The sequence below is a fragment of the Macrotis lagotis genome, chromosome 7 (assembly GCF_037893015.1).
Source record: "Macrotis lagotis isolate mMagLag1 chromosome 7, bilby.v1.9.chrom.fasta, whole genome shotgun sequence".
NCBI classification, from domain to species: Eukaryota; Metazoa; Chordata; class Mammalia; order Peramelemorphia; family Peramelidae; genus Macrotis; species Macrotis lagotis.
Genome location: NC_133664.1, coordinates 153,089,725 through 153,161,813, shown reverse-complemented (window position 1 = coordinate 153,161,813; position 72,089 = coordinate 153,089,725). Strand labels below are relative to the sequence as shown.

At 35.3% G+C, this 72,089-nt stretch overlaps 1 protein-coding gene across 1 annotated transcript; it reads right to left on the bottom strand.

The window, feature by feature from the left end:
* Positions 1-31,689: 31,689 nt before the first annotated feature.
* NAMPT (nicotinamide phosphoribosyltransferase) lies at positions 31,690-65,863 on the bottom strand. Its single transcript, XM_074193944.1, has 11 exons — positions 65,664-65,863; positions 58,571-58,727; positions 55,940-56,043; positions 53,086-53,214; positions 49,529-49,687; positions 48,568-48,704; positions 45,090-45,315; positions 44,347-44,466; positions 42,242-42,382; positions 40,825-40,959; positions 31,690-39,121 (listed from the first exon to the last, which is right to left on the bottom strand). The coding sequence occupies exons 1-11, from the start codon at positions 65,718-65,720 to the stop codon at positions 39,011-39,013; spliced, it is 1,476 nt and encodes a 491-aa protein (XP_074050045.1). The 5' UTR covers positions 65,721-65,863; the 3' UTR covers positions 31,690-39,010.
* Positions 65,864-72,089: the final 6,226 nt, after the last annotated feature.

The window sequence follows — 72,089 nt, the reverse complement described above, 5'->3', positions numbered from 1 at the left end:
AAAAAAACCAGAATCTACTCCCTTGAACAGCAGTCTCATCTCTGGCCTCTGCCATCTCAGAAATAGAATCCCAGTTCAAGATGCCAGTCTCTCCTCTGCTTGATTTCTTTTTTTACTTGTTTGGACTCTAAAACTGGACCCTCTATGAGCTTATGTTTCAACATGCCATTGCCAATGAGTTAGATGGGAAACATCTCTTGCTTCTTGCTTCACTCCCCAAGAGGAACAATAGAAAAGGTGAAGAGTCAACACCTTACTTCTTCTTCTGTAACAAGGCTCAAGTGCTAATAGGATTGGTTCTTCTGATTTTAAATTCCAGTTCACCCCCTTCAAGTCTTTACCAATTTTCAGCTATGTTTTCTGATGATTTTTATGTACATAGACCACTCCTTTAATAAGATGCCCACCTGCTTTTTCTAATTTCATCAAAGTAGATGAATTTGACTCAGTTGGTGAGAGGTCCCCTAATCACCCCACTCTTTTTTATGTAAGCTCCTGCAGGCATTGTTTTCATTTTTTGTCTTTGTAACCTCAGTACCAATTACCACACTGAAAGATCCCTGGCCTAGCTCTACCAGATCTAAATCTATACTCTAAAGCAACAGTCATCAAAACTGCCTGGTACTGGTTAAGAAATAGAATAATGGATCAGTGGATTAGGATAGGTTCAAAAGCAACTGCAGTAAATGACTACATAATCTACTGTTTAACAAACCCAAAGATGTCAGCTTCTGGAATAAGAACTCACTTTTTGGCAAAAATTAGGCATAGACCCACATCTCATTCCCTATACCAAAATAAGATCAAAATGGGTATAGGATTTAGACATAAAGGGCAACACCATAGACCAGTTAACAGACCAAGATGTACTCTGTCAGATCTATGGAAAAGGGAGAAATTTATGACCAAACAAGAAATTGAGTACATTATAAATTGCAAAATGGATGATTTTGACTATATCAAATTAAAAAACTTTGGCACTAATAAAACTAATGCTGCAAAAATTAGAAGGAAAACAGAAAGCTGGGAAACAATTTTCATAGCTAGGGGTATAAAGGTCTCATTTCTAAAATATACAGAGAATTGCATCAAATTTTTAAGGTTATAAGTCATACCCCAATTGATATAAATGGTTTAGGGATATGAATAGACAGTTTTCAAATGAAGAAATTAAAGTCATATATAATTATATGAAAAAATGCTCCAAATCATTATTAATTAGAGAAATGCAAATTAAAACAACTATGAGGTTTCACCTCACACCTATCAGATGACAAAAAGGGAAAATGATCAATGTTGGAGAGATTGTGGGAGGATTGGGACACTGATGCATTTTTGGTAGGGTTGTGAATGTATCCAACCCTTTAATGCAGCAATTCCAATTCTAAGCCTATATCCAGAAGAAATCATAAAAAATGGGAAACGTCCTCCATGTTCTAAAATATTAATAGCAGCTCTTTTTGTAGTGGCAAAGAATTGGAAATTGAGGGGTGCCCATCAAATGGGGGATGACTGAATAAGTTAAGGAGTATAAATGTTTTGGAATACTATTGTTTAATAAGAAATTATGAGTGGTTGGACTCTAGAGAAGAATGGATCTGATGCTGAGCAAAGAGAACAGAACCAAGAGAACATTCTTCATATTAATAACAACATTGTGAGATGATCAACCTTGATGGAAGCAGCTCCACCAAGAAGTTCAGAGAGCTAGGACGACTGTATTAGACCAGTTATGGATAGTGTTATCCCCATCCAGAGGAAGAAAAATAAAACAAAACAAAAAACCCTACAGAATCTGAATGAACTTTTAAAAAATTTCTCTTATGTTTTTCTTCCTATCTCATGGATTCCTTTCTTTTCACTTAATCCTAATTCCTCATACAGAAAATGACTAATCTGTAAATATATTTAACACAAATGTATGTATGTATATATATATATATATATATATATATATATATATATATATATATATACACACACAATATTCACCTGACTCTGTTTGCCGTTGAGGGGAGAGGGGTGGGAAGAGAGGGTGGAAGAAAGTTATGGAATTTAAAAATATGCTTATGCATGTGGATGAATGCTGAAAAACTTTCATAACATGTAATGGGAAAAATAAAATATCATTAGGGAAAAAATAAAGGAGATCTCTGTAGCTATTAAGTGATTGGCTTATGGTAAAACAACTAGTATGTGTCTTAGATATGACTTGAATCCAGGTTCTCCAAACTGTGGAGGTTAATTAATAATAACTAAGGAAACAGACTGAGCTATATGATTTATTAGCAAAATAGGCCTAATAAATGAGTCAATGGACTGAAAAAAAGAGAAACAGATTTTTATATATTAATAACAATTAATCAAATAAAACCAATTAATTATAAGAAAACAATTAGCCAGGATACAAGCCAGGATACCAAATTAAGTAATATGATATCTTATTGGAGGAAAGAATAGGGGCTTTCCCAGTTGGGAGGCAGAAAGAGTAAGTTTGGGATGGGAATGAAAAAATTCTTTTCTCAGAATTAAGAGATGCTGATTAATTGCATCCATCTGCATTTATAAAACAAAAGAGGGCTTATACTAGTTTCCCATGAGGAGAGTACATGTGGCAACACAAGATGGAGTCATTTTTTTTTATAGGTTTTTGCAAGGCAAATGGGGTTAAGTGGCTTGCCCAAGGCCTCACAGCTAGGTAATTATTAAGTGTCTGAGACCGGATTTGAACCCAGGTACTCCTGACTCCAGGGCCTGTGCTTTATCCACTGCACCACCTAGCCTCCCCAGGAGTCATTATTCTTGACATAAATTCCAACTGATTCTCTTGATTCCCATACCAAGTCAACTCCATTGTGTAGATGGCCTTTACTCCATCTCATCATGGAATAATTAGAAGGAAGGTCTTCTATTTATTATCTTTCAGGACTTCTCAGGTGAAACTGATAAGAATCCTAAAATCAGTAAGTTTAAAAGAAGATTTTGAAATAAGATTCTGTCACTGATAGGCTAAATAGGCTATTCCATCATCACATAACTCTTAGAAATTAGCACAAAGACTATTGTGTCATATCAGTTACAGGGGGAAATATTTCAGGTGAATAGGATGACAGTCAAAGAAAAATTGTGAGGAAGTATATAATTTTTTCCTTAGATCTGGTAGTATTTTCCTTATATAAACTAAATATCCATATTTCCTTACATCAAATTACTATGGAGAAGAGATAGTATGGACTAGAAGATAGGGAGTAACCCTCAGAATCAGGTTCAAATTCCCTCTGACAGAGAGAGACTGTAAACAATTTAACCTTTCAAGACCCTGAGAAACTTTCTAAGACAATAATTTATGGAATATATGTTGATCTACATTGGTAGAAGAATCCTTTTTTTTCTTGCAAGGCAAATGGGGTTAAGTATGCCCAAGATCACACAACTAAAGTGTCTGAGGCTGGATTTAAACTCAGGTCCTCTTGACTACAGGACCAGTGCTCTATCCTCTGTGCACCTAGCAGCCCCAAGAATCTATTTTCTGAGAGCCTCTAAACCCTAAACTAAACCACCTGAATTGGCTGGTAGTTGACAAAAATGATTATGAGAATGGGGAAAATAGAACATGAGTCTTTATGCATATGTCTAAGTGACTGAGGAGGGAGAACAAAGAGAATAAGTCATTGGATTCTTGTGGTGCCAGGTAATATCACCATTCATACATCAATCCATGGGGTGAGGACAAACCTGAAATATTATATGGAGCTCACTCTAACTGGGTGGGTTCTTATTAAAAAAGAAGCAGTGGATCAAATGAGCCATAGTTTGCCCAACCCCTGGTTAGAAAGGAGTCAAATTAATCAAGTTGAGTTTACTGGAGTAATTGAATTTTGAATTATCATTTCAATTTTACATTAACATTGTGACCCTTGTCAATATAATAAAATCAGGACTACATTAGTAAATGTTTTACAACTGGCTCTCCAGGGAAAAAATGACAAACTTCCAATTTTAATCTACATTTTACCATTTTCTCCATCACTTACTTAACTCTAGAAACCAATAAAATAAATCAAATCTTAATTTATAGTTTCTGCCAATTTTTAAGGTGTAAATACTCGCATGGAAAATTTAACTATTGTCGGAGAGCTAGCTCTGGCACAACTCATCAAAATCTACATTAATTATTGTCAGGTAGCAAAGGGGTTAAGGGGAATCCTATGTGTATTATGACCAGAGCACAAGATTCCCTACTCACAAGAGGTATGAGGGGCACTTCCAAATCCATAGACTATGAACACCCCAAGTGAGTCTGGTCATGCCCATAATTGACTTGTTTTCCCTTCAAGGTTTACTCTCAGGCCTAAAGGTTTGTATATAAAATTAAAACTCTGCTTATAGGCTCTCCTGTTTATGGAAATTTGCACATTCCTAGGAGTATGGTATTAATACATCTCTCTTGCATGTTGGGACTTCTAAATGACATCAGTGACTGTTCCTTCCATCCTGCACCTCAGCCATTCTGAAGCAGGTATGTATCCCAAATTGCTAAATGGATAGAAGTGTCTTCCCAGATCTCTCTAGCATTAATCATACCAGAAAAAAACATTTGAAGTCTCTGTATTTTCTTTTGTCCCTAATCAGACATAGGATATATAGTCTGATTCTGGGTATCTTTGGGGAATCCAATCAGAAGGAATATTGCATAAAAAATTTGGCTTTAGCCAAGTAATAGTGGTGGGGTGAGTCAACCCTTAGTTTATTCCATCTCTTCCTCCTCAAAATGAGCAGGAAGTGGGTAAAAAAGATAGCAAGCATCTCATCTACAAATCTATTAGTCATCCTGCTAAAACCCGGAGGAAAGCAACCAAGGAGCCTGAATCATGTGGTTTGACTCTCCCAGTGATACTTTCTTTTACATGGTATAGAATGGATGACTAAACTTTTATCTTCCAGCTTCCATAGAGATGTTATCAAATTTCTGAAATCTAGAATAGCATCCCCCATCTTCATAGAAAAGTTATCCCAGTGGGGAGCTCTAGAATTCAGGGTTATGCCACAATCCAACTTACAAATGTAAATTAAAACTTCATCTCATGATTTCTCTCTCATCACATTCAATTTGGATCAATGTATACCATGGAAACAATGTAAAGATTGGCAAATTGCCTTCTGTGGGGGGTAGGGGAGGGAAGTAAGATTAGGGGGGAAAATTGTAACATTCAAAATAAATAAAATATTTATAATTTGAAAAAAAACCCCTTCATCTCCCATCTATCTTTAATGATTGAGTTCTATTGAATCCAACTTTGAATTCTCTTCCACACACTGTTCCATATTTTCCATTCTCACTGCTAGGACTGAAAAGCAGAGCCTTCACTATTTCATGTTTGTATTACTGATAGGTTTCTAAGTGGTTTCCCTGCCTGCCATCTCTCTCTCATCTAAGTCAACCTGCACATTTCCACAAGATTTATCTTGTTAAAGTGTAGCTTTCATCTTTTCATATGCCTGTTCAAAAGCATTCAGTGGAGAGCCTCTGCTGTCAAGAAGTCCATGTCAGTGTTTTTTGTGAACTGCCAACAAAACTCAGCAGCAAGAAATAAAAACAGATTCCATTTAAAATAACTACAGATAGTATAAAATACTTGAGAACCTATCTTCCAAGACATACACAGTTACACTTCCAAGACATGGATAATTCCAAAACACTCTTCAATTAAATAATGACAGATTAGAGAAATATTAGGAACTCATGGGTAAATGGAGCCAATATATAGTAGCTATTACAATATTATCTAAGTTAATTTACTTTGTGCCAATCAAATTACCAAAGAATTACTTTATAGAGCTCAAAAAAATTCATCTAGAGCCCCAAAAGATCAAGAATATCAAGGGAATCAAATGTAAAAAATAGTAGGAAGTAAACCTAGAAGTACCCCATCTCTTATTTATATGTTAAAGCTATAATAATCAAAATAATTAGGTACTGATTAAGAAATTGGAAGGTTAATCATGGAGACAGTGATTAAAGAAGCATATGAAAATAGAAAGCTAGTATTTAATACATCCAAAGATAGCTATTGTGACAAGAGCTCATTATCTGACAAAAAATTGTTGGGAAAACTGGAAGCAGTCAGGTAGAAATTATACTTAGATCACTACCTCATATAGTATGCCTATCAATTCATCAATAAACACATATTAAACTCTATCATATCCAAGATACTGTGGTAAGCACCAAAGATACAAAAAGAGGCAAAAGACAGTTCTTGCCCTTGAGGAGCTTGCAATCTAATGGGGGAGACATTATACTTATAAAAATTATGTAAAGTAAGCTTAATATAAGCTAAATAGGAAATAATGAACAGAGGGAGACATTAGAATTTAGAGGGAAATTTTAATTGACACTTAAAACAATCCAGGGAAGTAAGTAGTCAGAGAAAAAGAAGGATAGCATTCAGGGAATAGGAGCCAGCCAGAAAGGATGCCAAGAGGTGAGAGATGGAGTGGAGTATTTTCTGCTGAAGCATCCAGGAAGCGAGTGTTACTGGATCAAAAGAATATGTTGGAGAATAAGGTAGAAGGAGACCAGAAATGTAGAGGACAGAGTTAAGTTAGGAAAGATTTTGATTGGCAAGATAAAATCAAAATTGAGAACATGATTTAGACATAAAAGGTGATATCAGAAGCAAATTAGTGGAGGGAGGGGGAAAAATTCTGTCAGATCTATGGATAGGGGAAGAGTTCATGACCAAATGAGAAAGTCATAGAAAGACAGACAGGGAGAAGTTCGCAAGAGGTAAAATGGATAATTTTGATTACATAAAATTAAAAAGGTTTGGCAGAAACAAAACCAATGCATCTGAAAACAGAAGAAAAACAGGAAGTTGGGAACAAACCTTTGTGTCATTTTCCTAATGAAAGTTTCATTTTTAAAATATTTAGGAAATTGAATGAAATCTATGAAAATAAAAGTCATTTCCCAATTGATAAATGTTAAAGAACATAAAGAAAGAGGAAGAAATAGTCTTATGAAAACATTCTCTAAGTTGCTAGCTAATAATTAGAGAAATGCAAATTAAAACACCTCACCCATAAGACTGGTTACATGGGAAAAACAGAAAATGATAAATACTAGAGGATATAGGAGAACAACTCCACAAATGCACTATTGTTGAAACTGTGAACTATTCTCCCCATTTTTATTATAATTTAAAAAATTTTATTTTTGCAAGACAATGGGATAAGTGACTTGCCAAAGTCAAACAAGTAAATAAGTTTTAAGTGCCTGAGGCTGGATTTGAACTCAGGTCCTCCTGATTCTAGGACTGGTGCTCTATCCACTACACCACCTAGCTGCCATGTTGCCATTATTTTTGAAACCAATTTGGAATTATTGCCAAAAAGACCATCACTCTATATTAGTTCTATACCCTAAAGAAATCAAAGAAAGAGGAAGAGGATTATAATGATATACATAATGGGAAAGTATAAGAATACTCATCAATTGGGTATTGGCTGAGCAAGTTATGGCATATAATTGTGATGGAAGACTATGTACTATAAGAAATAATGAAGATGATGGTTTGAGACAAATCTATTAAGATCTATATGAAGTGATGAAAAGTAAAATTAACAATCAGAAAAATAATCCACATAGTTACAGCAATAATCAACTTTAAAAAACTTAGGGGATTCTGATCAACACAATAGCCCCCTGTGATTTTAAGGACTTATGATAAATTTTTCTTTCTTCCTTCCTTTTTTTTTTGAATGACTAATACAAAAATTTGTTTTGCGTGACTGTATATATTTGTCTTGCCTTCTTAATAGATTAAAAAAAAAGTACAAGATCCCCCACTGCATCCAGGGTAATCTCCAGTCATCCTGATCTATATTTGGCTACTGGACCCAGATGGCTCTGGAGGAAAAAGTGAAGCTGATAACTTTGCACAATCCTCCCTCATTTAAATCCAATTCTTGGGGCTTCTAGGTGGCATAGTGGATAAAGTACCTGCCTTGGAGTCAGGAGTACCTGGGTTCAAATTCAGTGTCAGACACTTAATTACCTAGCTGTGTGGCCTTGGGCAAGCCACTTAACCCCATTTGCCTAGAAAAAATCTAAAAAAAAATAAATCCAATTCTTTTGCGTATAATGGCATCACCTCCTGATGTAAAGATCTTCCACTGCATCCAGAGTCATCTCTAGTCATCCTGATCTACAATTTTCTTTGCCATGGCTGATAAGTTTATTCCCTATTCATAATGTCTTTGTGTAACTGATTTTTTAAAAGGGGAATCAAGTCTTTGGCCATTTCAACTTGGACCACTCCTTTGTCTTTACAGGAAAATGATTAAGAACAAAACTTGAATCTAAAAATTATTTTCCCAGACTAGCAAATTTTTTTTGGGGGGGAATAAATATAACTTTAGCTTAGTATCCCTTCTCTGAGGAGAGCAGAGTATCTAGTTTCATGTTTCCAGTGTCCTGCTTCCTTCCTGTATAAGAATCATAGTCTTCAGTCTCATCTAGACAGATCTCACCATGATTTCTGGGACTAATGGGAAATCTTCCTTCCCTTTTTTTTAATATGGTTAATGCAAACATGTTTTTGCATGACTAAACCTTTCTGTAATGTGCTCCATTTTTGTCTTGCCTGCTTAATAGAGTAAAAAAAAAACAAGGTGTTCCCCTGCATCCAGGTCATTAACAATGATATAAAAGGATATTTTATTAAACTTGCAGCCAAGATGGCAGAGAGAAGCCAGGCCCTGTGCTAAGGTCTCCTGATCTTCCCTCATTTATAATATGAAACAAAACTCTTAATGGAAATCTGATCAACAAAACCCATAAAGAAAAGCTAGGAGAACAAGGTCTATCTTCAGGGATGGGGGGTGTGCCTAGAGGAGAGTGCAGACAGTCAATGGGGGTGGGGTGAGAGCCAGACTAGCCCAAGATCAACCCCAGAGGCATTTGCTCAGAGAAACAACTAGAGAGTGGAGGCAGGGCCATGGGATTGACAATCTGGGACTTACTGGAAGGGCTGGAGGGAAAGTTCGGGCCTTTAGCACCCCCTACTAGCCGGGAGGAGATATTACAATGGGAGAAAAGCCTCTAGCACCTGCAACTGGCCAGCTGGAGATGTTACACTGAGCAAAGACTCTAGCACCCATACTGGCCAGCTCATGTAGACTTACTAAACCAGTGAGTAAAGCCTCTAGGGATCCCAACACCAAATCTCTGTGAAACAGCCCCTCCCCCAACACAAAATCTTAGGAAAATGAAGAATGGCCAGTGGAGGGGGGAACCATAGAAAAATTTCTAGAAGGAAAAGACCCTAACTCAGAGAGATGTAGAATGATTTCTTTGAAGAAATCAGGAAGGAGTTTAAAAATAAATTGGAAAATTTGGGAAAAGAAACCCAAGAGAAGATTAACACCTTGCAACAAGAAAACAAATCCTTGGAAAATACAGTTGGACAAATGCAAAAAGAAAATAATTCTCTCAAAACCTCAATTGGTCAAATGGTAAACTCTTACAAAATAGAATTGACCAATTGGAAAAGGAGTTGCAAAAGGGAAATGAAGAAAATTCTTCCCTAAAAAAAAAAGAATGGAGTCTGTGGAAACCAATGACCTCATGAGACAACAAGAATCTGTAAAACAAAAACAAAACATTGAAAAAATAGAAGAAAATGTAAAATACCTCATCAGCAAAACCACTGACCTTGAGAATAGATCGAAGAGGGACAACCTAAGAATTATTGGTCTTCCTGAAAACATTGAAGAGGAAAAAAAAGCCTAGACTGAATATTACAGGATTTAGTGATAGAAAACTGCCTTGATATCATGGAACCAGAGGTCAAAATAGCTATTGAAAGAATGCATCAATCCCCTCCAGAAAGAGATCTCCAAATGAAAACACCAAGGTACATTGTAGCTACATTCCAGAATTATCAGATAAAAGAGAAAATCCTGCAAGCAGCCAAAAAGAAACAATTTAGGTACCAAGGAGCCACAGTAATGATTACACATGACCATCAAGATTAAGGGATTGAAGGGCCTGGAATGCAATATTCCAAAAAGCAAGGGAGCTTGGAGTGCAGCCAAGAATCCATTATCTAGCAAACTGAGTCTTCTCTTCCAGGGCAAAAGATGGACATTTAATGAAATGGGAGACTTCCAACTTTTCCTGATGAAAAGACCAGAGCTTAATAGAAAATCTGGACTTCAAAAAGGAGACTCAAGAGACATATGAAATGGCGGGGGGGGGGGGAGAAAAAAAGCTATTATCAAATAAGATGAAACTGGCAATATCCCTACCTGGGAGAAAGATTTTAATAACTCTATAGAACTGTAACTCTATTAGAGAGAATTTAATTAGCCAGAAGAGATGGACACTCATGACTTATTTGAGAAACTGTTATCCAATAAGATGAAACTGGTTATATTCCTACCTGGGAGAAAGACTCTAAGAACTCTCAATATTTGTAATTCTAAAACAGAGAATTATACTTATCCAGAAGTGATGGATACTCATGACCTTTCTGTGACTCAGAATGATTTAAAAACAATACTTCCTTAAAAAGGGGGACAGTAAGGAGATGGGAGGATGGAAGAGATTGAATGGGGTAAATTTCATTACATCAAGAGGTACAAAGACCTATTGTACTTGAGGGGAAGAAGGGAGGAGAAGAGAACCACTTGAATCTTCATCTCATCAGAATTGGCTTAAAGTTAACTTAGACACACTCAGTTAAGTTAAGAAGCTTATCTTACCCTTCAAGCATTAAAAGGGGAAAAGGAGAGGGGGGAGATGGGGAAGGGGAAGGAGAGAAAAAGGGGAACTAACAGAAGTAAGGGAAGAAGGGGAAAGGGGAAAGGGGAAAGAAAGGGGAGGAGGGTTGAATATAGGAGGGCAAACACACCAAAGGTGGTGGTATTCAGAAACAATATGGATAAAGGGAAAAAGGAGAAAAAAGACAGAGGGAAGATAACATGGAGGGCAATAAAGTTAGTAATTATAACTTTGAATGTGAATGGTATGAACTCTCTGTTTTTTAGATTTTTTTTTCAAGGCAGTGGGGTTAAGTGACTTGCTCAATGCCACACAGCTAGGAAATTATTAAGTGTCTGAGGCCAGATTTGAACTCAGGTACTCCTGACTCCAGGGCCGGTGCTCTATCCACTGCGCCACTAGAAAGCATAGGAATAAATGGATTGTTCCTTAGAATAATAAGCAATATCTATCTGAAACCATCAACAAGCATTGTATGTGATGGGGATAGACTAGAGGCATTCCCAGTAAGATCAGAGGTGAAACAAGGATGCCCATTATCACACTACTATTCAATATCGTATTAGAAATGTTAGCTTCAGCAATAAGAGAAGAAAAGGAATTAGAATTGGGAAGGAAGAGAGAAAACTCTCACTCTTTGCAGATGACATGATGGTATACCTAGAGAATCCAAAAAAATCATCTAAAAAAACTACTAGAAATAATTAGCAACTTTAGTAAGGTCACAGGATATAAAATAAACCCTCATAAATCTTCAGCATTTCTAAATATGACTAGCAAAATGCATCAGAAGGAGCTAGAAAGAGAAATTCCCAAAGTAACCTCAGACAATATAAAATATCTGAGAGTCTACCTGTCAAGACAGACTCAGAAACTTTTTGACAACAATTACAAAACACTTCTCATACAAATAAAATCAGATTTAAATAACTAGGCAAATATCAACTGCTTATGGATAGGCCAAGAAAATATAATAAAAATGACAATTCTACCAAAATTAAATTACTTGTTTAGTGCCATACCAATCAAAATTCCAAAAAAATTATTTTAATGAGTTAGAAAAAAGTGTAAGTAAATTCATATGGAGAAATAAAAAGTCAAGAATCTCCAAGAATTTAATGAAAAAATTGCAAAAGAAGGTGGCTTAGCCCTACCAGATCTAAAATTATATTATAAAGCATCAGTCATCAAAACTGTCTGGTCTGTGGGGGCGGCTAGGTGGTGCAGTGGGTAGAGCATGGGCCTTGGAGTCAGGAGTACCTGAGTTCAAATCTGGCCTCAGACACTTAATAATTACCTAGCTGTGTGGCGTTGGGCAAGCCACTTAACCCCATTTGCCTTGCAAAAACTAAAAAAAAAAAACTGTCTGGTATTGGTTAAGAAATAGAGTGGTGAACCAGTGGAATAGACTAGGTGTAATAGCAGGAATTGATTATAGTAATCTGAGTCCAGATATTGGGATAAAACCTCTCTTTGAGGGGCAGCTAGGTGGCATAGTGGACAAAGCACTGGCCCTGGAGTCAGGAGTACCTGGGTTCAAATCTGGTCTCAGACACTTAATAATTACCTAGTTGTGTGGCTTTGGGCAAGCCACTTAACCCCATTTGCCTTGCAAAAACCTAAAAAACCCCACTCTCTTTGATAAAAACTGTTGGGAAAATTGGAAGTTTGTATGGCAGAAACTTGGATTAGACTAACACCTCACACCGTATACTAAGATAAGATCCAAATGGATCTAGGATCTAGACATAAACAATAATATTGTCCACAAACTAGGAGATTGAGGATAGCTCACTTGTCAGATCTATGGAAAGGGAAGCAGTTTATGACCAAGGAAGAGATGGAGAACATCATTAACAACAAACTAGACAATTTTGATTACATTAAATTAAAGAGCTTTTGCACAAACAAAACCACTGTAACCAAGATCAAAAGAAATGTAGCAAATTGGGAAATAATTTTTGCAAGTAGTATTTCTGACAAAGGACTCATTTCTAAAATATACAGAGAACTGAGTCAATTTAAAAATTTTTTATTTAACATTATATTTGCTTTCCAATTATATACAATAGTAATATCTACCTATCATTTTTGTAAGGTTTTGAATTTTACAATTCTTCCCCTTCCCCTCCACAGAAGGCTGTCTGACAGTCTCTACATTGTTTCCATGATATACATTGATGAAATTGAATGTGTTATAAGGGTAAACATAAACCCCCTGCTCCTCTCCAATAAGATGAGAAACCTCAAGAATAGAGAGAGAAAACCTCAAGAGAGAGAGAGAGAGAGAGAGAGAGAGAGAGAGAGAGAGAGAGAGAAAATTGTACTTCAGTCTGTGTTCAGATTCCAATGGCTCTGTCTCTGGGGTGAGTTGCTTTCTTTAACATTAACTCCACCAGAGAAGTTGCTTCAATATTTTTCCCACAGTTGCTATTATTAGTTGTACCTCCACTCTATTCCTCCCCACTCTCATTTATATTATTCTCTCTCTCTCTCTCTCTCTCTCTCTCTTTTCTTTCATTTTGGCCCTGTCCAAAAGTATGTTGGATCTAAGTACCTTCTCCCTCAATCTTCCCTCTCTTCTATCACCTATTCTCCCCTTCCCTCCCCCCATTCCTTTTTATCCCATCCCTTTCTTCTCATTTTTCTCTAGGTTGAGATAGATCTCCTCATCCTACTGTGTAGGTTATTTCCTCTCTGAGCCATTTCTGATGAGAATGAAGGCTCACTCATTCCCCCTTGCCTTCCCCCTTTCCACTCCATTGAAAAAGCTTTTTTCTTGACTCTTATGTGAAATTTCTTAGCTTCTTCTTCATCTCCTTTCCCTTCCTCCCAGAACTTTCCTTTATCACCCATTGATTCCATCTTTTTGCTATATTATACCATTATATTCCACTCCTTCCTATGTCCTGTCTATATATGCTCCTTCTAACAGCTCCTATAAATGAGAATTCATATGAGTTATCAATATCTTCTTCTCATGCAGGAATACAAACAGTTCTATATCATTAAGTACCTCATAATTAATCCTTCTCTTCCACCCCCCTTCTGTGGTTCACCAGAGTCCTGTACTTGGAGATCAAACTTTCTGTTCCGCTCTGGTTGTTTCAATAGGAAAGTTTGAAAGTCCCGTTTCATTGAAAGTCTATCATTTCCCATGAAAGAGGATGTTCAGTTTTGCTGAGTAGTTGATTCTTGGTTGTAAACCAAGATCTTTTGCCTTCTTAAATATCATATTCCAATCCCTGTGAGCCCTTAATGTAGATGCTGCCAGATCCTGTGTAATCCTGACTATGGAGCCTCAGTAGTTGAATTGTTTGTTTCTGTCAGCTTTTAGAATTTTCTCTTTGATTTGGAAGTTTTGGAATTTAGCTACAATATTCCTGGAAGTTTTTCTTTTGAGATCTCTTTCAGGAGGTGACCGGTGAATTCTCTTGATTTCTATTTTACCCTCTGCTTCTAGAATCTCAGGCTCTTCTTCTGATTGTAGCTTTCAGATAGACCAATAATTTTTAAATTATATCTTCTGGATCTGTTTTCGATGTCAGTTGTTTTTCCAATGAGATATTTCACAGTTTCTTCTAATTTTTGAATTTTTTGGAAGAGTTTTATTTCTTCCTGATTTCTTGCAAAGTCATCAGCTTCCTTTAGTTCCATTCTGCATTTGATGGAGTTATTTTCTTCAGAGAGCCTTTTTATCTCCTTTTCCAGCTGGCTAATTCTGTTTTTTTAAGGCATTCTTCTCATTTACCTTTTGTTTTGCTTTTTTCCATTAGGCCTAACCTGGTTTTTAACATACTATTTCTTCAGTATTTTTTTTGTTATATCTTTCACCAAGATGTTGATTTGGTTTTCATGATTTTCCTGCATTGCTCTCATTTCTCCTCCCAATTTTTCCTCCATCTCCCTTAATTGCTTTTCAAAGTCTCTTTTGAGCTCATCCATAGTCTGAGCCCATTTTCTATTTCTCATGGAGGTTTTGGATACTGAAGCTTTGATATGAGTGTGTGTTTTGCTCTTCCATGGGACTAAAGTAATTCTCTATGGTCATATTCTTTTTCTATTGTTTACTCATTTCCTCAGTCCAAGACAGTACTTCCAAGGCTTTGGGGTTTTCTTTGGGACACCCCACTGGTACCTCTATTCCTCCAAGGTCTTATGCTCTCTTGCCTGTGTTTTGATATGTAGATGGCCCCGTACTTCTCTCTGTCCTGGAGCTATAAGGAGGATCCTGCTATCTTAGTATGGAAGCCCAAACTGCAACCTGGATCTGAGTGTAGGCAAAAAGCAGAGTCCTACTCTCAGGGAGAGCAGGGAAATATCTGCAGTCTTCCCTGACCCCTTACCATCTCTGGTAATGTAGACTGCTTTTTCCAGATTCTTGCTGTAGATTCTGTGGCTTGTGCTTCTCACTCCACATTCATTCTGGTGTAGCAGAGTTCTCTCACCAACCTTGCAAGCTGTTTCTGGTGATCTCTGGGTTGGGCTATGCTGTGCTGTACTATGGCCAGGGATTTTTTCCAACCCCCTGGTCCTGGTGAAACACACCTTTCCCGCAGAACTTCTAAGTTATCTTGGACTGGGAAAATGTATCACTCAGCCTTTCTATGGGTTCTGCCATTCCAAATTTTGGCTAGTCATAATTTGTTGGTTCTTGCAGGTGGTGGTGGTGGGGGGAGAAGTTCCCGGGAAATGCTGCCTTCACGCCATCATCTTGGCTGTAACTCCCCCAATTTCTTTTTAAAAAAAGACAAACCATTCCCCAATTGACAAATGGTCAAAGGATTTGCAAAGGCAATTTACAGATAAGGAAATCAAAGCAATCCACAGTCATATGAAAAATTGCTCTAAATCACTAATTATAAGAGAAATGCAAATTAAAACATCTCTGTGGTACCACCTCATATCTCTCAGACTAGTTAATATGACCAGAAAGGACAATGATAAATGTTGGAAGGGATGTGGGAAATCTGGGACACTAATACACTGTTGGTGGAGCTGTGAACTCATCCAACCTTTCTGGAGAGCAATTTGGAATTATGCCCAAAGGGCAACAAAAATGTGCGTACCTTTGACCGAGCAGTATCACTACTAGGTCTATACCCTGAAGAGATTATGAAAAAGGGTAAAACCAGCACTTGTACAAAATTCATAGCAGCTCTATTTATGGTGGCAAAGAATTGAAAATTGAATGAATATCCATCAATTTGAGAATGGTTTAATAAATTGTGGTATATGTATGTGATGGAACACTATTGTTCTATTAGAAACCAGGAGGGACAGGAATTCAGGGAAGCCTGGAAGGATTTGCATGAACTGATGTTGAGTGAGATGAGCAGAACCAGAAGAACATTGTACACCCTAATAGCAGCATGGGAGTGATGATCAACTTTAATGGACTTGCTCATACCAACAGGGAAACAATCAGGCACAAATTTGGGATATCTGTTTTTGGTTTTTAGGCTTTTGCAAGGCAATGGGGTTAAATGGCTTGCCCAAGGCCACACAGCTAGGTAATTATTAAGTGTTTGAGGTCAGATTTGAACTCAGGTACTCCTGATTCCAGAGCCAGTGCTCTATCCACTGCACCACCTAGCCACCCCTAATTTGGGATATCTGTGATGGAGAATGACATCTGTATCCTGAGAAAGAATTGTGGAGTTTGAACAAAGACCAAAGACTATTACCTTCAATTTAAAAAAAAATGTCATCTTATTATGTAATTCTGCTACATCTCATACTTTATGTTTCTTCCTTAAGGACATGATTTCTTTCTCTTCACATTCAACTTAGGTTAATGCATACCATGGAAACAATGTAAAGACTAACAGAATGCCTTCTGTGGGGGATGGGGAGAGGGAAGCAAGATTAGGGGAAAAATTGTAAAATTCAAAATAAATAAAATCTTTCAAAAACATATTTTATGTTCATGAATCACCTAGAGGACACAACACACATTACATTGATAATTATTACTTTATGATACCTTTTGAGATCTATAGAGTTAAGCCCCTTCCTTCCATCCACTTTTTTTTTGTTTGTTGTCAATGACCTTTTATTTCTTCAAACAAATTTGCTTGTTTCATCTAATTCCATTAAAATATTCCTTTGGTGATTTGAATGGTATACAAAATCTGTGAAGTAATTTAGTTCAGTAACTTCCAGATATTTAATGTATTTTGTTTTTACTTTACATAGAATTTCTATCCCAATCTCTTTTTCTTGGATTTTGCTAATAATATACAGAAAAACTTAAGACTTATAGACTATCCAGAAGCCTTTCACTCCTATACTTTCTTCAAAAAGAAGGGGGGCAGCTAGTTGATACAGTGGATAGAGCACCCTCCCTGGAGTCATGAGGACCTAAGTTCAAATCTGACCTCAGACACATAATAATTGCCTGTGTGATCTTGGGCAAGTCACTCAACCCTGTTTCCTTGAATAAAAAAAAGTAATTAAGAAGATATTAGATGTGGCAAGCTCAAAATAATATCACAATAAAAAACTGATTTTGTTCTAATGGTTATAAAGTAGTTGGTTATTTATGTCTCAGTCGTTTTTGAATCATCTTTCTGTACAGTCAAATCATCAACTTCAAAGATAAAAATCAGTACCAAATTAGAACAAAATTGAGAAGATACGGCATGCAATTGAAATAACTCTAATCTGATTTATTTAAACAAGTTGTTGGTGCTGAAAAGTGGAAAATGGATAAAAGAACAACACAAATTATTACCACATTCTAAGTTTAACTGGTCCAACAAGGGCACCAAAAAATGTGAGAATCATATCAGCCATATTTGTTCTTTAATGTGAGTGATATGACAGTTAAAAGATGAGAGCAGTTTAGAATATCAACTGCTTTTTTTTTAATCTTAGGAACATATATGGTAGAAGTCTATGACCAGGGTTAGCCCTTAAAATAGCAAAAAGGAATAGGAGAGGAAAAAACACATATAGTTGCCTGTCACATGACAGTGCCTGGAATTTGTTCAAATCTCTCATCTATCCCCTTAAAAGTAATCATATTTCTTCAAAGCAATTATACTACCCATTTAAACAATTACAAATTTCCAAACACCTCTGGAATGTAGTTTCTGAGTCTTCTTGGATTCACTTCCACACCAGTTTATCAACCAGTCATCTTTATGGTATTAGTACATGAAAAACACTCTACAGACTTTATGGCAACATCCTTTGAGCCCAAGAACCTCTGGGTCTGGAGGCATTGCCTCTCAGCACTAAATCTCCAAATGGATCTTTTGAAATATGCAACCATGACTTCTTCAGCTGATACCACATCTGCAATCATTGTTTCCTGGTAGAAGAATGGTAGCTTCCTTTAACTCTAGCAGGGAAAGATATAGTTGCAGGATAGCTTTGGGACTCTAATTTCAGTTTCTTCTTCTTTCTTCTGGTGACCTGCTTGAATTTACTCACATTCCATCTCTCATAAGAATTCATACTTGGTCTACTATGAAGTATCCTGCAAACAATTCTATCCAGTCAGAATATAGGCTAGGGTAGTGTTCTCACCTGTTGTTAGAAATATATCCTTTCACACAGGCTTGTGGAGGATATAGTTCTCAAGGAGAACATGTTCCCCTAACATCATAGTAAAACAAAAACAAAAATAAAATTGTTTTTCAAAAAAGTAATGGCATAAAAACATGTTATTAATGTTCTTTGTTCAAACATTTAAACAAGTTGGTTTAGACTAGCATCTTATATCTTAAACCATAATAATTACCAAATGGATGTGACCTAAGTATATAGAAAGTTAAATCACAAAAAAATTAAAAGAGAAAATAAGACAGTTATTTTTGTTGTTACTGTTAACAACTTTAAATTGTGTTCAACTCTTAGAGTGGTTTTCCATTTCCTTCTACAGCAAAATTTACAGATGATGAAACTGAGGCAAACAGGTTTAAGTGACTTGCCCAAGGACATACAACTAGTAAATGGCCAGGGCTGGATTTGAATTCAGGTCTTTCTGACTCCAGACCCAATGTTCTATCTGCTGTGCCACCTAGTTGTCCCAGTTCACATCTATGTAGAGTTACTGACTGTCACTATGTAAACACTTCATAATTATTATCTTTTTAGGGAGGTAGGGATTGTTATTATCTTCATGTTCTAGATGAGGAAACTGAGTCAAACAGGATAAGTGACTTACCTAGGGTCATTTGAAGTTAGATTTGAACTCAGATCTTCCTAACTTGAGGCCTGAAACTCCATCCCTGCACCACCTAGCTGCTCCTATCAAGGTATAATATCACCTATAGCAAAATTGTACCCTGTAAATCACATGCATGGATTTCATGCAAAACAAAATGTAATTTGTCATTTAGATCACATCCATAGATCATAAAAAAATCAGAATACATACATATCTAGCAATAGTACATAGAGCAAAGAGGAACAATAAAGGAACATATTATGGAGACATCAGTCAGGAATCATTTATTAAGCATTTATTAATACCAAAGAGCTTTTGGAATAGCAATGCTTTCATCCTAGTGTCCAAAGCCATTACTCTGGGAGGCAATCCCTATGGACATACAAAATGGCAACTGCTCCTGTAGATACTAGAGTTACATTCTTTAAAGATCCCATAAAAAGAAGGCTTTTGTCACTGGTCACATTTAATATAATCAAAATTAAAAGGATTTTGCATGAACATTAGAAAAAAGTTCAGTGGCCCAGGATTCCCCATTCTCTCTGACACATAAGGTAGGCTTATTTTTTTTTTCCTGAAAAGTAGTAGAACTGTCCCAGAGACTTAATTGACCCAAGATGCTGAAGTTAAAGCTATTCTTTCTTGACAGGATTCCTGGTAGCCTCTGGCTACCAACCAAATATTGGCATATTGAATTGGCTGTCTTATCACCTAAAAGCATAAAAGAGCCCATCTAACAGGAGACCTCCCCTTTATTCCAATAATTAACTCAAAATAACAAAGGACCTTTCTCAATTGGCTCTACTAGTTTCAGAGCTGATGGTCAAGGATATCATTCATATAGCCTAATAATTATTGCTTCTGCCATTGTACAAGGATGACCCATAAATCATGGGGCATAGATAGCGTTAGAAGAGACCTTAGTCATAATGAAATAATACTCAAATAATTATTGATTAGGGAAATGCAAATTAAAACTACCTTGAGATATCATTTTACACCTTTAGATTGGCTAAAATGTTGGAGATGTATAAAAACAGGGACATTAATTGATTATTGATAGAACTGTGAACTGATTCAACCTTTTTGAAGAGAGATTTGAAATCAGGTTCAAAGAGCTATTAAATTATCTATAGTAGTAATGCCACTGTGAGGTCTGTTTCACAAGATGATTTAGGGATAAACTCAAAGAACTACATGTTCTCTTTGTTATGGCAAAGAACCGGAGATTACAGGGATGTCTATCAACTGAAGATTGGCTAAACAAATTGTGTTATATGATTGTGTTAGAATACTACTGTGTAATAAGAAATGACAAGCTTGATGATCTTAGAAAAAACATGGATAGAATGCATGAAATAATGGAGAATGAAATGAGCAGACTCAAGAGACATACAGTAACATCAATATGTTGAGGTTTTTATTTGCAAGGCAATTGGAGTTAAGTAACTTGCCCAAGGTCACACAGTTAGGCAATTAGTAAGTGTCTGAATCTAGATTTGAACTCAGGACCCCTTGATTCCAGGACCAGTGTTCTATTCACTATGCCACTTAGCTGCGCCCCCCCAGCAATATGTTTTAAGAACAACTTTGGTAATTAAGTTCGGATAACTTTAAATATATAAATTAATTTGGGTAAAAATTATTATTTAGGTCCAGCCTACCCATGAACAATTAATATCTCTCCTGTTATTTAAATCTGATTTATTCGTATAACATTTTAAAACATCATTTTGTTTATATAGATCCTGTTTTTGTTTTGGCAGCTATACTCCCAAATAACTCTATACTCTCTAGAGTTATTTTAAATGGATTTTTTTTAAACCATCTGTTTTGGAATTTTGTTTGTGATATATAGGAATGCTGATGATTTATGTGTATTTACTTTGTATCCTGATACTTTGTTAAAATTATTGGTTCAACTAATGTTTTAATTGAATCTTTAGGATTTTCTAAGAGTATCATAATATTGTCTGCAAAAAAAGATAGTTTTATCATGTCATTCCCCTATTCTAATTCCTTCAGTTGTTTTTCTTTTCTTATTGCTGTTGTTAGGATTTAAAATAAAATTGTGAAAAATAATGTTGACAATGTACATTCTGGTTTCACACCTGATCTTACTGGGAAGCCCTCTAGTCTATCCCCACTACAAATAATACTTGCAAATGGTTTGATTTAAATGTTTTTTATCAATTGAAGAAAAAATACATTCAAATCAATACTTTCAAGTGTTTCCAAAAGAAATGAGTATTTAACTTTATAAAAAGTTTTTCTGAGTATTCTAATATAATCATAATTTTTTAAAACTTTTATTATTGATGTGGTTAGTTATATTAATAGTTTTCCTTATGATAAACTGCATTACTGGTATGAATCCCATTTGATCATAATGTATAATCTTTGTAGTATATTAGTTTTAGCTAGTATTTTATTTAGGAATTTTGCAACCATATTCACTTATTTAATTATTTATTAGTATTTTATTTGTTTTCCAATTATATACAATAGTAGTTTCTACTTATCATTTTTTAAGAAAGATTTTATTTCAGTTTTACAATTTTCCCCCATTCTTGCTTCCCTCCCCCCAACCCCACAGAAGGCAGTCTGATAATCTTTACAATATTTCCATGCTATACATTGATTAAAATTGAATGTGTTGAGAGAAAAATCATATCCTTGAGGTAAAAATATAATATTAAAGATAGAAAAATTATGTAGTTCACAGGACAATTTTTTTAAAATTGAAGGTACAAGTCTTTGATCTTTGTTTAAGCTCTATAGATGTTATTCTCTGTTGCAGATACCCTAAAATTGTCCCTGATTATTGCACTGATGAAATGAGGAAGTCCATTTAGATTGATCATCACCCTCATGTTGCTGTTAGGGTGTACAATATTCTTCTGGTTCTGCTCATCTCACTCAACATCAGTTCATGCAAGTCTTTCCAAGCTTCTCTGAAATCCCATCCCTCCTGAGTTCTAATAGAAAAATAGTGTTCCATCACATACATATACTACAGTTTGTTAAGCCATTCCCCAATTGATGGTCATTCACTTAATTTCCAATTCTTTGCCACCACAAACAGGACTGCTATGAATATTTTTGTACAAGTTATGTTTTTACCATTTTTCATAATTTTTCTGGTTCAAAGGGTATGCACATTTTTGCTGCCCAATTCCAAATTGCTCTCCAGAAAGGTTGGAGGAGTTCACAGCTCCACCAACAATGAATTAGTGTCACATCCCTTCCAACATTGACCATTGTCCTTTCTGGTGATATTGGCCAGTTTGAGAGGTGTGAGGTGATATCTCAGAGATGCCTTAATTTGCATTTCTCTAATATGTAATAATTTGGAGCACTTTTTCATATGACTATGGAGTACTTTGATTTCCTCAGCTGTAAATTGCATATCCTTTGACCATTTTTCAATTGGGGAATGGATTTTTTTTTTGAAAATTTGGCACAGTTCTCTGAATATTTTAGAAATGAGTCCTTTGTCAGAAATACTACTTGCAAAAATTGTTTCCCAATTTACAACATTCCTTTTGATCTTGGTTACAGTGGTTTTGTCTGTGCAAAAGCTTTTTAATTTAATGTAATCAAAATTGTCTAGTTTGTTGTTAATGATGTTCTCCATCTCTTCCTTGGTCGTAAACTGCTTCCCTTTCTATAGCTCTGACTTCTAGTTTGCTTATAATATTGTTTTTTTATGTCTAAATCCTGTATACATTTTGATTTTATTTTGGTGTAAGGTGTGAGGTGTTGGTCTAATCTAAATTTCTACCATACTAACTTACAATTTTCCCAAAAATTTTTATTGAAGAGTTTTTATCCCAATAGCTGGATTCTTTGGGTTTATCTGTAAAGGGTTAAAATTAAGAATGCTGGCCATGAAGTTCTCTTGAGAAAACATGAGACCCAGCTGTTTGCACAAGGTCAGAATGCTCTGATAACAGCAAATATCTGAGTGTGCTCTGTACTCAGGGAGGAGCTCCAGTCCTTCTTTACTTAACCATTATCTTACTCCTTTGAAGTTGATAGAAAAGAGAACATCTGTTGTGAAAGAGGAAGCCTGGGAGTGATCCTTGAGTTATACTGTTTTGCATACCCAAAAGAGGCTGATAGAGTGGTCTTATATGTATAAAAAAGGACTGTCTGCTTGCAAAGGCAGAGATGTAGTGTCCTGTTAATAAAACCTGTTATGCATCTCTCCTGGTTGAACTCTCATTATTGAACATGCTCGTTGTGTCCATTTGGTGCCACAAAGACCTTGGAACTAAGGTAGGACCCGCTGCCCAAAAGGAAAAGTCAAAGGACTTCATTTATGAAACAGTAGACTACTATATGGAACAGTAGACTACTATAATCATTTACTGCTATTGCATCTAGTCTGTTCCACTGATTCAACACTATTTCTTTTTTTTTTAGGTTTTTTTTTTTTTTTTTTTGCAAGGCAGTGGGCTTAAGTGGCTTGCCCAAGATCACACAGCTAGGCCAGTCTGAACTCAGGTATTCCTAACTCCAGGGCCAGTGCTCTATCCACTATGCCACCTAGCCGTCCCTTCAACACTCTATTTCTTAACCAATACCAGACAGTTTTGATGACTGATGCTTTATAATTTTAGATCTGGTAAGGCTAAGCCACTTTCTTTTGTACTTTTTTTCATTGAATCCCTGGAAATTCTTGACTTTTTTCCATATAAATTTATTTACAACTTTTTCTAACTCATTAAAGTAATTTTTTGGAATTGTGATTGGTAGGGCACTAAATAAGTAGTTTAATTTTGGTAGAATTGTCATTTTTATTATATTAGTTCAGCTTATCCATGAACAGGTGATGTTTGCCCAGTTTTTTAAATCTGATTTTATTTGTGAGAGAAGTGTTTTGTAATTGTTTTCAAAAAGTTTTTGAGTCTGCCTTGGCAGGCAGACTGACAGGTATTTTATATTGTCTGAGGTTGCTTTGAATGGGATTTCTCTTTGTAGTTCTTTCTGCTGTATCTTGCTAGTCATATGTAGAAATGCTGAGAATTTATGAAGGTTTATTTTATATCCTGTGACTTTGCTAAAGTTGCTAATTATTTCTAGTTTTTTAGATGATTTTTTGGGATTCTCTAGGTATACCATTATGTTATCTGCAAAGAGTGAGAGTTTTCTCTCTTCCTTCCCAATTCTAATTCCTTCAATTTCTTTTTCTTCTCTTATTGCTGAAGCTAACATTTCTAGTATGATATTGAATAGTAGTGGTGATAATGGGCATCCTTGTTTCACACCTGAACTTATTGGGAACGCCTCAAGCCTATCCCCATTGCATATAATGCTTGTTCATGGTTTCAGATAGATACTGCTTATTATTCTAAGGAACAATCGATTTATTCCTACAGTGTCTAACATTTTTAGTAGGAATGGGTACTGTATTTTGTGAAAAGCTTTTTCAGCATCTATTGATATGATCATATGATTTGATAGGTTTCTTATTGATATAATTAATTATACTAACAGTTTTCCTAATATTGAACCAACCCTGCATTCCTGGGATAAATTTTACTTGATCATAATATATTATCCTGGTGATAACTTGTAATCGTTTTGCTAAGATTTTACTTAAGATTTTTGCATCTCTATTCATCAGGGAGATAGGTCTAGAATTTTCTTTCTCCATTTTAACTCTTCCTGGTTTAGGTATCAGCACCATACTGGTATCTAGAAAGAGTTAGGCAGAGTTCTGTCTTCACCTATTTTTTCAAAGAGTTTATATAGAATTGGAACCAATTGTTCCTTAAATGTTTGATAGAATTCACTTCTGAATCCATCTGGCTCTGGAGATTTTTTCTTAGGGAGTTCAATAATGGCTTGCTGAATTTTTTTTTCCAAGATATGTTATTTAGGTGTTTAATTTCCTCTTCATTTAATCTGGGAAATTTATATTTTTGTAAATATTCATTCACTTCACTTATATTGTCAAATTTATTGGCATAGGGTTGGGCAAAATAATTCCCAAATTATTACTTTAATTTCCTCCTCATTGGTGATGTGCTCACCTTTTTCATTTATGTTGCTAACAATTGGTTTTCTTCTTTCTTTTTTTAATCAAATTGACCAGAGGTTTATCAATTTTATTGTTTTTTTATAAAACCAGCTTTTAGTTTTATTTACTAGTTCAATAGTTTTCTTGCTTTTGATTTTATTAATTTCTCCTTTAATTTTTAGAATTTCAAATTTGGTATTTAATTGGGGGGTTTTAATTTGCTCTTTCTCTAATTTTTTTAGTTGCATATTTGGTTCATTGATTTCTTCTTTCTCTAATTTATTCATGTAAGCATTTAAAGATATAATATATCCCCGGATAGCCACCTTAGGTATATCCCATAGGTTTTGGTATGTTGTTTCTTTATTGTCATTATCTAGGATGAAATAATTCTTTCTATAATTTGTTGTTTGATCCACTCATTATTTAAAATGAGGTTATTTAGTTTCCAATTAGTTCTCAGTCTGTATCTCCCTGGCCCAGTATTGCATATGATTTTTATTATATTATGATCTGAGAAAAATGTATTCACTATTTCTCCCTTTCTGCAATTGATCATTAGGTTTTTATAGCCTAGAACATGGTCAATTTTTGTGTCAGTGCCATTACTGCAGGAAAAAAAGTATATTTCTTTCTATCCTCATTCAATTTCCTCCATAGGTCTATCATATCTAGGTTTTCTAAAACTCTATTTACCTCCTTAACTTCCTTCTTGTTTGTTTTATGATTAGATTTATCTAAATGTGAAAGAGGGAGATTGAGGTCTCCCATTAGTAGAGTTTTGCAGTCTATGTCTTCCTGTAGCTCTTTCAACTTTTCCTCTAAGAACTGGGATGCTGTACCATTGGGTGCATACATATTTAGTATTTGAAATTACTTTATTGTCTATGGTACCTTTTAGGAGGATATAGTTTCCTCCCTTATTCTTTTAATGCTATCTATTTTTGCTGCTGTTTTGTCTGAGATAAGGATTGTTACCCCTGCTTTTTTCAGTTCAGCTGGAGCAAAATATATTTTGCTCCAAGCTTTTACTTTTACTCTATATGTATCTCTCTGCTTCAAATGAGTTTCTTGTAACTAGCATATTTTAGGATTCTGTTTTTTAATCCACTCTGCTATTCACTTATGTTTTAAGGGAGAGTTCATCCCATTCATATTAAAAGATATAATTACTAACTCCTTATTGCCCTCCATGCTATCTTCTTTCTGTTTGTATTTCCCCCCTTTTCTCCTTTATCCATATTCCCCAGTGTTTTGTTTCTGAATACTGCCACCTTCAGTGTGTTTGCCTTCTTATATCAGTTCCCCTCCCCTTTCTTTCCCTTTTCCCTTTCCCCTTCTTCCCTTCCTTCTGTTAGTTCCCCCTTTTCTCCCCCTCCCTGTCCTCCCCTCCCCTTTTCCCCTTTTCCCCTTTATTGCTTGAAAAGATAAGTTTCTTAAATAAGTGTGTCTAAGTTAACTTTAAGCCAAGTCTAATGAAATGAAGATTCAGGTGGTTCTCACCTCCTCCCTTCTTCCCCTCAATTACAATAGGTCTTTTGTACCTTTTGATGTAATGAGATTTACCCCATTCAAGCTCCCTCCATCCTCCCTTCTCTTTACTGTCCCCCTTTTTAAGGAGGTATTATTTCTAAATCATTCTGAGTCACAGTTATGAGTGTCCATCATTTCTGGCTAAGTATATTCTCCTCTCTAAAAGAGTTACAGTTCTCAGAAGTTATGAGACTTTGTCCCAAGTGGGTATATAGTCAGTTTCATCTAATTGGATAGCAGTTTTTTTACCCTTTTTAAAAATCCTTTTCATGTGTCTCTTGAACCTCCTGTTTGATGTCCAAATTTTCTATTTAGATCTGGTCTTTTCATCATGAAATTTTGGAAGTCTCCCATTTCATTATATGTCCATCTTTTCCCATGGAAGAGAAGGCTCAGCTTTGCTGGGTAGTGGATTCTTGGCTGCATTCCAAGCTCCCTTGCTCTTTGGAATATCTCATTCTAGGCCCTTTAATCCCTTAATGTTGCTGTGGCCAGGTCCTGTGTAATTCTTACTGTGGCTCCTTGGTATTTAAATTTTTTCTTTCTGGCTGCTTGCAGGCTTTTCTCTTTTATTTGATGGTTTTGGAATTTGAACATGATATTCCTTGGTATTTTAATTTTAGGATCCCTTTCCAGAGGGGATTGATGTATTCTTTTAGTAGCTATTTTTTCCCTCTGGTTCCATGATATCAGGGCAATTTTCCACCACTAAATCCTATAATATTAAGTCCAGACTTATTTTCTCTTCAATGTTTTCAGGGAAACTAATAATTCTTAGGTTATCTCTCCTCCTTAGGTTATCTATTCTTGAGGTCAGTGGTTTTGCTGATGAAGTACTTTACATTTACTTCTATTTTTTCGATCTTTTGGTTTTATTTAACAGAATCTTGTTGTCTCATGAAGTCATTAGTTTCCACAGATTCCATTCTTTTTTTTTAAGAGAATTTTCTTCGTTTATCTTTTGCAACTCCTTTTCCAGTTGCTCAGTTTTATTTTTGAAGGTGTTTTCCATTTGACGAAGTGTGGTTTTGAGAAACATTTTCTTCTTGCATTTGCCCAATTGAAGATTCGAGAGAATTATTCTCATTTTATATTTGTCCAATTGTATTTTCAACTCCTTCATGATTTCTTCAAGGAAATCTTTCTGGGATGGAGACCAATTCATATGGTCCTCAGAAGTGCTAGATCTCTCTGGGTTAGAATCTATTTCTTCTAAGTATTTCTCCATGGGCTCCCCTTTTCTCTGGTCTTTCTTCATCTTTCTAGGATCTTGTGTGTGTAGGGGGAGGGCGGGGGACTGGCTCTCAGAGGTTTGTTTCTGAAGATATTAGAGGTTTTGTTCAGAGGCTTAGTTGTTCCAAGGGCCCGCCAGTAGGGAGCACTGGTTGCTTTCTCTGGAGTGTTTGGAACCCTCAGCAGCAGGGTCTGAGTTGACCTTGAACACTGGGCTGGGTCCCCATTGAGGGAGTCGCTTCCCATTGAGTGAACTCTGTTGACCACCCCTTAGCCTGACACTGGTTGTTCTGCAGGGGTGCTCTGAAATTCTGTGCTGGAACTCACCCTCCCATAGCTTCCCCCACCCACCCAAGACTCCTCAGCTAAAGTTGAATCTCCTCACATGTCACACACCCAAGTCTCTACAGCTTCCCCAGCTGCTGTATCCATGCTGACCCTCTATTCTTGTCTCTCAGTTTACCCATGGTCCACTGAGACAGACCTTCTTGGTAGATTTTTCTCCTAGCTTCTATTTCTGGGTTTTGTCAATCAAATTTCTGTTAAGAGGTTTCTTTCATGTTGTTTCTGAGGGGAAAGAGGAGCACTTAACACAGTGCCTGTCTTCTCTCTGTCATTTTGGCCAGAAGTCCCCCTATCATTTTTTGTAAGGTTTCTAATTTCACAATTTTTCCACCACCCTCCCTTCCCTCCCTTCCATGCTTCTACAGAATGCAGTCTGATAATCTTTACATTGTTTTCATGCTATACATTGATAAAAATTGAATGTGCAATCATATTCATTGAAGTTGAAATATACTTTTCTTTTTTCTGTTTTTATTTTGCCAGGTTTATGTATCAATATCATATTTGTTTCATAAAAAGGAGTTTGGTAGGAGCCCTACTATACCTATTATTTCAAATAATTTATTTAGTAATAGATTTAGTTTATCTTAAAATGTTTAATAAAATTCAATTGTAAATCCATTTATTACAATTAAATTAACAAAAAAATTATCTTGCTGAATTAGAAAAAATAACAAAATTCATCTGGAAAGACAAAATGTTAATAACATTAAAGGAAATGATGAAAAAAGTATAAATGAAGGAGATTTAGCAGAACCATAGCCAACTATATTATAAAGGCAAATATCAAAGAAATAGATTTTTACAAGAAAATTAGAAGAACATAGAACATATTACTTATTAAAATTATGGATAGTTGAACAATTTATGAATTAATAAGAGATGGAGAACAAAGTTAGGTGCAAAATGGATAATTTCAATTACATTAAATTTAAAAGTTTTGTTCAAATAAAACAAATATAACCAAGTTAAGAAGGAAATAAAATGGGGGGGGGTATAGACAGGTTATCTGATAAAAGTGTCATATCCAAAATATATAAAGAACTTTGTCAAATCTATAAGACTATGAGTCATTCCCCAATAAATGGTCAAAGGATGTGAACAGGCAATTTTGCAAAATTAAAACTATTTATAGTCCTAAAAAATGCTGTAAATCATTATTGAGTAGAGAAATGAGAATTAAAACAACCTTGTGTTATCTATCATTTAACACTTATTGTATTGGCTAGAATAATAGAAGGGGAAAGTGACAAATGCTGGAAAGGATGTGGAAAAACTGGACACTAATTCATTTTTGCTGGAATTGTAAAAGGATCCAGTCATTTTGGAGAGCAATCTGGAATTATGGACAAAGAATTTATCAATTTCCAAAGATGGATTAGAGGAAAAGAAAGAACCTATATGTTCTAAAATTTTTGTTTTAGTAGTTCTTTTTGTGGTGGAAAAGAAGTGGAATCTCAGGGATTCCCATCAACTGGAGAATGGCTGAACAAGTTGTAGTTGATGATTATTATGGAATACTGGTGTTCTATAAGAAAGGATGAACTTGATAATCTTAGAAAAAAATGGAAAGATTTGCACAAAATAACAAAGGGTGAAAAGAACAGAACCAAGAGAACATTACACTATCAGTAATATTGTTTTAAGAATGAAACCTTTAAGGCAAATACGCATAGGCAAGCAAAGCAAATTTCTACATTGGTTATGTTAAAAAAATGTGTCTCTTATTCTTTATCTTGATTATACCACTTCTCTGTCAAGAGGTGGTTAGCAAGTTTTATTATCAATTCTCTGGAATCCTAGTTGGTCATTGCATTGTTTAGAGTTCTCAAGTCTTTTAAAATTTTTTCTTTTTAAAAAACATAAGACTTGGACTTCTGGGTGTGGAGTCAAGAAACCATTCATCTGAGCCCTCCCACATTCCCCTCTAAACAATTTTAAAATAACACCTTAAATCAAGTTCTGGAATGGCAGGACCATCAAAAAATCAGGGTGAGCCATTTTTCCAGCCCAAGACAACTCAGAAGGAAAGATATATGCTTGGAAGTGGAGACTGACCTGAAGGCCCATGGATGAAGTACCAGTGGTAGGACAAGGTGGTGGCAACAGATGCAACAATTTTGGGAGCTCTCAGGCCAGGCAACTCCATTCCTTATACCCACTTCTGGGTCACAGTTCAAGGGTGGAGAGGAGCACTTTTAGTCAAAAGGGATTGGGAGCTCAATGGGAATATTGCTTCTGGTCATAACAGATCAGGGACTCTGAGGAACAGTATCATTTCTGTGCAAGGAAGCAGGGATACTAAGGAGCAGTATCACTTCAAATTGTCAAGGAGGAGGGCCCTAATTACTTGTACGCCCAAGAGATTAGGGATCCTTCTGAAGGACCAGAGTATAGACCAGAAGAATACTTCTCCACAGATACCTTAGAAGCACTGACAACTTCCAAACTAGTAGTTCTGAAAAAAGCAGTGTGAAAAAGACTTGAAGCAAGACTTCTGTCTTCCACAATGGGACAGAGCCCAACATTAACACAAAATTGCAAATCAAGAAGTAGAGTGGAAAAATGAACAAACAACAAAAAAATCTACTATGGTGTGACAGTGAAGATCAAGATACATACTCAGGAGGGACACAAAGTATGCAGAGTCAAGATGCCAAAGACAAATCAGGAATTTCCTTAGGCTCTCCCAGTCCTGTTAATTAAGCCTCTAAATGGACTCTGGAATGACGGAACCTAGAAAAGAACCAATTGGAGCATTTTTTAGGTTTAAGAGATCTGAAAGGGACTTCAGAAAAGACTAGTCTCACTAGGGGAAATGTAGCCCAACACAGGAAGCAGAGTGGAGTGTGGCATAAGGAGTTGAGAGCATGTGGGAGGGATGCAGAGGATGTCTGTGGCTCTCAACCACAGCAGAGATATTGGATCTCAGTTCAGCAGTCCAGTTAGGAGGGCTCCAACAAAGGTACCCCAGACCCCTTGTTCAGTTGGCATGATTGGGTTGGATGACCCCAGCCCAATGAGCAAGTCACCAGTTACCAACTCAGAAGGTCTGTGAGTAGTCCCCAACACAAGAAACTTGGGACAGCAGATTCCAAAACAAGTAAGGAAAGTCAAAGAAAGCTACCTTGAAGGTAAGAAAGAGTAAACACAATTCAGAAGAGAACAGCAGAAAATTTACTACATGTGAAGCCTCAGTGGGAAATAAAAATTCGTCTCCAGCCCAAAAAGTTTTCTTAGAAGAGATCAAAAAGGATTTTAAAAATCAAGGAGAAAAATTGGGAAAAGAAATGCAAGTAAAATTCAACATCTAGCAAACAAAAGCATAAAAATTGACTAAAGAAAACAAATAAATTGGATGAATGAACTAATAAATTGGATAAAGTACATAAATTAAATAAATTGGATAAAAGTCCTAAAAAATAGGACTGACCAAATGAAAAAATTGATGCAAAAGGTAAATGAAGAAAATAATTTCTTGAAAACTAGAACTGGACAAGTCAAAGTTAATGATTCTAAGAAGATCAAGAATCAGTCAAAAAAATTTTTTAAATGAAAAATAGAAAATAATTGGACTACTTGAAAACCAGGATAAAAAAAGAACTTGGATATAACATCTTTCAAGAAATCATTGGGGGGCTAGGTGGCACAGTGGATAGAGCACCGGTCCAGCCCTGGAGTCAGGAGTCCCTGAGTTCAAATCCGGCCTCAGACATTTAATAATTACCTAGCTGTGTGGCCTTGGGTAAGTCACTTAACCCTATGGCCTTGCAAAAACTAAAAAAAAAATCATCTTGGAAAATTGCCCAATAATCTAAAACCAGAAGATAAAATAAGCACTGAAAGTATCCATCAATCATCTCCTGAAAGGATCCCAAAATGAAAATGCCAAGAAATATTGTGGCCAAATTCCAGAATTATCAGGTCAAGGAGAAAATACTGCAAGTAGCCAGAAAAATACAATTTAAATAACATAATAGGTTATGCAGGACTTTATAGCATCAACATTAAAGAGTTGAAGGGTCTGGAATATATTCCAGAGGACAAGGGAGCTTTGGATTACAACCAAGAATCAACTATCTAGCAAAATTGAGCATACTCTTTCAGGGAAAAAGATGGACATTTAAAGAAACAAGTGACTTGCAGATTTTCCTGAGGAAAAGACCAGAACTGAACAGAAACTTCTATCTTCAATATGAGATTCAAGGGAGATACATTAAAAAAGTAAAAAAGGGAAAAGAAAAAGAATTAAACTGGTTGCATATCTACATGGGAGAATATTTAAACTCTTCAGAAATGTTTCTCTATTGTTCTGATACTCTTCTTTCTTTGCAATCTTTGGGTTGATCTGGTTCTTTGCTTTTAAAATTTGACTATAACTCAATCCCTACTTCTGAAGGGCAGGCAACTACTGAAGGGTTTGCATTAGTAATATGATCACTCACAGCCCACAAGGTTCCTTAATCAGCTTGGAATGAACCCCACCCAAGTGGATAAGTCTTTAGTCCTTACTTTCCTTTATCAAAATCCGGGGGAAGAACAAACCCAGGGGGGAATCTGATTTAAATAGTTTTTGTTTTTCTAGCCAAGATTACTAGAGGTACCAGGGACTCACAAAGCATCTAGCATTCCTTAAGTGCCAGAAAGGGTATAATCAGGTCCATCTGCAGGCCAGCCCAAGATCCCTAGTTGCAGATTAATCCTAGCACTTGAAGATTTATCTCCAAGAGCCCCTTTCACTTTTGAAGATGACCAGTTTTAGTGAGGTCTAAGAGGTGCACAAAGTTATCATGCTCTTTCTTCTGGAGTCATCTAAGTTCAATGGCAAACAAAAGACAAGATGATTGGTGATGACTTGGGATGGATGTAGTGGATGACCTTGGCATTTTCTGTTTTTGCAAGGCAAATGGGGTTAAGTAGCTTGCCCAAGGCCACACAGCTAGGTAATTATTAAGTGTCTGAGATGGCATTTGAACTCAGGTACTCCTGACTCCAAGGCAGGTGCTTTATCCACTGTGCCACCTAGCCTCCCCACCTTGGCATTTTCAATGTTTAAACTCCCCCAAAATGAATAGGGAGAAGGTAAGTACTCCATTTAATTCCTCAATAAAAAGTCTCAATTGGGTTTGCCTTGCTTTTTTGCCTGAGAAAGTCCAACTAATATACTATCAGGCCAATCAGGAGGAAGAAAGACATATCTAAGAGACCCTGTTGGCCCTCACTCCAGGTTATTGAAAGAGACCAATGACTCAAGCTATTGGTTACTAGTGTAATTGATTGTGCTCAGAACTTTGTCTCTCAGAAATTTAGAAAGAAGTCTTAGTGGTTTGTTGTTGCTGTTGTGGTTGCTGTCCTTGCCTACTGCATTCATTCACTCCTCATGCATTTTTGTTTGGAGTGTTTAAGAAGCAGTGTCTTTCATTCTGGTTTTCTCAAAAATGTTTCAAAATTAAACATCCATGTTTTATAACATATGGATAAGGTTAGATTTTCAGGATAAAGTCACCCTGGGCTATATATCATGAGCTCCATCACCAAACTGTTAAATTTAACCATTAAGAATTCTGGAGCTTGCATCCTTGGTTTTTTTGTTTTTCCTGCAGATGATCTGTAAATTCTTTCCAAAACTATTTTTCTCCACTTAACAGTTTTTGTATAAATTATGTTCCTGGTTCTGCTCCCCTCATTCTGCCTCAGTCTACTCAATTCTGGTTCAACTTCTGTCTACTGTAGGAAACCTTTCTTGTCCTCTTTTCCATTCCTAAAGCTTTTCCTCTAGAGATGATCTAGTAAATATGTTCTGTAATTAATCAATTCCCTCTGCATTGACCATGTAGCATACATTAACACTTGACTTCATCCCATTGTTCAAGTTATGAGGTCAATGAACTTAAAGAATTTATTTTGTACAAAACACTGCTAAGCCCTAGGGATACAAATTGCATTCAAGAAGCTCACATTCTAATAAGATAGCATATAAGCAAGATTTCAAGTGCAAATCAGATGGGAAGGTCCCATGGTGCCTAAGTACTGTAGCAAAGCAGAGGACAAAGTTTTCCTGCCTCTATCTATCTATGCATTCCTCCATCCATTTGAGACATTTGGGGTTTAGTGATTTGTTCAGGATCATAGTAAGTGACTGAAGGTAGATTTGAACTTGGGTCCTCCCAACTTCAAGACTGGTTCTGCATCCTCTGCACCACTTAGCTGCCCCAATGCGTTTTATTTTAATGTAATTTCCACTTGTAAAATATCAGTCTTTTGATGTTGAACCACTAATAGTGACAAATTTTCTTTTTTGAGGTCTGTCTCCACCGAAGGGACATAGAAAGATTAAGTTTTTCTTAACTTCAATGCTAAATTTGGTTCTTCTTTCTTCTTAAAAAGAATGTGCCCAACTCCCCTTCAGATACTACAAATACAAGTTTCTGCTAAGTCATTTCTTAAACCAAGAACTATCCCTCCCTCATTCCTGTGACCAATCTTGAGGCCTTTCATACATATTTGTCTCCCCTGGGAGATCACTGGCTGACTGGCTCAGAATGAATGTAAATAGCAATTGTTTGTTTTGGCTAGATCATATCTTTACAGCTGACAAAAGAGCCAGAAATCCGGTCAGAAATTCCTATTGTGCATATAAAAAGGTGGCCCGAATTTGAAACCTGGCTTTTGAGAATCTTCCCCTCCCAGATTGTTTTAAGACTCAGAACTGGTTGGATGCAGTCTGCAGTTGTCCTGATCCATATTCTGCTATTGAATCCAAATGGCTCAGGAGAAAATGAACTTTGCACAGCCGATCCTCACTAAAATCTAATTCACTTGCATGTCATGGCATCACAATTTATGGTCTTCTAGAAGGACCAAAAACCAGCTTATCACCTTTGTTCTAACTTGTTATTGTTCTTAAGATGTGGCACAAAACTCAACAGTGCTTCGGATTTGCTCAGTACAGTGGGACTATCATTTTCCTCATTCTGGAAAACATTGCTCTTACTATAGCTGCCTAAAATCACGTTGGCTTTTTTGGTGCCAGAACATGCTGGCTCATACTGAGTTCACAATCTACTAAAACCCTTCTTTTTTAGGTGATCTGCTTGCTGGTTGGTCATATCTCCTCCAACTTGTACTTGTGACACTTTATCTGAATCTGAATGGACAACTACACTTCACAACTAAACTTCAGTTTTCAGTCTGTTATAACATACTGGGATCTTTTAAAAATTAGCTGCTCTCCAAAAGCACATTCTTGCCTCTCCTGTCTTTTTATCATCTACAGATATAAATGTGTCACCTATGCCTTTATCCAAATCATTTAACCATGTTAAATGGTAGCCTGGGGCAAATCCCTGGGATACTCCAGGAGACCTTACTCCATTTTGACATCAACCTAAATTAAATAACTGTTGAACTGAAGACATCCAACCAGAATCTAATTATCCTATTGTCTATTTTCTATTAGTGCACAAGGGATTGTAGTAGGATGGCCTGGCTTTATAGCCTATCTCTGCTACATCATCTATATAACCACAGGCAATTTACTTAATCTTGATTTTTCATCTGTATAATAACTACAATATAGTACTTTCCACTGCAAGTGATTTGAGGAGTTCAAATAAGAAAAATGCTTGGCAAATGCAAATGGTAAAGCATTCTGGGTGCCAGATGCTATATAATATTAGCAAACCATACCTACAATCATTTCTCTGATCTAACAGTTCAGCAGTCATGCAATAATCATAAGAAATGAAGGTGGACTTCCTCCATTCTTAATTAAGAAATAACCTTCAAAAAAAATGAAGCTAATCTGGTATGATCTAGTATTGATGAGGATATGCTCGTTCTTGTGATTTTGTTTACTTGATAACTCTCAGGAAACCACTTCAACATAAGCAGTTATCTGATGTTCTAAGGGGCTAAAAAAGTGGCCTTAGTTACCCTATTTGCACTGAATCAAAATGATGATCCTTTAAAGAATCAGAAGTTAGAGTTACAATATATCTAATATTGTCAAGGCTTACCTGCTCCAAAAGGTCTGCCTCATCATATATAACTCCTTTGGAATAGAAGAATTATCTCTAAAAGGTGTATCTGTGAGGTCTAACAGAAACAAATACTTCTGTCCACTTTTCACTATAAAAGTAATACAATTATGTATAATGGAATACCATTGAAAAAGGATGTTACTAAATTATGTTATTAGTTAAAGCACACAGTCATACTAATGTTTCACTAACATAACTAAACTTTATTTTCATGTTTATTACAGGTTTGTCTTTGATGCCGAGTACATATTAAAATTGCTTTAACATATGATTTAGGAGAAGTGTTACTTTTCTCCTCTAAATGGGATGAGAAGGAATGTAAAACTACAAAAAAACTTAGTTCTGAATTTTGGCAAAAAAGAATAAATATTTTCTATTTTTTTCCCTTCTGATTGTCCATGATGACTTGTTTTACAAAAAAAGATTAAATTAATTTCATAATAATTCATTTCAGGAAAAAAGAATACTCACACAACTATTTTACAAATAAATTAAGTCAACACAAAAAAGTTCCAATTCCTATTTGAATATACTTTATGTGGGGAATCAAAGTATGTCAATAACTACAAAACTAATGATTTTAAGCAAATCCAAACATGCTGTTTGCTTCTATAATGAAGAATTTAGAGTATGTCAAGATTCAAGCACAGCAGTAAGGGTTCTATATTTGATCTAGATATTGACCACTAGAGTTCCAGGATGGGAATTGCTTAGTGATAGAATTTCAGGGTAATGATTTTCAGGAAAATCTGACATGTATATGGGTGAACAGCTTTGAGCATTCAAAAGTCTCAAAATAAAATTCAAATATAGATATATATATATATGAAAACAAAACAGACTAATTTATGGTACACAAGAGAAAATAGTGCATTTGTAGCATATCCCCAGTGTTTAATCAAATACAAAAATATTAATTATGGGTAATCAAGTTATCAAAAATTGTTAGTACAGAATTTAAAGCAGCTTTTTTTCCCAAGCTCAACGTGACAAAATTCTTTAGTATATTTTGTGGAGAAACATAGGGTTTTTCCTGTACTTCTGAATTTGGATACATTTAGTTCAGTTTATATTTTCTGGCCTAAAGTTGCAGGAGTAATGTTTTCCCTGGGAGCAAGAAATGCTTCCAGTTCTCATTTAAAGTATTACTAGTCCAGAAACTAGTGTTTAAAAGATCATTCAAAAAAGAAAACCATTACATCACCCTCAAAAGTAAATTAACTTTAGAATCTACTACCTAACAATCTGTCCTAGTGATAAAACATTGTCACATGGCTCTTTGACAAGACAAACAAGTTATGGCTTTTCAATATTAAAAATTTCATAATTATAGTATCTTGTTAAAGCTTTTCTAAACTAGTCTCCCAAAGGTCAGTTTTCTAATGAGATAAAGATTGAAATGAAGTAAAACCTTAGCTTGATAGTTCTTCCAAAATGAAAATTCCAATATGAACATTAGTCTTTCCCTCTATCCTAAAATTCAAGGCACATTCCTTTAAAGGAGACTAGTCTAACTAAGTAGAATAATATGAAAAGATACTGCAACTTCTTAGATTCACTGGCCATCTCATTGTCTAGAAGCCATTCAATCTAGCATATGGTGAGGGTGAACTTAATTTGAATCATGTCCAAAGTACTTTTTAACCACATTAACTTTTGATGTCAGGGTTTCGTTCTGTCAATACCTACTATTATCTTATGTTTCACAGGGTAATCTGCTTTCAGATAAGAGTATGCTTGTATGATATTTTATTGAAGTGTTTATTTTTTTAAAAGTTGATAAAATATATTTGTACAATTTAACATTCATTTTGACAAAAGAAAAATCCTAATGAGAAATATAAAAGTAAAAATGAAAACAAAATAGTGCACTATGGAGTCCAGTTTTTCAACTCTGAAATTATGTTATCTATAGAATATGAAAAATAAATCCAGAAGTGTAATTACTTTAAAATACACCACTTCCACATCTCTTAATATCTTACATATATGTATATATATTCTACAGTGGAAGTTATTTTCTTAAAAACATTATCTCTTTAAAATCTTGAGGTGCATATTAGATCTATAGGCAATATCTGACAAACTGCAATACTGTCTCCTTTCATTTTGGCATTTCACTTGTACACCTTATACCATTAGGAAGGTATGGACTCTGCATAGTGTCTTACACATTCCAGTAACAATAATTTTCTCTAATGTAGAATGGTTCATAAATTCTACATGGGGCAGTGAGGTCAGTAACTCTAAAGGGTACAGTCCTGATTTCATTTTCATGTGGTATAACAACACAAACAACTTTGTTAAGGCCATGTTTTATTTGCTGATTAATGGACAAAAGGCAATGAAATTTATCTTCAAGTATTTTCTTGAAAGTCTGTGCTCATAAAAATCATGAAAAGTTGGAAAGACGGTTAAATCACTGAAACTTTAAATATATCTTACACAATAGTTTGTACAAAAATACAAGTTAAATATAAACATAAAGCAATCATGATAATTTATGTAAATCTGTTTTATGTGATATTGTTATATATAAAAAAGTTTTTCAGTTCTGTTATTTGTGAAAAGATCAATACCAGATTGAATCACTATCTATTGGCAAAGGGCCCTAAAAAGCTTACTTCAGCATTAAATCTTTTACACAGTTAAGTGCCATTTCCTAATTTGAGATCTTCTAAAGATTGGCAGAAAATAAAATAAAATAAAAATAAAACAGGGCAGTATGTCCATAAACCAACAAATAATTTGGCTGTAATGTATAATAAAACACATAAACCCCACACACAGATCTGTACAATATTATCTATGCATCACACATTCACACACACAGGCGCGCACACACAGTCATAGAACAAAGCTTAATGAGGTGCTGCTTCCAGTTCATTACTCAACTGGGCATTTTTCCGTACTTCATCAAAGGAATAGCTTTTTGTCACTTTTCCATTCTTGAAAACAGTATGGAGAAGATCCTGTACAAATAGACCAATTAAAAATTTTAAAGAGGAGAACTAGAACTATAGGTTGCTAAGCATTGCAAAAGCCCTTTAATATTACCTAGTCCCACTCCTTGATTTTACATCCTTTTCAATCACACTGCTAATGACTATCTGAGTTAGAACCGAAATCTGTCTGTAGATTCCCACTCTAGTACTTTTACCATTACATTACAATGCATTTAAAATTAGGATGCAAGAGAAAGGTAGATGAAGGACTTAAGTACCATATGATTAATTGCACAAAATTTTTAGGTTTAATTTAGCAATCTTTTGGTGAGAAGTTCTTCTCAATGCTTTATGGCATGATAGTGATATCAGAAAGCTCTGGCAAGTCCTAATGAAGCTGAAAAAAACATGTACGAGCATAATAAAGAACTGTTAGCTATTATTTGGTGATTAGTCTGAAATAACCTTGTTAGTAATAATTTACATTTTAACAGCACTTGCCATACTCAATCTCATTTGATTCTATGATCCAAGTCCTATCTGGCCCATTTTTTTCATTCTTTTCATTTTAGCTTCCATTCACTGTCCAAATACATGCAAATACTAAAATACTAAATACTGGATGTACTATATATAACTCAATAAACTGGCCATTCCAAATATTGCCATAATTATTATTATATCTATTTTACATATGAAGAAACCAAAACTCTTGAGAGATGAAAACAACTGCCCAAGGTCACACAGTAAGTATTTGAGGTAGGATTCAAAATTCTATCATCCTGCCTCAACACAGAATGCAATTCTGGACACATCTTATGGAAGATTTAGGAACGATGTGGCAAGAATCATTCTTCAACCAATCCTCTGGTTATAAAGTAAAATAATGATTGTAACAAAAAAAAATTATCAATTTGCATTTTATAATCATTCATGTGATTCTTACCAAGAAAAATATAGGAAGTTATTTGCTGAGAGTTGGGAGGGAGAAAAATGGTAAAATTCAAAGTCTTGCCAAAAAAAGGCTGGTAGAAACTACTATTGTATGTAACTGGAAAATAATAATAATAATAATAATAATAATAATAATAATAATAATGAGAATATTTAGAGTTCTACAGTTAAGTCATGTCTATAGATTTTTTAAAAATCCTTAAATGTGCTGAAACCACTTGAAAACCTTTTTTGTTTGCAAGTTTTTACATCTATATATAATTATTTTAATAAGCTAATTTCCCATTTGCTTATTTCATTTACACTTTTAGATTTTTAAAAAGTGTTAACATTAATTCATCTTTACTTAATTGCATCTTGAAAGTAATTTGTACTTTCTTTACCACAGTGAAATGGAGTTTTTTCTATTCCAAAGTGAAGAAACTTGAGTTTATACAAATCAAATTTCACAAGCTTTGTCCTCCTTAATTCAAACTCAATTTTAAGAAGCAGCTATAGGGGCTGCTAGGTGGTGCAGTGGGAAGTGTACAGACCATGAAGTCAGGAGCATCTGAGTTCAAATCTAGCCTCAGACACACCTAATTACCCAGCTGTGTGACTTTTGCAAAAACTAAGCCAAAAAAAAAAAAAAGAGCAGCTATAATTTAGATCAGCCTTCTCCATGATTACTATAAATTATGGAAAGTGTTATTTTATTTTCTAAGGTCTTGTATTTAAGTAGATAACCACCACTACCCCCAACCATGTACTACTAGAAATTCATTATAAAGACATACATGACCACATTCTTCAAGATCTCCCTTTCCCTCCTCAAGAGTAAGAAACTTTCCAGTAGGTGTCCTATGTAGAGAAAGTCGGCCCTTTTTTGACCTTTTGTTTGGATCAGCAACTGGGTCCTTAAAAACATTAATCTGAAATTCAAAGTCAGAAAATTAGTGAAACCCAACATATGGATTCATGTTATCCTACTCCCCCCCCATTCATCCCTCATCAATACATATATACATATTTTATATTTTATAAAATAGATACAAAGAACAAAGCACCCCACTTTTTGACTTCTAGAAAACTCTTTAAAAGGGTGTCTTTGTTTCTAATTGAGAGTATCCAGAAATCTAAACTATTAGAAATATATATCCTATCCTTGAATAGTACATGAATGTTTTTGAGATGAACTTCTCTCTGTTCTCTTTCTTTTCACTAATGGGCAGAAAGATAAAGTTCTCCCCTTCATAATACTGTTATATAACTACCAAGTTAGAGGATGATGTTCAAAGTTCTTGGATGCAGAGCCAGCTTAAATTCTCAATAGTGTTTATGTATAGTAGATATGTACATTAAATGGCTGTCTGACAAGCAAGGTTATGAATTACAAGTTTTCCAGTGGTCTCTGCTGACCTTAATTCAGCTTTAACAAACTTGTTTTTGGGCAAGGCATTTGAGATTAAGTGACTTGCCCAGGGCCACACAATAAGTGTCAAGTGTCTGAGATTGGATCTGAATCCAGGTTCTCCTGGCTCCAGGACTCTGCCATCTTGCTACCCCTTGGCTTTTAAGGAATGTGAAAAAACTGGAAAAAAAATGTGTGAATTTGATCAAATAAATAAACATGAATGGTGTTTAGGGAGAAAGAAGCTATTTTCTAAAGGTTTTCTATTGCCAAAACCTGTAGTTATGTTGTTTTTGATAAATGTTAGCTTGACTGTGATATTTACATTTAAAAATCATAATATATAAGTCTAGATACATAGTGAGTATAGGACCTCTCTCAGTCTAAGTTCTCTATGCTCTCACTAAATTTTCTTCTTTGATTCACATTCTCTTTCCCTTCCCTTCAATTTTTCCAGATTTCTTTTCTTTGATTTTTTCCTGAGTCAAGGTCAGTAATTTTTATCAGTAATGATACATTGTCTTTTTCTTGATTTTCTTTTTGTGCTCTCCAGTATGCATTTGAAGAGTGCTATACTTGGAATCATTTTGCGATTCAAATTCTCGTTCCCTCACCATGATCACAAACAAATCATTTAACCTGTGAGACTCAATAAAATGGGGACACAAATGCTTCCAATACCTTCTAACAGGACTACAATAAACAAAGTGCTAAAACTTAGTTATTCTGATTATCTACTATTTTCTGTCTAGCTTCTCTACATAGATATTGCTAAAAAGAATGAAAATAATTATGGCACATACACCAAGGCCATTGGTAACCACATAACTGCATTTGAAGGAACAATTCAAAAGATCTCTTGTTAACTTCTGTAACAAAGCTCCACCAGAACCAAAAGAAATATTTTCAATACTCCATTTTTTCTTCTTCATGCCCTCGACAATCTACAGGACACAAAAAAGAGAGACAAAAATGATTTCCCAGATGTGAATTAAATTAAATTTGAGGGGAAAGATATTGCCTAATAATTAACCAATTTAGTTCAACCATTCTGGAAAATATTCTGAAACCATGACGAACGAATATACATCTTTAACCCTGAGACACCACTGCTGGTCTACACTGTGGAGATCCAATCAATTACTCAAAAAACATTTATTCAGCAATCACCATATACCAGGCACTCTGCAATCCTTACTTGTAAAAGCCATATATAGAGATATATATATCTATATATATCTATATATATCTATATATAGATATATATTGATAGCAGCCCTTTTGTTGTGGTCATGAACTAGAAGTAAAATAGAGGCTCACTGACTGGAAAATGGCTAAATAAATTGTGGCACATAGATGTAATGGAATATTAATGTAATAAGAAACAAAAGAATTCAGAGAAATATGAATTGTAGTAGAACCAGGAAAACAATAAAAGTAAATGGAAAGAACAAAAAACCGAAACTGAATATTTAAAATATTAGCATTTACAAAATTGGAAAACTCCCCCAACAAACATTACCTTTCAATTAAACACACTATCTATAGGAAAGTCTGACTAGATAGAAGTATGGTATTATAGTGTAAGATACATTTTAAAAAACTCTTTATATTTTCCCTTTCTAACCCATGGTTTTCTTTCCCCTTTGTTCTAATTCTTCAAACACAAAATTCCTAACATGTAAACATGTTAAACACAAATGTGCAAATACAACTTCTACCTGATGGTTCGCTGCTGAGAGGAAGCTGGCAGAAAAATGAGTAACATAAATATCTAAGTGGATGGATGAAAAATTTCATAACATGTCATTGCAAAAATATCAATCATAATTTAAAAAAAAGATCACAGAGCACAGTTTCAGTTGAATGAGTAAGAGAAAGACAAGTAGAGGCTATAAATGGAGACTTTTTTCCCAGAGGAAAAAGGGGGAGTTTTCCCAAGAAAAAGGGTTTCACAGTTTTTACCACCCTATTCTAGGCCTCCATAAGTTCCCTCCAGTTCATTGTCCAAACGGTAACTGAAACTTGCTCTCCTGCAACTACAGAGACATTTCAAAGCTGGACTCCAGATGTATTTTCTCTTACCGATACTGTTTTACATGGAGTTGACTCCATCCCATGTTAATACTGTTTATAATCAGAGCTCCAGATGACAAACTTCTAAAGAGTGCATTTCAAAAATGTTATGGACTGCCTGTATTGCATTTGACTTCTACCATTTGAGTATGGGGTAATGGCATATTCTTGATATACATTTTCTAAACTAAAATATTGTTTAAGTACGTTAACTAGCTTTGATTTTGATCTGAATGTGTGTGAAGGGCAACAATAAGGTTTTAAAGCAACTGTACTAGTTTTATATTCTATTATATTAAATTACAATATTAGGCATTAACATTTAAAAATAGTTCCATAGCCAAATTTTAGGGAACAAGTAGAGTTATGATACTTATATATTTAACCTTCAATTAGTATTTCTTTTTTTGGTAAGGCAATGGATTAAAGTGACTTGCCCAAGGGCACACAGCTGGGTAATTATTAAGGTCCTCCTGACTCCAGGGATGGTGCTCTATCTACTGTGCCACCTAACTGCCCCTAATTGGTAATTGCTATGTCATTAAACTTTATATCAATAAGAGCAGGGCAAGATATCCTTTGCAAAGAAACAGATCCTGGATGTACTTTTTAGTATTTCCTGTTTAGTATCTTCATTTATCATCAGGAGACTTCTCTAGTCCCACATCTAGAGTGGCAAAGTATGTCAGTTTTTAAACTATACAGTATTAACATGAACATTCTAGAGCATCATTTTAATAAAGATCCTGGTATTGTTACCAAGCAAGTCAGATATATGCAAAAGGCTAATTGTTTTGCAATATATTGTTAGGAGACTGGATGTGAAGCATACCTCTTGTAATGTGTTGATATCAACCCCATCTCCCTGAATAACTCTAAGATAAGGTGGCAACAATTTATAGCCTTTCGAGTTTTCAGTAACTGGAAACTTCTTACCCAAAATGTCCAAAACCTGTGAAGGCAATAAAAACAAAAGTTAAAAAGAAAATTATTTTCTAATAAAAACAATTTCACATATAGTATATATACATATATAAAAATTCACTATAGCCAGACTTTAAGGTATGTTCAGCTTTCTGTATTACCTAGAGTTTTATTAGTTATAGTCAGTTTTACTTCTGACAGGGAGTCCTTAGCAATATAAAATTTCTGTATCTTGAGAAGCCTAAGTTGTCTACAATGTCATTTCATGGGAAAAAAATTCAATGCATGCTAGAAAACTGTCTTGGGAATTGATATCAGTTTAAATCCTACCTCTGACAAACACTAGTTATGTAATATTAAGAATTATTAAAGTTTTATCTGTCAAGTCTCTTCAATGAATTTGCCCCTCTGCATTCCTGCATTCACATTATGAGATCTCCCAATGGTAAAAAATAAAGTTAAAAAAAAATCCAAACTTTCAAGATAAATCAAATACAAAAGGCATAAAATTGAAAATAATTTTCAGATTTTAAATCCAAGAATAGAAAATAGCTAAATATTATAAGCTATTTCAAAAGATACAACAGGAACATTTATATTTAAGTAAAGTTTATATTTTATATATTAAAATTTATATTTATGTAAATTTACCTTTAAAACCGTGTCAAGAGGATTTCCAGAATCTGGTCTAATTATTAGTGGTGCTTCTGCACTCCTTGAAACAATTAAATGTCTTAAATCTTCACCCCAGATTTTCTCACACGCATTATAAATATCATAGCTATCACTGACCACAGACACAGGCACTGATGAAAACTGAGTTACTATATGTTCAAATGCATCCTTTTCATGATCTTTGCCCCAGGCTGTTATAGTACTGCGGGAGAGAAAAAACACTGAGAATTAATTCATTTTAAGTAGTTATAAAGTTGCATCATCCTGGAGAAATTCTAATTATACAATATTTGCTGTTGCACACATTAAATAACACAAAACAAGCAGAGCAATTTAAATTGGTGTATATCATTTAGTGAACTGAATGTATAGAAGAGCATCAATCATCCAATTTGTTTCAAAAAATGGCATAAACCAATAATTCCTGTTTTGATTTAAGCTAAAACAGAAACCACCTTCAACTTTTCAAATTTTCCTGACTGCAATATAAGTTTCACTATTTTGTAAGCACTCTAAAGTACAGTCAGATGCATAAGATGTTCACTTGAACTTTCAAAATCTGAGTTGGTGAAAATATTCATCTAATTCACTCTCCTACTTGAACCTCTTTCTTTTAAAATTATTTTTAACAAACAAACCATTTTCTTTGCTTTTATCTTGCCCCAATGAAAACAAAAAAACAGAAGCAAATTCTTGGTAACAGTAGTCAAGGAAACTAAATTCTCTCATTGACTATTATCACCTCTCTGTCAGGAGATGGATGTTCCCTCAAAGATCCACTGAAATCATGGACAGTCACTGTACCAATCATAATTTAGCTTTTAATGCTATTTTACAGTGTTATAAAATATTTACCTAGTTCATTCATTTCATTTATCATTTTACAAGTCTTCAAAACTACTCATTTCTATGCTAATTTTTATCATACAACTCACTTTTAAATTTTTAAAAAATGTTAAATAAATAATAATTTATAAATAAACTATCAAAGACAATAGGGCTAAGTGACTTGTCCAAGGTCACAGCTAGACAATTATGTGTCTGGGGTCAGATCTGAACTCCAGTCATCCTAACTCCAAGGCCAGTGCTCTATCCACCACTGCGCCACCTAGGTCACATCCTGACTGAGAAGTCATGGGGCTCAAGATTTATTCTATATTTGGAGAAGACCAATATGGGAAATTGTTTTGCCTAAGTATTATTATTTGTTAAGGCTTTTTTTCCTCTCTCTTTCTTTTCCAATGGAAAGGAAAATAGGTGGGAGGGAAAAATGTCTGTTTTATGAAATGAAAAAAAAAGTAAAATATAAACTACTATATAACTGTATAGTATATAAACTATATAAGCCACATAGACAAGAATTCTAAAGTAAAATATAAATATGTCTGAGATTATCCAGGCTACTTTCTCTTTTTCCTTCTCAAAGAAATAACAGCTATTATATGGTATTGATTTTAATAAATATATTGTATATTGAATAGTTTACTTTCATTTGTAATATAAAAATGAACACATGAGATCTCATGGTAGGTAGGGTTCTAATACACTGGATACTCATTTTTCTACACCTTTCCCTTTATCATTTCCTTTAGACCAAATCTCAAATCTTTGAATATTATTATTACTACTATAATAATATATATATTATAATTTCAAAATTATACTTTACTTTTCATTCTTCCAATGAAAGAATAGAAATTGAGGCAATCATGATGTAATAAAATGCAGTTCTTTTAATTGTATACAATAGGCAATAACTATTTGCTGCTAAATTATAAATAGGATTATTTACTTAAAAAACAAAGTATGATCCCCCTCCTCTCCACACAGGGGAATCCTTACTTTGAATAAAAATAAGAACTTGAATCAGTTCAATGCTCTCGTTATATATATGGTAGGATGCACCAGGAGGGAGGACAGGCTTAATATGCTTTTCAACAGATAGAGATTTTTTTCCCACTTACACAAACATCTATCAACATGGATAAGCCTCCTATTCTGTAAGATTAAGGTTATAACCAATTGGCAATGAGCAAATAGTCCTATATATAAGCTGTCAGTTTTCACAAAGCAAATGCCTATTTCAAGTAGGTATAAGCAGATTAAAACACAAAATAAAAATATAGAGGGACACTTTCTATAGTTTATTACTACATCATAACTAGTAAATCTTAATTCTATGATACCCAGGCTCAATTTAAGTGACAAAATTTCATATTTTTTCAAAGTTTATTTTGATTTTAAAATTGTATTATTTTATTATTACTAAAGTCCATGATCATAGATACACATAAAAAAATCTTTTAAAAAATCATCATATTCTAGATTCAGTTATTTTGTTTATAATATCTAAATCTTAAATAAAATTAATAATATCAACAATGTTCTAGATTCAGTTCTTTTGCTTACAAGAGTTGGAATTTTACAATCAAAGAATTTCAGTTCATCTTTTTCATAAATTGTTTCATTTGTCCTCCATGTTCCTAAGAGATAGGATATATAATAAAGCACAGAGGTCAAATAACTGACCTGGTGTCACTTAGTAACTCAGATATGGAGCTACTAAAATTAAAAATACAAAGTATTAAAATTAAAAACAAAACGTACAATCAGCAGGTCAATATATATGGACAAATCACTTTTTTAAAAAAAAAGACAATTCTAAATAATTTTCCACAATGATTGGTCCAACATAATGATCTACTAACAGTGACCAGGCTTTAAATTAGCAGGTTTTTTCTCATATAAAGCTAAATTTGCCTTCCATTAACCACTGGGCTTTGGGGTCAAAGTGAGAAGTCAAGTCAAATCTTAAATGATGTCCTACCATGTCTAAATATGTATAGCTCCTTCAACAGCTTATCAATAGCCCTCCTAATAATACGGCGTTCAGAACTTAATTTAATACACCAGACCTAGTTTAATAAATGCTGATTACAAAACTTAAAAGCTTGAATTTTCTTTTAATCTTTGTTATCTAGTCATGCTGCCTCTAATCTATACACATACAGTAGATTTTTGGAACCCAATTTAGTAATTTACACTTATTTCTTAACTTCAATACTTTGAAGATAAGCAAACTGCTTCACTAATGCACATGAAAACCCTTCTGTGATCGTTTTCTAAAGTTGCTGTAGTCAAGAAATTATGATCTGGTTGCTCTGATCTAGGCTGGTCTGTAGGAAGTAAGAAATAATCACTACGCCTAGAATTCAAATCTGTAATTGCTAAACTGAATTTTATCCAGTATTTCATACCCTTAGTCTCCCACCTGAGTTTCTGATTACTGTTTTATAGCAAAACTAGGTCTAAAAAATACTATATTCTCTTATATCCTATTTTTAAAAAATTTCCTTTGAGAAAATTTTTATACATTTTTCACCTTCAATGATTTAAAAAAAAATATCCATGATGGTTCTTCATAACAACTTCCTTTCTAAATGTTCATTTTTACCTGTGTTCTGCAGCTGGAACAGAATATCCAGGCACAGGGTCCTTTGTTCCATAATACTTCTTAATTAAAGCAATTCCTGCTACTGTATCAGTTCCCTTGAAGTTAACCAAATGAGCAGATGCTCCTATACCAGCCGTCTGAAAACAAACAAATACGTATTACATATAAATGCACATGTATATGTATATATACATACATACATATACATATATATGAAGATTAATTGATATAGTCTTAAAAACATAATTCAAACATAAATTACCTATATAATAGTTCAGTTTTTCTAAAGGTAAGTATCCATTGTCTTTAACTTTGAGAGGCAAGCCATAAACTTTAATAAATCCTTTGGGGGAAAAAAACCCCAAAAAACTCCTTCTAAAGGTTAGCTAAGGCATAGAAGGGTGTTAAGGTAAATTTTGGTTTCCCAAATCACTAAATTTATGGTGTGGATACTGGCATTAATATAAATGTTTTGAAAATACTTCTGGACCTCAAAAAAGTAGGATTGTCTGGAAGAGGATGAGTTGACCACCTCCAAAGTTCCTTCTGGTTCTACACATATTATTTCATGTGCTGTCATCTAGATCATAATCAGCTTAGCCCTTGTTAGGGAAATGTATCAAAAAGGTCTAATGAGTTTCTTGCCTAGATTGAACAGAAGAAATGTCCAAACTTAAAATCAAATGGGAAAGAAGTCCATGTCCTGGACTTGATACCATAAATCTCCTGATGTGATGAAGATTGTGAAATTAAACTGAGTGATTTAAACATATCTTAATAAAAGAGCAAGAAACATTCTACTGAAAAAAATTTCTATTTTGGAAAATGTAAATCTTTCCATTCATCCTCACTGGGATTTCATGCATATGATTAATTAGAATCAGTGTCATCAACAATGCCCTCAAATTTGTACTGATATTCATTTAACTCATTGTTCACTGAACTCCTAGTAATGACATACCTCTTGTGAAGAGACTCCTCTATAGCCAAAATCATGTAATTTGTACTCCAGGCCATCTAAGTTGCCAGATGTTTCCATCAAATACTTTGCCAAAATTTTCTTCTGCTCTCTTGAATTTGTAGCTACTGTGATTGGATACCAGGACTGAACAAGGATAGTCTAGGTATTTATAAGATAAAACAAAAATAAAAATTTATGTTGATACATAAAAATTTAAAGGATAAAAAATATGCTTGGTAAAGCTTATATATTACCATCTTGGGCAAGAATCTAATTTGGTGTCTACAAACTTGTTTCTTAAAAATATCTGATAACTGTTTTTCAGTAATTAGATTTCTCTGTAATCCTAAGTACTTTATTTAAAGCCCTTATGAGAAAGGGGTTTCACCAGTTGGCCACAGGGATCCATGACAAAAAATGATTAAGAACAACAAATGTAGGGGCAAATAAGAAAAAACTAAAATCTGAAAACTTCTGAATTCCTCTTAGAAACTTGAGGAAACAAGTAACAGACAAAGCAGTCTTTCACATTATTACAACTTCCTTTCCATATCATAGGAAAATCACTAGATTATATAAATGTCAAGAGGGATTCAGTTTGAGAAGACACCATTATGGTGAGGGGAGCAGAGTTGATGGCATACACTTAGGAATTATGGCAGTATTGATTTGATAGTTACGGAGAAAGATATTTATAACATAAGTCAGCCACCACCAAACACTTTGGCTCTTGACCCACAGAAAACAATTATGCATAAGAGGTATAATTTCAGGTAAGTTTCAAATTTATTTCTCAATCAGGACTCACGTATACATTATTACTCAATTGTACTCAAACTATATACAGAATATTGTGAAATTTTTAACAAGTGAGTTGTTTTCCTTACAATGGCTTATATTTCCCTAGCTTCAAGACAAAAAGTGCTTAAAATCTTATAAACTAAATTAGACTAATTTGTAGTCTACCACAGATTATAAGCAACCGGAAGAAAAGAAAACAATCTCCCTGAGAACAGAGACTTATTTCATTTGTCTTTTTCTCCCTAATGCTTAACACAATGCCTAACATACAGCAGTCATTTAATATATACTTGATTAAAGATCAACTGAATATGGTCTGTGTAATTCTCTTTAGAGCACAACCAATATTAGGTGAAGTGTATCAAAATAAGTAATGAGACATGCATCTTGTAAAAAAAATATTAAAGGAACTACTAAGTATTTTAGACTATGGAAGAAAAGACTAGGGGTTAAGTATATTAAAGGAAAGCAGGATGCTAAAAAGTTACTTTCTAGTTCCATAAAGAGCCCAAATGGATCTAAAACCAAAAAATGGACCTAAATTTCATTGAAAGAATTTGCCAACATATAAGACCAGCTTAAAGCACATAAAATTTGAGCTATCCCTCTAGAGTTCATCTTATAATGCAGAAATACATAGTCATCACCACCAAACAAGTCAAAACATGCAATGATTCACTGAATCAAAAAAAAAACCCACCCCTATCATAAGAATGTTTTTGCAAAATATCAGCAATAGATTATTGATAAGTTTAATTCCTGAAAAGAGCAGAGTCAAGATGGCAGCTTCTCCACAACATAGAAAGCAGGCTAGACTGTATTCTGTCTGATCAGGAAATTCAGGAAAAGTCAGAGGGTCATTTTTTCCCAGCCCAAGGTAGTAAGCAACGAAGTAACAGGGAGCATTCTAGGGTCAATAAGGGAACTGAAGCAGGGGTAGAAAACAGTAATCACATCAGGAGACTGGAAGCAAGAATCAAAGTCATTTGGCAACTGTCTCCAATTACCCAGTTCTGGGTCACAGATTCAAGGTAGAGAAGAGTGGTCTTGAGAGCAGGGACCCTTGCCTGTATTAGGAGCAAGAAACATTTCAAAAACAGACCATGAGCAGAATGATTCAGTTCTAACCTCTAGACCCACATATAAGGCTGCAGTAGAATAAACCAGGGCAAGAGACCAAGATCAAAGTGGAGTTCAATTACTTTCAACCTGCAGAAGGTCCCAGAGAGAACAGCAACTAAGTCCTGCAGCAATCTACAGAAATGCAATCACACACAAGCCAAATATGCAACAGGAACTTGCAGAGCTGTGAATAGATCTCTTCCTAGATCACAGAATATTGAAAACTCCAAAAATTTATACGCTCCCACAGTGAGCTATGAAATCAGTAGAAAGCTATATGCCCTTCTCCAAAAGGAAGTAGTATCCAATATTAAAATAAAATCCAAAGTCAATAAATAGGCTGGAAAAATGAGCAAACAAAAAAAAGAAATGATTTAAAATATCTACAAGCAAAGTTTTTTAAAAATGCAAATAGGTATAAACCTAGTAGAAATTCTAAGACCAAAATAAAACAAAAATCAAAATAGAGTAATAAGAAAAGTGAAAATTATAGAAAGAGATTTAACAAGTTGTCAAAAAATATATAAAATAATACTGATGAAATTAACTGCTTAAAAATTGGAACTAGTCAAGTGAAATCTAATGACTCAACGGAACATCAAAAAGCAATAAAAAAGTCAAAAGACTTTTAAAAACTGTGCTGCATCTCTTAGGAAAAACAAGTGACCTGGAAAATAGAGGAGACTGTTTAAGAACCACTGGATTACTTGAAAGTCATAAAGAGAAAGTCTAGACAGATTTCAGGAATGTATATATAAGGATATCTTAGGATCAAAAGGCAAGGTAGAAACTGGAAAAAAATACACTGTTCACTTCCTGAAAGAAATCCAAAAATGTCAACTCCAAAATCCAGAATCCAGAATTCCCAGTTTGAAGAAAAAATTCTATCAAGAAGCCAGAAAGAAGTTTTCAAATACTATGTAACCACAGTTAAGGTCATACAAGGTTTAGCAGCTACTAGTATAAAGGCATAGTGGGTGTAGAACATGATATTCTAAAAGGCAAAGAAGTTAGACTTACAACTAACAGTCTAATAGTCTAGCCAGTATAAGCCTACAGTGGAAAAAAAATGGGCATTTAAGGAAATGGAACATCTCCAAGAATAAAACTGAAGAGAAAAATGCTCAAACACAAGACCTAATTACAATACCTAAAAACAAAAAAACAACAAAAAATGCAATTTTGTATTTAAAGCAAAAGATTAATATTTCAAAAGGCCTTATGGCTCATTTTAGGCAAGGCTTTGTCCTCTTTAGAATATATTTTCATTTTATAGAATACCACAAAACCCGTTTTTAAAGAAGCAGCATTTCTCAAATTACTTTAGAGCAGGGGTTCTCAATACCTTTTCTGCATCATGGAAATTTGACAACCTGGTGAAACTTCTCAGAATGTTTTTAAAAGCACAGAATCACAAAGGAAAACAATTAGTAAAACTCAGTCATTACAAAATTCAGACCCCAAGTTATGAATTCCATTTCTAAGGTAATTTCTCTTAAGGATTAAGTCACTAAATGAAACCATTATCACTAAGGGAACAATTTGGTATGATTCTAGCTATATCTTTCAGCTTATAACTCTTTTTTTGACAGCACTCTCATTAAAACCAATGAAACTCACAAATAAAAATTCACCTCAATCCAATTCGTAAGCCAGTAACATTCTGGATCTGTGTTTTCCACTGTGAAGAGAACATTTCCTCTGGGAATGACAGAACCTTCAGGAACTGCTTTTACTTCTATGGGAAGATGGCCATCATACTTCTGTTAAGAAATATTAAGTAATTTATTTACTTATCAACCAGTAATCACTTTTACTTTACTAAAATTATCTATGATTTTCCATCAAATACAAAGAACTCTACAACTGTATGTGTCATTTCTTATGAAATTATTCATGATTCAAACCAATTCGTATGATTGAATATACCTTTATCACATTAAACACACACTGGTTCAAATTATTGTAATATCTATAGTATAGAAATTAATTCTGTAATACTTTCAAAACTAATTTTAAAAAAGTAGAGTAACTATTGCTAGAATATGCAATCAGATCCAAATTCCTTTTAAAAACTTATTATTTACTTCCTTATTTTAAAATAATGAATTTATAATAGTTCCAAAAGTATTTTCTGCAATAGATATTCTAACCATAAAATGACCACAGATAAAAGGTGATTTCTTCTGAAGATGGGAAAAGATCATCTTGAACACTTTCTTTTGCTGGGAGACAGAAACTAATTAAGGTTTATTTTTTAAACTATCATGACTCACACAATTGGGAGGGCTGTCAAAGAACTCTTCCATAACATGCTCAGCACAGTCACCCTTATATTGCCGGAAAACTTCACTAACCTACCAAGTTCAAAGTTACCCCCTTGTATTTATGAATAACCTGAATTATTAACAAGTTTTTTCTTACATCTACTTTATTGGTCTCTGCAGTGCTATATGCTGTTTTTGATACTGCCCTCTTGGGTCCAGTAGAAAAGAAAGGTAAGGAGAGATTAGTACCATTCCCTCTCCAGGCTTAGGTATCATGCCTCTCTTAATTTACTTAAGACAGCATTAATTTTTTTGATTTTAATTATTAATTCATTCATATTAATCTTGTGTTCCTCTAAGACCCAAGAGATCTTTTTCAGATGGCTAATCCTGCCTTCTCAATCTATTACCTCTGAATGTTGATTAGTCAAACAAACAAAAACCCCCAACAAAACCTCTATAAGAACTGAGCACGTTAGTCATTTATCACTCTTATCCTGGACAACATAATTATTATTAAAGTAGCTTAATATTACCTTAATTTTAATTGGCATACTTCATGCTTACAATCTATTTATAAACCCAGTGTCATTCACAAGAAAAACCATTTACAAAAAATGACTAGTAATTAAGTTTCATCTCTTTAGGTTTACTTAGCCCATTGTTGTTCAAGTTAAATTCTGGATACCAAAGTTGTTGGCTAGCTCTCTCAATGTCAGGTTATTCAAAGACTTTAAAAAGTATGTTATATTGTAATAGTCTTTCTAGGATTTGCAAGGGAGCAAGATTTGAATCCAGGTTTGACCTCAGTGGATTTCCTACCTCTTTGCAATGCTTGTCTTCAAAGTTAGATTCATGGAAAGTCATCTTTGGTTTTATTTAAAACTTATTGACAAAACAAGAAAAATTTCAGAAGTCTGAAAAAAATTTTTTTTGATGATGATTCAGAACAAGATGTTCAATAAAGGTAAATGATTGGTTTGAAAGATATATTGCAATAAATGAAACAACTAAATATATACAATCAGGGAATATAGCAAATTATCAATAACCATTTTCATTTAAGAAGCAGAATGACATTTATGAAATGCTTGTTCATTAAGGAACTCTTTAAACAGGACTGATGAAATTTGCATGCCTGAAGCAAGTCTTCATATCAACGAGATCACAGATTCATTACAGTAGTGAAATGTTATCTCTATATTCAAGATATGCTGGATGCATGTATGTACATACATATATAGGCAACACACATATCTTTCACATATACACCCATACAGACATGCATATATATAAAAAGAAAATCATAGGAGCAAATAAAATTCTCATGATTCACTTTCTGAAAAAAAATCACTCTGAAAAATATTAATTGCTATATGGATGAAATGTTCCATTCTTCTAAGTGTTTAGATATTCAAGTAATGGATTCATTCATGTACTAAAAACTGGCATTACTAAAACTAGGAAAAATAGAATACAACCAAAAAACTGTTCACCTATCCCAAGGAAAACTAATGTGCAAAAATCTATCATGTTAATAAGAATGAGATGCAGGAAACCCAAAAGTCAATAGTAACCCTCAGGGTTTTTGTCCTTCATTTTCGAAGAAGACCACAACACATCAGGGAGGTGATGCTATGACAAGCATGTGAATTGGATTTGAGTGATGGGGGTGCTGTACTAAGTCATCAACCTCACTTTATCCTTTAGAGCCATCTGGGTCCAGTGGACAGATTTGAATCAGGATGACTGGACATAGCTCTGGATACAAGGTAATCAGGGTTAAGTGACTTGCCCAAGGTCACAGTTAGTAAATGGAAAGTGTCTGAAGCTGGATTATGAACCCCTATCCTCCTGACTCCAAGGCCAGTGCCTCCATCCACCATATTCCTAGCTACCCCAGGGATATCATTTAAAAAAACCCCATAAAACTTGGTTATGTGCAGAGTGAAGGACAAAAAACTCTATAGGAATGTGGAGAGACATCTCACAGGATGAAAAGGTAATCATGAGTTGCAATCCTAGCAGAACAAATGCTTAAACTGCTCTCCTTTGAAGACAGATGTTCTGCACTATTTTAAAATAATTTTTACCATAACAGCTTTTCTCAACAGCAGTTTGTATTCAAGATACAAAAATTATGAAACTAAGAATTGTCTTTTCAATCTAAGTCTCTGTGGGTATCCTTGAATTAAAAAAAAAATCAAAACACAATTTTTACCTCGAGAATATAATTCCATCCCTTTTCATTAAAAACATCATCTTGAAAATGCTCTCTGTAGACCTCTTTGGCTTCTTGGATTTTCTCTTTGGTCACTACTTTGCCTAAAAATAATAAACAATTCTTGTTTATATTGTTAAAAGGATTTCACATTACCTAAAATGTCTGAAATATTGTCCCCATTATACAGACAGAAGAAACAAGAACTAAGAGTTTAAATAACTCATCATTCAGAATCAATGGCAGAGCTGGAAAAGGAATTCAGAACGTCCAACTTCTGGTCTCTTGCTCTCTGCACAAAATATAAATATCGTAAAAGGAGATATTATATATGTATGTATACATATATAGACATGTATACATATTTGTGTAAACACATATACACACATATACTGTTTTGTTATTTATGGTTTTTGCAAGGCAAATGGGGTTAAGTGGCTTGCCCAAGGCCACACGGCTAGGTAAGTAAGTATCTGAGAGGGCAGATTTGAACTCAGGTCATCCTGACTCCAGGGCAGGTGCTCTATCTACTGTACCACTTAGCTGCCCCTCTTTTGTTATTTAAAAACACACCATAGACTTTAAAAGAAAACTAAATCTGGGATGATACAGCTGATGTGCAATCTACATATCCCCAAGTGAACCTCTCCAACCTCAACCTCCCATTTTATTAAGAGTGGAGAGCAAATTGAATCACTTCAGTAACTGATAACAGATTAACTATTTAGGTCACCAATCCTCATACAACCCATGTCACAGGAGACTGAAAGGCATTACCATCTGATGATGTTTGGTGGTCTATATGAAGTGAGTTGTTGAATTCAGTTCTGTTCTTGGTGGACAGATGTCCACAACAAAGCCATAACACCACCTGGCAACCTTGGTTGCCACTTAGCAGAGAAGCCAAGGATTGACTGTAGTCTCTCCCAAACAGTGGTGAGGTACACTGGCAGGGTGGTGTGGGGAAAGCTTGCACTGCTATCTGTGATGTACCTGCCCTGGGGTTAAAATAAAGGATTTCAGTCTCCAGTACTGGCAATCCACTGATTTTCACAAATACTAATTTACTCAAATATTATAAAATTTAAATATATCTCTATTTTAAAGACAAGTTTATAAGTGAAGAATTTAATCAAATGCCCTCAGGCTTTTGCAATTTCAGTATGCAAGATCCTGATTGCCTCATTAAAAACACCTAGTTTGGGAGGAGAGGGATCAGTCATTGCTAATGGTATTAAACCTCTGAATTTTAGCTAGGCTCAGTCAGTATGTTCTGAGTTGTCTAGTACTGTACAATCCCAAGGAAATGGAACATTTTTTTATGAAGAATTTAGTATCAGAATCTGTTCAAGGGGCGGCTAGGTGGCACAGTGGATAGAGCACCGGCCCTGGAGTCAGGAGTACCTGGGTTCAAATCCGGTCTCAGACACTTAATAATTACCTAGCCGTGTGGCCTTGGGCAAGCCACTTAACCCCATTGCCTTGCAAAAAAAAAAATCTAAAAAAAAAAAGAATCTGTTCAGTCAAAAGATATTTCCATGGAGGATTATAATAACTGAGATATTCTGAGATGTGAATATCTTGGCAAAGAAATGTTAAGTCCCTTTAAGGAACACTTGAATACTGTGAGAAAGATAAGTGTGTGAATGTGCATATGTGGAATAAAACAGATAATAGAGAGGGATATAAAACAAAGTGAAGGGAGGAGAGGGCAGATTTAGGTCTGCATAAATATTGAAGGTTAAAATGTAAAATAATCCATTTACAGATTTTATATTATTTCCATATTATGAGAAAGACCATAACCATCCAACAATGTAGAAGTTCAACAAGACAATTTTAAGACAGACTATTAAAAGTTATTATAAATTATAACAGGTAGCTAAAATTTAAAATTTTACAGATTAAAAATAAACTCCTTGACATGAGTATATGATTTTTATATGTTATATGTTATATATTTTTATATGTTAGAAAATTAGTATTTTTCCTTCAAATTATAACTGAATTTTTAAATACCAAAATTTAAGATCTAAGTCCCCTGAAAGTTGGTGCTTTTTATATTAGAATAGTAATCATACAAAAAAATTTCAGAAAGTAATTAGAATTAAGCTGGGGCTCTTCAACATTTGTGTTATGGACTCCCTTTTAGCAATCTAGTGAAGCCTATGGATCCCATCTCAGAAGAAAGTTTTTAAATATATAAAATAAAATATATAAAACTACAATTCCAGTTATAGGTTAGTGAAAATTAAGATTAAAAAATCCCATTTAAGTCTATGTATACTTTGAGATATATATATATATATCTATCATGTACATATACATACATTCTTGAAAAATATATATATATATATATATATATATATCCAGGTCTTCCAATTAACTAACTTTTTAATCAAAAGGAAGAAACCTAGTAATAGGCAAAGAATGATTTAAGAGAAGCTTGAATTGTAAACAAAACATTTTCTCATTTTGAAAAACTGTACAAAAATTTTGTAAAGATCAAAAGTTAGATGGCTCAGAAAATGATTTTAATTATTAGAATTCAACAAGATTGAAGAAAGAAATATGAAGACTTATGTTAAAGAAGTGGCTTAAAAAGCAAACTGGAAAAATAATAAATAATACCTTTTAAGTACTTATTAAGAATGTACTGCAACCCGTAAAATACAGTTTCCTCATATTTCACCTTCCTTACTTTGGAGTTTTCAGTCTTCTTTTCACGGCATTCAAAGTAGGAATAAACTTTGCTTGTGTTGGGTGGATATTGCTTATAGTGAGTAACCTATGTGAAGAAAAAACATATTAGTAAAAGACAATGTTTGACACAGATACACATAAAAATTTTTAAAAGTTAGAAATATTTTAAGTTTTAAAAGAGGAAGTGAGATGGAATTGTGAAAAGAATGCTGCATTTGGAGTTAATCCCTGTTACTTATTATCCATGTGACCTTAAAGCAATCAATCTCATTGGGTCTCAGTTTCCTCATCTGTAAAATGAGGGGGGGTGGAATAAGTTGATGAATTCTGAGGCTTTTTTCTAGTTCTAAATCTATTAATGAATTAAATTTGGCATATGATCCCTTACTGCAGGGACAGGAACATCTGGACTGCAGACCTCTGGTGCTGCCAAGGCAACCAGATTGGAAATTCAATAAATCTAGGAGATTTTTAGGGGGTTAATTAATGTTTGACCAAATACAGCAGGCTAACTTTTAGCTTGAGAATTTTGTATGGGCTGTGAATGTTATAAATATCTAAATGGGCCTTGACAGGAAAAAGGTTCTTCATACCTGCTATTGATCCATCTGAATAGTATTCTGATTTTACTATATGAGATTCATACTTCAAGGAAAATAGTTTAGCTAACAATTCATTCCCCAAGATGGGCAGTTGGTTGGATAAAGTGCTGGGCCTAGAGTCCAATCTAACCTCAGACTTATTAGCTGTGTGACTCTGGACAAATCACTTAACCCTGTTCGCTTCAATTTCCTCATCTATAAAATGATTTGGAGAAGGAAATGGCAAAACCTAGTAACTCTGCTAAGAAAATTCCCAATTCAGCCACAGTCATGATTGAAATCAGTCTTAGATACAGAATATATTTACCTCACTAAATTAATTTTCTAATTCAGATAGATGGGGCACCAAGGTCTATACAATAAATGTTAAAAACACATAAAAATAAGGGATATTTTTATACAAACTTTCTTTTTCAGGAATGAGTTTAAGGTTTTTCTGCCTGTTTCAGAAAAATTGTCAATAGTAACCAGATTAAATTTTAACAAGAATTTTATTCCAGGACACAAATGTCATATTAATTGTACTATTTTACCAATGTAAAACAAATGATTATGTTAATTTTCCTAGAAATAAAAAATATAACCTGCCTCCTAATGAACTAGGTAGTTCCATTTCTGTGGTAGAAAGAACTTTTAAAATAATTAAATTTTTTTAATAAATTAAATTTAAAATTAAAGACACTTAAGCTGCTTAGCTTATCAACAACTTCAATAAGACTGGTAGGTTTCCAAAGGAACTACAAAAGAAATAGTTATTTTAAGTTGGCATGTTAAGCAGAGTCGTCATATGTCTGAAATTTCTTTACAGCTAAAAAGAATATCTTGCAACTACTTTGCTCAGTCTATTGCTTAAAACAATACTAATAACAATAGGGAGAAAATGTATATTTTCCAATTGTATGTTCTTTCCACACTGAGTTGGGGGAGACTGAAACAAAAAAAATCTGGTCTCCAGTTGTATGAAGTTATAACATATCTAAAGAATTGAATTTGGGGCAGATAGGTGGGGCATCAGATAGAGCACGGACCCTGGAGTCAGGAGGGCCTGAGTTCAGATATGACCTCAAACACTTAATTAGCTAGTGTATGGCCTTGGGCAAGTCACTTAACCCCATTGCCTTAAAAAAGAAGAACTGAATTTGGGAGGAGGGTGTCAGGAGGCTTGGACTAAGTTCCAGGTGTGCCACACAAGTTATCTTTTCAACTTGGCAATAATCTGGCCTCTTTTGAGTGTCAGCTTCCTTATTTGTAAAAGCTAGATGTGAACACTTGTATTTCTTCACAAGGATGCTGCAAAGGGTAAGAAAGAATAAAGCCATTTCTTTATAAAGCATAAAATATACACATTTGTGTATATGCATATATCCACATTATCTATATAGAAATATAACTAGATAAACCCGTTATTTCATTGGTATCAGTAATTGGCAATTGGTAATCAGCATCATGTAAAAAGTCGTTTTATTTTTGTTGGGTCATTTCAGCCGAGATTGATTATTATGGAAACTTTGGTTTTCTGGACAAAAATACTGGAGTGGTTTGCCATTTCTTTCCTCCAGCTTATTTTACAGAGGAGGAAATTGGGGAAAACAGGTTAAGTGACTTGCCCAGGGTCACACAGCTAGTAAGTGTCTGAGGACAGATCTGAACTGCAGTGGGCCACCTAGAGGATGGGAGAAAAATAAATGACCCTTTTCTCTGTAATACTCACCTTCTACTAATATATTTATTCACAAAAAAAAAACCCAACCCTTTATCAGAAGACTGTGTCTGCTATACTGGAATCAATCGAAATTTGGAAGCTCTTATATATTCATACAATTAATTTAGTAGACTGACAGTATTCAAGTATACATGCACTCCAGAGTGCTATAGCAACTCATAACCTGTTTGTTAAAGCATGGGATGGGGTGATCTATATTAGTTGATTATTAGTATTGATGAAATCAGATCCTTTAAGTATGGAAAGTATGAATTTCCATAACAAAATAATCATACAATGAAAGGTTGTACTGGTACAAAAAAATAGGGAAATGATAATAATCATCCCTAGGAATGGCTCCTATATTTAGTTTAGATGGATCAGAAATTAGACTGTAATCAATGTATGATTTATCAATGCATACTTGGTTCTACATAGATTAGCATGGAATTATGGCCAAAGAAGAGTTGAACACAGCTTAGTGTGAATATATTTTCCTCAGGGCAAAGTGGTGGTGGTGGTGTGGTAGTGGTTAAATGGGAGGATAACAGTGTCTTATTGAGGGAGAGGGAGTAATTTGAAAGCAAAAATAACTTCCTGCTTGTGAAGGATTAATGGGGGGGGGGGGGGAGTAGGGGGTAGAGGGGAGTAACAGGAAGGGGAGGAGAGACAGAAATCTAAAGTCTATAATGATTTAGTGATTAGATACATTATCCCTCACTGTGCTCTAGAGTCATCTCTCCAATTGATGATTAGGGACAAATCATTTAATCTTCCCTAGGCTTTAGTTTTCTTAGACTAACATAAAGGAAGAATGAGCTGGATCAATGAATCACATGTGATGTTTTCACATGAGAAATCATTTTTTAATGCATGAAAGTTTCATGAACTCCTAAGATGTCATTTTACCACAGGTATGTCGACTGAGAAAATAGAACAAGATTAATAGTTATTTATAAAAGCTTTTAAATGAATTTGTATTGTCATTCATTTGTACCTACATAAAAATTGAAAAATAACAATATGCATACTGCTAGACATTGGTCACTTTAAAGAAATGCTTATTTATTATACCCAATCATGGCACACTGTTTTTAGAACTAAGGATGGATTTGGCAATTTTGGTGTACAAAAGTTAAGAGACTTGACTACTGTCACATAGTAACTGAGTCAGAATATGACTTTCTGATGTCAAATACAACACCGTAATCAATTAGACTTGTTATAAAGAAAATAATCTGCTAATCTTAGATTTGGTCTGAAAGGGTGATAAAGTAGGAGGGGAAAAAAAATCCTTGAGTTTCTGTTCCTTGACTCTAAATTGGTCAGGCATTGGTTCAGAAGCTCTGTAAATTGTTATCTTTGAACTGGGTGTGTGTGTGTGTGTGTGGTGTGTGTCACACAATAATGACTGATAAAATGACATTGCTCTTTAAATTTCAAAAAAAGCTTTACTTGCATTTAAACTTCAACAACCTAATGAGTTAGTATCCTAGAAGTGTATTTATTTCCTTTCTAGAGATGAGAATTGAACCACCAAATATTTTGCTGTATTGATAACGATGATTTTACTTTGTTTTTTAAGTAGAAATATAGCTCTAATTTTAACCAAAAATAAAACAGCACGGATTACACATGGAAAATTTTTTAGGAATACCTATTTAGCAAAAAACAGACCATCAATTGTCAGTCAATATTGTTTTCTTTATGAGGAAGAAAACAAAACAAAGCAAATTAGACTTTTAGAGAATGTGTTCAGAGAAAGAAAGGAAAAATTCTAGTTGTGCTGTAAACAGATTCCTGGGCAGGATATGCTTGCATGCTGATATACAATTCCTATTCCCACTCCAAATATATTGTTTCCTTTATACTACTTCAATTTTTTTTCTACTTCATTTTGTTATTGTCTGAAATTCAAATTGATTCTAAAATTGCTTGAGTTAGCATCTTCTTTTAAGAATTTAGAATCCTGAGAACCTAACAAGTCTTTTAAAACATTGCTCCTATGAAAACCTGAATTCCAAGTTTAAGAAAAAGCTACTTAATAAATTACTTTTTAGAACCTAAGTTAAAAACTAACTATTTGACATCAGATTTAAGTAACTGTATACTGACTCAGTCCTGTTTAGGCAATATGTAGTCTGATCATTGGGGGAAAAAGTAGTGTGTGTGTGTGTGTGTGTGTGTGTGTGTGTGTGTGTGTGTATAGACATATCTACACGTATATGTATATGTATATATATGCCATTTATTTTATAAATTACATGATAACATGTGTAAGATTCAATTAAGATTTAGCTATTTGTCTATTTTCAGCTAAATCTTTTTACCCTTATTGATCAAATAGGTCATAACCCTGTATAGTATGCTGAAGTCAAGGTTGGAAAAATCAAAGTAATCTCTTAGCCAAAACGTGATTCTCAAATCCCAGGGAGGAATAAAATTTGTTCATTTTTTAAGATTATTCAATGCCAAAATGATACAATACAAGCATGTTCCATTAAACATCTGCCTGGTTTAGCAAATCATGAATTTATTGAAGGGGTTAATTCAGATCCTTCCCATTTTGTTGGCATTATGATAAGGCTTAAGAGATGCAGTCCTATTTTGACTGGTACCTTTATTTAGATCCTTAGAAAAACAGATGTATATCTTAGACATAGTGATAAAAGTTTAAAAGTTATTTATCGAATAAGCTAGATAGTGTAGTAGTAGGATGATCAGGTAAACAGGTTTCAGAAATAGAACATGTAGTACAAAATTCCTCTTTTAATATTGAAGCAGCTGCTCTAAATTCTTACAAATTCAAGGGAATTTTAACTAGTGGATTCAACTAAAACTCAGAATGAAGTGTATTTCTATGTGCAAAATTATGGGCATACAAACCAGTCAGGCCATTTCAGAATTATTCAAAATCTCAAAAAGTCAATGAATTTTTAAACTGGGAGGACCTTTCCACTATACTATTTCTGCCAGGAGAGCTGAGAATCAGCAAAGGAGATCACAAAATATACCTAGACTATTAATCAGCAGTTTAGAAAACTACACCTACATAATGGATTGTAGAATCCATACTCAGTTTTAACATCACACTAAGATTTAAAAGTCTAATAGTAAGAAGCAGCAAAGCATAGTGGGTAACAAAGTGGATTTGGAATCTGAAGGACAGGAATTTTAATTTTACCTTTAACAATCACTTGCTATATAATTGTTAAAGTCAAATAACTTTGGTAAACCTCAGTTTCCCTTTCAGTAAAAAAAGGGACAAAAGTATTATCTACCAGACAAGATTGTGAACATCATCTTGAAGAGACTGTACAAAGTATTTTGCAAACCTTAAAGCTCTATGTAAATGTTAATTAATATTAGAGAAAGCCAAACTTTTCACTTAAGACATAACATGAAATTTGTTTTATAACCTTTCACTGCCCTGTCTGGCAAAAATAGTCTTTATTGTCTTCAATGAAAAACAAGTTAAATCATGTAAAGGGAAAAGACCCTAATATAATTATTAATCAATACTTAATGTATATTACTATTTAAGCAACCGTGTTTTCATTTTCTAAAGAGCTGTAGCAAAGCAATGTTTTTTTAGGGTTTTTTTTTTTGCAAGGCAAGTAGGGTTAAGTGGCTTGCCCAAGGCCACACAGCTAGGTAATTATTAAGTGTCTGAGGTCGCATTTGAACTCAGGTACTCCTGACTCCAAGGCCAGTGCTCTATCCACTATGCCTAGCCACCCCAGCAGAACCACTTTTAATAAGATCAAAAGAAATGTAAATGGGGGGTGCAAATTTTCACTAGTGTTTCTGACAAAAGACTCATTTCTAAACTATATAGCGAACTGAGCCGCTTAACTGCCCCTTAAAGTATTTAATGTTAAAAAAAAAAAACCCGGCAAGATATGGGAAAATAAATTGCAAAAAAAAAAAAGTGACATGGAAAGTTGACCTGGAGATACTAATCGGCCGTGATTGAGTTGTTGCTTCCTTCTATGAGACTGGGTTTGAATCACAATCTGGGCCTTCCTTTCCAGTTGGAAACATTACTTTTAAGGTCCTTGGCAACCCTCAATCTAGGATATCTCCTATACTATTCAAATCCTCACAGTCCTTATCTTAATGACTCGCTCCCTAGGATTTGAGATCAAGACCCTAAATGCAGAATTAGACAATTGCATAAAAGCAGTCTAGTTAATGTCACCGCCGGATTAAAAAGAAACACAAAGAGAGTGATTTATGCAAAGAAACCCCAAAGCACGACTTGGCATCACTTTTTACCTCTAACACGACGCCAGTTTGGATAAAAGAAGGGGAGGGCTGAAGCTGCCAGCCAGCAGGCACGTGACGGCGGCTCGCGGCGGCAGCACGTGTCTGCGGAGCGGCGGCCGCGCCGCTTTCGCTTTCCTTTCCCAACTCTGCCCGCAGACGAGTCCCGAAGTTCCCGCCCCCGGGCCGGCCGGGCCTGCGGGAGCCCCGGGCGCGGAGCGGGCGGCGGGGGGGAGGGGCGGCGCGGGCCGCGGCCGTTAGCCGGCCGGCCTCCGGCGGGGGGGGGGCCCGGCCCGGCCCGGGGCTGCGCGCGCTCCTCCCCCGCCCCTCCCCTCCCTCCGCCGGGCCCCGCCCCCCCGGCCCTCGCAGTCGGGCGGCTGCGACCTCACCTGCCCCGGCCCGGCCCGGCCCCCGAGCCCCCCGCCCCGCGGCGCGGCCCCCGCCCCGCTACCTTGTACGAGTCGGTGGCCAGGAGGATGTTGAACTCGGCTCCGCTCGCGCAGTTCATCTCGGGGCGGAGGGCGCGCGGGGGCCGGCGAGCCGCGGGCGCGGGGGCGCTGCCAGCCGGGGCACGGAGGAATGGGCTTCGCCGCGCTCCGTCGCTTAAGTCACCGCACGGCCGGGGGAGGGGGCGGAGGAGGCGGCGCGGGAGCGGGCGCGGGAGCGGAGGAGGGGTCGAGGAAGGGCGGGCCGCGGGGAGGGGGCGGGGAAGGGCCGTGACGCCAGAGGAGGCGGCGGGCCCCCGGCCCCGCCCCCGCCGCCGCCGAGGACGGGCTGGACGTGCGGCACGCGCTCTTCCGCAGGGAGGGGCCGCTTCCCGCCCTCCCCCGGGGGCGCGGCGGCCGCGGCACGTGACTCGGGCTAGGCAGGCGGGGGCGGAGCCTGAGGCCCCGCCCCGCCCGGGCGCTGGGTGGGGCGGCGGGACCTGCGCCTCCTCCCCGGGGGCCGCCGAGCCCGGGAGCATCCCTTGCCCCGGCGCTGCGGTGGGGGAGGGGGGCTCCTGCTCCTAAATGTGTGTTTAAATTTGCCCCCTGCATAGTTAGGGTCTCTGCTTTCAAGAACAGCCTTCATCGGATTCATCCTTGGGGAAGGAGTTGAGGAAAAAACGCCTCCATTATCTGGAGTAGGGCACCCGTTGTCATGGAGACCCGGGTCGGGATGTTACCTGGCTGTGTGACTGGGCAGGGCCCCCCGTTTAGCCCAGTTTCTGCATCTGTAAGTGAGAAGAACAATGATAGCAGGGCAGAAAGGCAATGCTGGGACCTCTTGAGGCTTTTCTGTATTGTGGGGGGCTTCTCCAGTCTACGTTTCCTAAACCATGTTGGACTCAAAGGCGGCAGGAAAAATTTATAGAATTTAATATATATAACTAGAAGACCACCCATGTGTCCTGCTCAGCCACACCTTGAGGACTACCCCTGGGGCGGAGGCCTGGGAGGATACCTGGAGCCAGGTACTAAACCTGGCACTGCCCTTGTCCCACCTGCTGGAAAGGTGTTTGGACTTCCTCCAACCTCCTTCTTCCTTTTTTTTTTCCTTTGCTTTCTGTTTCTTTCTCTGTTTCTGGGACTGTCTTGTCACTTAAGTCCCCCCATGATCAACTATATGTAACTGGATCAATATGACCCCAGCATCAAGCTGCTGAATCTAGGTGGATCCAAGTTTCAGCTCTATGTGGTTGATCCAAGCTTCTTTCTCTCTTCTCTCTCCTCAGCTTTTCTTCACTTTTCCTTGTTTTTTGGTTTTTTTAGATTTTTTTTTTCAAGGCAGTGGGGTTAAGTGGCCACACAGCTAGGTGATTACTAAGTGTCTGAGGTCAGATTGGAACTCAGGTCCTCCTGACTCCAAGGCCTGTACTCTATTCACTGCACCACCTAGCTGCCCCTCTTTTCCTTTCTTAACTTGAGTGCTTCCTTCCTGACTTGTTCCCAATGTGGCCCTACTCCATGTTGGGGGGTCTAAGCCCAGTCCCCTCTATGGCTGCTTCCTTTCCTTTCTTTTTCTCTTAAGAACTGTAGTCTCAACTTTTGTTATTCAGCCTGTCTTTTAAATAGCTTGCTAGCTTGCTGCAGAGAGATTAACCTGTGAATTGTTTGTGGTCACCTGTGAACTTTGTGTAATAGCTTGTAAATTTTCTGGAATAATGTCAATTTTGCAGTAATCTGTGATGTAAAATTTAGCCTTTCTTAATACCAGGGTCAAGTGATTCATCTGTGAATTTTTCACTTAGAACGAGCCCCCTTTTTCTTTGAGGTCACCCCATTTTCCTGTCATCACTACCTCAGAGTAATTGTGAGGATAAAATAAGATATTGTAAAATCCCTTGTAAAACTGACATGCTATATAATGCTATATAAATGCTATGCTATGATTTTTCCAGATTCCATTTTCTCAGGAATTAAATACTTAAAAAACAAGTCCTTGGTGAGGAATTTGCTTAGGGAAGTCAGGAAGAGAAATATCCAACTATCCTTTGATCAATACAAGTTCTGGACAACTTCCTGGAAACTTCAGGCCTACCCTCCCAAGGAAGACCTTGACAGCTTCTTCATTCAAATCACTCAAAAGTTTAAAGTCTCTTAATTCCAAGGGATGAAAAATTCCCATATGTTCCAGTAGTATCTCCGTTCATCTATCCCAAATCAAACCCAGTATCTTGCCTTTTTTCTTCACTCTTCCAAACTTCCATATCTTCAGTTGTGGCCCATGTACCCTACTGATCACGGGATTTTCTTGGCAAAGATACTGAAATGGTTTGCCATTTCCTTCTCTGTTGGATTAAGGCCATCTCCAGTCATCTGGTAACTTTGCCCAGCCCTCTCTCACTTAAATCCAATTCACCCCTATGTCAGGGCATCTCTTCCTGATGTCATGGTCCTCTTGAAGAATGACGCCTTTCTGCATTCTGCAGTCAGTCACAGTGACCTCTATTTTTCACACAAACAACTTCATTTCCTATATACCTTTGCAACAGCATGTGAATATACCTGAAATCCACTCCATCTTCACCTCCATTTTGGAGAATTTCTCTATTCTTTCCAGAATAGCACTTTGTTTCATAAAAAGAAATCTTTCCCAAACCCTCCAACTGTTAGTGTTCTCTTTCCCTAACTACTCTGTGTATATTTGTATTTCTTATTTGTTCTATATATACTTATATATGTATCTGTTGTCTCCTTCATTAGAATATATGTATGTTGTGAGCAGGAATTATTCATTCTTTGCATTTGTATCCTCAATAATCCTCCTATCCTTGCCTTCATCTGTCTTTATTCCTTACTTCTCCCAAATCTATTCTGACCTTACAGTGACCTTTAATCTCTTTGGCTCTCAGTATTTTAGCATGTCTTTATCCTATTCTGATTTAATTTTCCTGCCTCTCTAATCTCATCCCTGTAGTTAGCATTCCAACTCTGCTGTATCTTCTTATCTTTTGTTCTAGAATCCTTTATACTCTTGCCCACTCCCATCTTCCTAAACTTCAGCCTTGTATTAAACATACTACTTGCCTATTTACAAGCTGCTAAATTTAGTTCAAGGAAGTCTGAATATATCACAAAAGTTGAGCCCTTCATGTAGCAAAGTAGAAGGTGGGCAGTGGATAGAGCACTGACCCTGAAGTCAGGAGGACCTGAGTTCAAATTTGACCTCAGACACTTAATAATTGCCTAGCTGTGTGACCTTGGCCAAGTCAAAAACTAAAAAAGAAAAACACAAAAAAAGTTGGGAAAAAATTGGGACTAAAAACCTAACAGGGTTAATTGTGAGGATTAAATGAAATAAAATCTATAAAGCACTTAGGAAGATGTTGGCACATAGTAGGTTCTTAGTTAATGATTTTTCTTTCCCTAAGTGATTCCTTCTGTCCTCCTCAGAAGCTAGTTCAAATTTGCTCTCCCTTCCTCAAGTCTATGTAACACCCCTCAACTGCATATCTCAGTTGAAGATTTTATTACTTATTTTACTGAAAAAAAATGGAGGCATCTGAGTGGAATTTTTGATGAGGAACTCTAAGCACTCCAAACTTATACCAAGTTGCCCAGGCATTCCTATCACAGAATACTAGTACTAAGAGCAGGAAAGAATAAACACACACACACACACACACACACACACACACACACACACACACAGTGCTCACAAAGACATGGTGGCTACATGGAAGAATGTGCTTGGTCCCCTACCTAGCAGCTCAGAGTAGTTCTAACTCATAGCCCCAATGGAAAGAGACTGAGATGTCATCTTTGTATATACACTCATTTTAGGCTCATAATCACCTGAGTCACAAGTTCTTCCAGTTTTATATTCAATGAGATGACTTTGCTTTTTTATTATGCAGTCCTGATCTCCTTGTCATTTCTAGATGGAAACTAGTTCCCCAAAGTTTCCACATGGTAAGAATCAGGTAGTCTTTTCTACATATGCTTTAAGAACTGTATTTTCTCTTTCAACCTTACTCTCCAACTATAGACTAGTTCAGCTTTATTACAATAATATATTACCTATTTAATGAGTTCTCAAATTTTAGGTTCCAGGACCCCCTTAAACTCTTAAAATTCATTGAAGCCCTCAAAGAGTTTTGCTTATATGAGTTGTTTATATTTATCATATTAGAAATTAAAATTGATCATTTACATTTTTATCTCAGAACCAATGATTATATTTTAACAAAAATATTTTTAATAAAAATAACATTTGCCCCCAAAAAGTTAGTGAAAAGACAGGTGTTGTTTTATATATTTTTGAAAACATTTCTATTTTTTTTTGTTTTTGTTTTTTTGCAAGGCAATAGGGTTAAGTGGCTTGCTCAAGGCTACACAGCTAGGCAATTATTAAGTGTCTGAGGCTGGATTTGAACTCAGGTACTCCTGACTCCAGAGCCGGTGCTCTAACCACTGCACCACTTAGCCACCCTGAAAACATTTCTAATGTCAAGATAATAAAAGACAGCTTCTCAGATGGATTTCTGCATTTAGTCTATTGTGATATTGTTTTAGTTGAAGCACATGAAGAAAATCAGACTTCACACAGATATTAGTTGCAAAAGGATAATTCCTATATTTTAATATGTAAATAGCATTGCATTAGTGTTATGAAAATAGTTTTTAATTTGAGGAGTTCCTGAAAGGGTCTGGGCCATCGAAGTCCTAGCATTATGCCTAAGAACCTTTAGTCTCTAGATCTTTAGAAGTGCATAATGATAGTTGATGTTCTGCAGGACATTACTAAACCAGTGCAATTATCTTCACTATACTCAAGACAAATTCTATGGATCCAGTATGAAATGATTTTCAACAAAGTTTGAAAAATATTGAGTTTTTTAATTTACTGTTAGTTGACCAGTAAGTCTAATTATGCAGAATACTATCAAAAAACAAGTTTTGCTAAACCATTTTTATCATAATCATTTCAAAGGAGAGGAAAAAAATATTTTTGCCCTAATTTAGCATTTTCCTATGAACTTTAAAAACTTCCATAAACAATTTATAGAACAAGTACTTAATTGTTTATCTTCCTACAGACTGCGGTACTAAAGTAACTTTTGTTCTATTCTGCTTCGTGTAGGAAAAAGAATTGGGTTGAACTACAAAATAGCTATCACTAATGATGGTGTTAAAACCAAAATTATCAGAATCTAATCTTAAAATTCTAAAATGCATTTTCAGTTACAAAAAGAACAACTCTAGCAGAGGTTTACAACTATTTTTCCAGTAGTGTCCAACATTTCCTGACCCCATTTGGGGTTTTCTTGGCAAAGATACGAGGGTGATTTGCCATTTATTTCTCCAGCTCATTTCACTGATGAAAAAACTAGGCAAACAGGGTTAAGTAACTTGCGCAGAGTCATTCAGCTTCTAAGTGTTTGAGACCGGATTTGAATTCAGTAAGAGGAGTCCTGACTCCAGGTCTGGAACTCTATGTACCATGGTGCATTCTAGCTACCTAAGTTTGCAGAGAAAAATAGTAATTATAAAGGTGCTCTTTAGAGAAAAAAATTTACCTAGAATTGGATAAATTTATTCTAATTTCTTTAGTGTCAGGAATAAAAAGCTAACAAATAGTTCTAATGGGATCAGTTTTGACATGGCCAAAGTTCATATTATGAATTTATCACTGAATCTGAAGCCAAAGGTTTCCTTTAAAATTACTTTTATGGGGGGCAGCTAGGTGGCACAGCAGATAGAGCACTGAGTCAGGAGGACCTGAGTTCAAATGTGACCTCAGACACTTAATAACTACCTAGCTGTATGACCATCGACAAGTCACTTAACCCCATTGCCTTGCAAAAAAAAAAAATCCAAACAAACATAAAATTACTTTCTTTGAAGAAATAAGTTAATAGTTATCTTTAATTGGCCTATGAATTTAATAGTTCTTTTTTCTGGCCTATGAAAGATGTAAGATACTATTTCCTTTTATGGAACTCTTAAAATGAAAAAAGAATGATTATGACAATATAATAGTGACTAAGTGGCATAGTGGATAGACAACTGACTTCAAAATCTGGAAAACCCAGGTTCAATTTCTATTTATTTCACATACTGGTTGTGTGACCCTAAGCAAGTCCCTTAATTTATCAGTGACCTAGGCAATGCTACTATCTGAATTAGCTGAAAGAATTTCCTCCCATGAGATCTCTACATATCTGTGAACTCCCATATATCCTGACTGCATGCACGTGAGCATGCACACACACACACACACACACACACACACACATATACAACCCTAAGGAATATTGAGTGTCATGAACTGGGGATATACAAAGTTTATGTAAGTGAAAGTCTCTAAGTTTATAATCTAGATTCAAATTGATTTTTATCTCATTCAGAATCCTCTATTCTCCCTTGCACATTTAATTTCATTTAATAAAAAA

Excerpts from the sequence above, each read along its gene's own strand:
- NAMPT (XM_074193944.1), bottom strand. The coding sequence starts at position 65,720 with ATGAACTGCGCGAGCGGAGCCGAGTTCAACATCCTCCTGGCCACCGAC. Across the intron at positions 58,728-65,663 it reads TGGCCACCGACTCGTACAAG|GTTACTCACTATAAGCAATA; the intron begins GTAGCGGGGCGG and ends TTCTTCACATAG. Across the intron at positions 42,383-44,346 it reads ATATCAACACATTACAAGAG|ATTGTCGAGGGCATGAAGAA; the intron begins GTATGCTTCACA and ends TGTGTCCTGTAG.